General features: G+C 25.9%; 3 protein-coding genes across 7 annotated transcripts; 2 read left to right on the top strand and 1 right to left on the bottom strand.

Moving 5' to 3' along the window:
- Positions 1-2,807: 2,807 nt before the first annotated feature.
- LOC107065348 (uncharacterized) lies at positions 2,808-7,935 on the top strand. Its single transcript, XM_015318953.2, has 2 exons — positions 2,808-4,880; positions 4,964-7,935. Exons 1-2 carry the CDS (start codon positions 2,958-2,960, stop codon positions 7,415-7,417), a joined length of 4,377 nt encoding a protein of 1,458 aa, XP_015174439.2. The 5' UTR covers positions 2,808-2,957; the 3' UTR covers positions 7,418-7,935.
- Positions 7,936-25,163: 17,228 nt separating this feature from the next.
- Positions 25,164-66,054, bottom strand: LOC107065192 (uncharacterized). Of its 5 annotated transcripts, none has more exons than XM_089172524.1 (5): positions 65,861-66,054; positions 62,391-62,498; positions 31,279-31,450; positions 29,110-29,607; positions 25,164-26,184 (listed from the first exon to the last, which is right to left on the bottom strand). In XM_089172524.1, the coding sequence occupies exons 3-5, from the start codon at positions 31,322-31,324 to the stop codon at positions 26,054-26,056; spliced, it is 675 nt and encodes a 224-aa protein (XP_089028650.1). In that variant the 5' UTR covers positions 31,325-31,450; positions 62,391-62,498; positions 65,861-66,054; the 3' UTR covers positions 25,164-26,053. The 5 variants fall into 5 exon arrangements, with proteins under 5 accessions (XP_089028650.1, XP_089028652.1, XP_089028651.1 ...); XM_089172526.1 differs by having other exon boundaries at positions 62,391-62,454; XM_089172525.1 differs by having other exon boundaries at positions 65,910-65,928.
- Positions 32,964-40,175, top strand: LOC149032509 (uncharacterized). The gene is given in 8 exon segments (XM_089172529.1): positions 32,964-33,215; positions 33,714-33,928; positions 34,009-36,158; positions 36,161-37,741; positions 37,913-37,989; positions 38,124-38,871; positions 38,949-39,066; positions 39,169-40,175. Coding segments are annotated over 8 exon segments (5,181 nt in total). The 5' UTR covers positions 32,964-33,132; the 3' UTR covers positions 39,378-40,175.
- Positions 66,055-72,089: the final 6,035 nt, after the last annotated feature.

Here is a 72,089-nt window from a genome sequence, read left to right as displayed (position 1 = left end):
GATTTCTTTATCTTGAATCTATTTGAAAGGAGAAGGAAATCGTGTAAAACAATGAGCATAAAAACTTTCCCTTTACAAACTCTCATAACTAAAAGTTAGGTTATAGTAATTCCTATAGTATATCACGCACGGTTTGTTTCTCCTTTCGCTAGCGAACCTAAACGATTTTAGTATAGTATAATGATAACTGACATTTCAACTGATACATTCATTTATAGAACTAATTTGTGAAAGGATTCGAACGAAAGATCATTCATAGGAATTCGAACATACTAATCTTCCTTTAATGATCATTCTCTTTGATTAGACTATTGTTACACACATACATTCACATTCACAGATGTTCCAAAGATGATCATAATTGGAGAACACGATCAATAATTATTATTCAATTCGATTTGAATGTTGATTTTCATTTATTTTTGATTGAAATTATTTTGATTTGAATTTATGTCAAAAATTTGACCAATCAATCTTACGAAACTTTCTTAATATCAAAATTTTATTTTAAAGTATATTACTTTAGAATTAATTTCATTTCTGATTAACTTCGTAGAATGATTATCAATCTTTTTCTCATTTTAATTATTGATTTTTTTGCCAAATTTTTTTTAATTTATTTTAATCATTTTATTAAATCATTTATGTCACGAGTTTGTAATTATTCCCCTGGGAAAACTAGTCAATTTTTTTATATCATTTAAATTACAATATTTTTTAATTTTCGTTTAAAATTTATTAATTAATTTAATTTTTTAATTTTTAATTTGCCAACGTAAAACATCGATCAATAGAATGAAATATACAATAAAAAAAAAAAAAAAAAAAAAATCAAATCACGTTGGTATTTGAAATAAAATTTGTTATAAATATAAAAATATCACAAATACTAATACTAAATGAAAATGAAAATTAAATTATAATAGTAAATGATTGAAAAAGGGTGTAACAAACGTGCTATAATATTAAATCAAATTAATAAATAAATATATAAATAAATATCAATAATAAAAGATGAAATTTCTTTTTTTCTACTTTCTGGATTTCGTTATTACTTGAAGAAACATATATACATACACACATACATACATACATAACCGAGAAACTAATTTGCGGAAACGACCCTAAAAATGATGATGATAGATGTCCGAACAACATCGTAGTAAACTTTCTATATTTCCTTTCTCCCTGTATCATAATTCTGATATAGAAAAAAATCAAATCAACTCTTCTCCTAGTTTCATAAAGGATCTATAGATATATATATACATGTATGTTTATACTATTTATTAAAAAAAAAAAAAAAAGAACATCTTCGATCTATATAAATTTTCTCCAGTCTTTATCATCCTGTTCCGCTTTCCACGAGATATACTTTCCATTAGAAATTAACCCTGACTTTTCAAACTTTCGATTACACGTCTATTTAACAGTTAATCCTTAACACGAATAAATATATATGAGATATATATATATATATATTCTATACACAGATATAAATAAACGTGTGTATCATTTTATGTTACAGAATACTCGAATAAATGATCTCATGGTCTGCCACGATGTCGTTGACACAGATATCAAAATGTAAGTGTTGTTTATCTTATATATATATTTTTTTTTTTAAATGAAATGTTTAAAAATAACTTACTATTGATTTATAATAATATTAAGATTATTTTAGGATCGATTATATTTTTATATTAAATTTTGTTAATCGAATATTGCATAATTTATATTTAATTATATTAGTCCAGCCATTTTTTCTGGATGTCCCTTTTAGTCGGCTTTTACGACAAGCAGGGATTACTGAGGGGGTATTCTTTCCCGCCACCCTCACGGGGAAATATAACTACTGTATTAATTTATTATTTAAATTAGTAAAAAAAAAGTCAAGAAAAATAATATCATTTTATTATATTTTATAATTATAATTGTTTTGTTGTTATTTGAAATTTAATTTAAAAGAAAAAATAAAATATCGATTTAATTAATTACGTTTAAATAATATGATAGTTAACCTAACCTTAAGAAAAAAAACAATTCTTTTGTTTATAATTTAGATGTCCTGGCAACGTGGTTGTTGACCACGGTTGGAGCGATTACCGTGTCCATAGACCGTTCTGACATTAAAACTGTAAGTACATTGCTATTTATTAAATTATCGTGAAAGTATATTTACCTCCCATAAACACAAAATGTAAAAAAAAAAGAAAAGAAAACAAAAAGTATAGACAATAACTGTATAAATAAATGTCAATGAAATTTAACAATATTACAATATTGTCAAGAGTTTTCTACAAATTATTTAGATAAATTAATTTTGTAAAATTCGTATTAACATTTTAACAAATATTTAACAAACCAAATAAAAGTATCTCATATCTATTTGTTGAAAAAATAAATTAATTGAACACACGTGTAATAAAATATTGAATAAAAAGTAAAATTCTAAAATGAAATGACATTTGTTTCAGTTTGTTTTTTTTTTTTTTTTTTTTTTTTTTAATAAATACAACAACTCGTTAGGATAAAAAAATGTTAACACGAATTTCAATTATTCGTTTAATACTTCAACTTCATATATTTTTCAACCTGACTGTATTTTGATATTTTCTTAATACGTATACCACTCGTATAAACCCATTTTATGTGTATACTTCGATTCCAATCCAATTCCATTTCTCCAAGAAACCATGACTCTCTAAACACTATACTTTTTTTATCGATCATATTTAATAATCATCATATTACGTCATAATTCACGATTCAATAACTACTGTCATTCATAACGTAAAAGTAAAAGTTGATATACTTACTTTATTACATACACATACACGCACACACATATATTGTCTTCAAACAGTGAAACTTTAAATCGATGTTATTATTTAAAGAAAAAAATAAAAATAACAGATATATTTTATGTTATCAAACAGTCACCAACACGATCGTCAATGATTGCAAATGGATGGAGACCATTGGCTAATGGATACGAAGATTCAATTGGTACGAACGTTCAATCTGCTGTTGTTAATCATCTGGATAGAAATTTACAACAACAACCACATCCAGTATTAAGTAAACTTCAAGAACATATGTTGGCATCGGAAAAACATAAACCACATCGTAATAATAAAAACAAACCTAGTGGTTCTTCATCATCTTCTCAGCAGGATTATAGTCCACCCAGTATACTTGGAAGTTTTACAGTTTTTGGTAACGCCGCTGCTAAAGCTCGTGGTGAACCTCAAAAAGTTTCCCAACAACAACAACAACAACAAGGTCACGTTAAAAGTAACGTTAACAAATACGTGGGTTCGGAAACACGAGAATATACTTTTTTAATACCCCCACCTAAAGATGTTTATCGTTTTGAACATTCGGAACCACCTAGGAAGGTTGTACGTGACAACAGTTATTCCATTGTCAATGATTTTTTGAGACAACCCGCTTACGTACCACCACAGGTACATCAAGTTATACCTGATGCTGTTAGAGCTGCAACTTATTTTATCAAAGGATACACGTCAACTGCTAATCCAACTCAAGTAACGTCAGGTGGTAAAATTAGACCACATTCTTCTTCTTCTTCTTCTTCATCGTCGTCATCTTCTTTCTTCAATGGTTATTCAGGTGTACCACAAATACTTCAACCACCCAGACACCCAGCTAAACCGTTTGAATCTTTGAAGATTTCTGGTAATGCTAAACCATACTTACAACCACCTAGTTCAGAAATAACCAGTGATTTTGTTAAAGATGATAGACTAAACGAACATAAACGTCGTCCAGGTTATGACAGATTTCAACCATCACAAATTAATGGTCAATCTGGTAACTTTTATACCCAAATTAATCATCCAACTAATCATTACAAAACATCGTACGAGAGAGATCCGTCATTTTTAGTTCATGAGAGTCACGAGCTCAGTTATGTCACACCATCATCGATTTATAACAATGAATATAATAATTTTAGACCATCCGTACCTTACGACACATTATTACCACCTGAAGTTTATTCAACGTCAAGTATCGGTACATCATCAACTACGATTGCACCTCCCGTTCATCAAGAAACGTCATCAAAATATTTATATTCCAACGATGTTGTTAGGGATGATGATTATTATAAAAATATTCAAAGTACCAGTACCACTACTACTACTATCAAACAACCCGATAACACTGTACCAACGTCAGGTATTACGAATACTTATTACGTGTCCGAACAACAGGATTTAACACCTCCACCACAATCCTGGCCAATAACTAAAAACAAATACACTTCGGATATTAACGAAGTATTACCCAGGGTAAATCCACCAAACAAATTTAGTCCTGACGTTATACAACCCAGTCAACTTCCTCAAGTTCCAAAGATGGTCTACGTGAGACCTCAAGTACAGCAATATCAGAGTTCGATAGTGCCGAGTCAGCAGGAATACGAAACACCTGAGAGTATATCATTGAAACACTTCAACGAACAACAATTTATCATTCAACAACAGCTTGTCCAACGTGACAGACAACGTTTGGCTGAACAAGAACGTCAACAACAATTAGAAATTGAGAGACAACAGCAAGAGGAATTAAAAAAACATCAAGAGGAATTAGACAAATTAATTAAACAACAAAAGGAAGAGGAAGAACAACAAATTCAACAACAACAACAACAACAACAACAAGGGGCTGATGAATTTTCAGCTGACAAAAATATTACTGAACAAATTGAATTCTCCAAAATTGGTAATGGACAAACACCTTACACCGTACAGTTTACCCAATTCGATATTCCACGAGTTACATCTCAATCACCGATTCATTACAACGAACAAAATACTTTTGAAGAGAATAACAAATCACATGGGTCTCAGGTAATATTGAAAAATTCATTTGATATTTTTAATTTTGATAATTTTTTTGTTTCTTATACAATGTTTATGTTTATTTCTTTCAGATTCAACAACCGGAAGCAGCAATAGTACCGTTGAAAACAAGCTTTGAAAATCAACAATATCAAACGCAATTTGATTATAATCAACAACAACAGCAACAATATAATAATAATTATCAACAAGAATTAAATAATCCACAACAGGAATATGTTAATCAGGAATATGTTAATTATCGAGAAACTGAATTACCATCACAGAAACAACATAAACCACCATCACGTGATTCAAGTAGAAGAAAGAAACCTGTAACAACTATAAGTAGCAGTAGTGTGGGTTATGAAAGTGCAATAACGACTGAGGTACCAACACAACAACCGGAAACATTGGTTCCTTATACTTTCCCTGTCGAAGAATTGCCATCAACACATACAACTGCATCACCAGAACCCATAACATTCCCAAGTTCATTTCCAAGTACAACTTCGAGATCGAGAACTCGTAGACCAGGTGGATCATCTGGAGGAGGAGGAGGAAGTGGACAACGTAGAAGACGCCCATCAACGACAACTCCAGAACCCGTTACTGTACTTGAAGGTGAATACTATGAAAAGTACGATGAACAACAGCAACAACAACAACAACAACAACTGGATTCCTCAAAACGAAGGCGTGTAAAACCAACTCAACAAACGACCAATGAGGAAACGCATTTGGAAAGACGACCAAACATAAGAAAACGTCCTGGTAATCGGATCAGAGTTAATCATGGTGAACCCTATGAAGCTGAAATCGTAACTGAGGTTATTCAAACACCCGTTAACATCTTTAAAGATAATACTGAACAACAACAACATTCTGACAAATATGTCGATGATAACAGATACACTTCTAATTTACCCAACAATCAATATCACGATTATACGTCACCTGTTTCTCAATATAACGATGATCATCGTGATTATACTACTGAGATTATACAATCAGAATATCAAACCGAATTAACGAAAAATAATAATGACAAATCACACGGCAGTAATAATAATAATCATTATAATAATAATCATTATCATCATCGACAAAATAATAATAATCCTAATGTTGTCACAAATATACCACTGGAGGATTTGTTCGTTAAAACCGATGGTTATTATTTCGATAATGGTGCAACTACATCATCACCAACTATTGCAAGTAGTAGTACCACGACTACTACAACAACTACTACACCAACACCAACACCAACACCATCACCACCACCACCATCATCGCCACCACCTACCACAACATCGATCGTTAAAACTGTTACACAATCTTCTCACGTTTCATCCACTACGTCAAGACTTAAAATCCGACCTATGAGATTTGGTAATACAACAAGACCAAGATTTAGTATTAAAGATTATAAAACACGAATGGATTATAAAAACAGATTGGCACAAACTTCAACTACTGAACCAACAACTCCAACAGTTCAATCTAAACAAAGACATTCTAGTTTTAAATCTCAATCAAATAATAATCAACAACAACAACAACATAATGATTATTCAAATAAAGAAAATACAGGTAGATACAAATACATGTCAAGAACTAATCATAGAACTACTACAATTAATCCAATTAATGAATCGGAAAATAATTTCGATGATACGAGTCCTACATCGTCAACAACTGAACGACCAATCAGTAGATTTATACCTAAAAGAAGACCAATCAATAATAATCTATATCGTAGTAGAATTTCTGCTACTTCTACTACTACCAGTAATCCAAATCGATCCCAACAACAAGTTGAAAGTGAAAACAATTCGAAAACTAGTACAGTTAGATCAGAAAACGTTTTTTCATCGTCAATAAGACGAAGACCAGTTAACAAAAACAGACACTCCACTTATAAGGAATCCAACAACTCTAATTATCGTGATTCGAATAATAATAATAATAATAACAATAATAAGGAAGAATTGTCAACGGAAATGACAGCTGAAGAGACCAGTTTTTATTCCCCTATGACAACTTCAGCTTCGTCGATTGGACACACGACCAATGATATTGTCCATGAAAAGAATCATCAAACGGAATCATCGAATTCCGATGATGCTGTTAACGTTCATACTGAAGAAGAAAATCAATCAATGTTGACAACGATTAAAGAACAAAGTGAAACCACTTCGGTAATTCCGATGAAAATCATCGATGATGATACTGACAAAAAAATTGTTCAAGAAAATAATAATCAGAAGAATAAAGATGAAATTACAACAAATTTTGATGTAACTAAAAACAACAACAACAACAACAACAACAACGATGATAATGAGGAAGAATTATTTGCTAAAGCATCCCAAAGTGTTGCTGATTTGACCAGTTCAGCATCGGCACTTTACGATAAGCCTGGTATGTTCAAGGCCGTGTCACCTGAGAGTAGAGTTGTCTCACCACATTTTAAAATCACCACGGATGAACCTACTTTACCGATCGAGGCCTTCTTTCAAGAACTTTCTAAAAAAAATTGAGACAAAAAAAGTCATATTTTGAGGTTATGTTTCTGTAAGAAATTAAACACACATAATATGGTCGACATTTAATAGAAAGTGTTAATTAAAGAGAAAGATAGATGAATAGATAAATGGATGGACTGATGAAAAGGAAAATTCAATTTGTTTTCTATCTTTTAGCAAATGTTGAATGATTTTTCTTTTTATGATTTGAATAATAAAGAAAAAAAGTAAAAGAAACCATCTTGAAAAAAAAATTAAAAGTAAATAAAACTTGGATAATTTTTTTATATTAAAAAAAAAAAACAACAACAAGAAAAAAATATTTAAAAGCAAAGTAATGGGATATAAATTAATTAGTTAAATATTATTCTAAAATGTAAGGAAAAAAAAAATGGCGTATAAAAATCTTGAAAATAAAATTATACAAGACGAACAAACGAAATTGATCGTACTATTAGATAGAATTTATATTACACGAATCATATCATTTAATTTATTGAAAGCACTTGAACCATTATCACCAAGAAACTCATATCAACGTTTATATGTGTAATAGGTTATGTTATAATATACATATATATATATATAAACGTGTAATTAATTAATGGATGCTACGAAAAAGAGATATATTATTGTAAATATTATTAAAGTAAACGTATAATAAATCGTTCCTTAGAAGTAAAAAAAAATAAAAACAAAATAATAATAATAATAATAACAATAACAATAACAAAAAAAAACGTTCGTGATAACGTTAGTTTATAAATAAATAATATATATTTAATAAAATATTAAAATTTAATTAATTTATATTATAAAAATATTAAATATATTTAATATAATAAATATAAATATATATTATAAATTTATAATATATATTTAATATATATATATATTTAATAGTTATGAAAAAAAAATAGAAAGATAAAATATTCCGTGTGCAATATGTTTATATATTTCAAAAATAGTTATTCAATAGAAAAAAGGGATGATAAGTTTATGTAAATAATATTCAAGATATGGAATATACTATATATATAGTTTGGAATATTTTCCTATGCCCGGGAGATACATACGTCATAATCGAAAAAAACACATTTATCGTAGCGAAAATAAAATTAAAAAAAAATAAAAGAAAATGTTTGAGAGTGTAAAAAAGAGTTGAAAGAACAAATTTCCAATATTTTTTTTTGTTAACAATATAACATTGTAGGTAACGCACGGAATATCATTTTCTTTCTACCCCTTTTGTATTATAAAACGATATTTTCTGCACAAAATTCAATCTATATATATACAATTATACACACATGTATATTTATATATATATATATATATATGTGTGTGTGTATGTTTTTAATCAACAATAATGTAATTTAAGCGAAGTCGAGTGTTATGTAAATACATTATAGTATAACGTGTGTATGTAGTTTTAATCGATAATATACGCGGGAAAAATAAAAAATACATTTAAAAAGTGAAATAGATGAAAACAAAAAAAAAATACATTAATATTTTATTTCTATTATTATATATCAAGTAACACCTACCTTTCAACAACAAATTCGTATCACTTCTCTCATTGACGTCCCTTCTTATTACCTTAATTACCTGAAATCAAAATACTACAATCTCAACAAAAATAAAATCAAAAAAGAATCAATTAGATTAGCATACACAGAGGATAAATTCAGGTTGATTCTATCAGTGTCAAAAAAATTATATCAATGTTTTTCAATGTTTATTAGTATCCTGGCCCTTGTTTATAAAACAATTCAGAATTTAATTAATACCTTTTATCAATTACGAAAGAAAATAATACTTCATTTTATTTTTATTTTTATTTTTCTTATTTTTTTTTTCCATTTAACCCTTTGAGTGCTATAAACGCATATATGCGTTTGGTAAAAGTTACTAACCTTATCGTTTGAAGCATATACGTGTTTGTTATAATATTAATGTAAAATATAATGTAATAATTATATTATATTAAATTAAATTATATTTTTAGAAAGAATAAACTTTATATTATTAAATATAATTTATTAATATTTTTTTATAGATAATAATAATAATAATAATAATAATAATAATAATATATATATTATATATTTATTATATAATATTTTATATATTATATAATAAATATAATATATATATTATATATAATATATATATATATATTATATATTTATTATATATTTATTATTTTTATAGGACTTATCGAAAAGACCCTACGGACTTATCAGAAAGACCCTACGGACTTATCGGAAAGACCCTACGGACTTATCGGAAAGACCCTACGGACTTATCGGAAAGACCCTACGGACTTATCGGAAAGTTTTTCTTCTACTAGACCTCACTACTTTTCGGAAAAAACCTCACTACTTATCGGAAAGACCCTACGGACTTATCGGAAAGACCCTACGGACTTTTCGGAAAGACCCTACGGACTTATCGGAAAGTTTTTCTTCTACTAGACCTCACTACTGTTCGGAAAAAACCTTACTACTTTTCGGAAAAAACCTCACTACTTTTCGGATATATAAATTTATTTTATATATTATATTTTATATATATATATATAAAATTTTATTGAATATATTTTATAATATAAATTTGGTTAATAATAGATTACTCTATTTCTACAAAAAAAAAAACATTTTAGGTTAAAAGTATTCACCACTCAAAGGGTTAATTATTTTTACAGGTAGAATCAACCCACTACCAATACGATTGTATCCACTTTTTAGGATACACACACCTCTTCGCATAGTTCAGTAATTTTTTATTGTTCTTTTTTTGATTGGTAAATATAGTGTATGATAATTATTAAATTATTTATTTAAGATTCAATGAAAATTTCCTTTAATTATCCTTTCGTAATATTTTACTCGATTCAAACACAAGTATAATATTCATTTACATACGTGTAATATTATATATTATACGTTATAGATTTTTAGATTTTGGTTACATTTAATGGATTTAAATTTCTTATTTCATTTTTTTATTTATTACTTCTATTATTATTTTGTTTTCTGGTTGGGTTAGAGGTGGAGGCTTGAGGGGTGGGGGGAGGGGTCTTTATATATATATAATCGTATGTATTTTTTTATTTGGTGGGGGGGGATTTTTCTTCAACATTATTCTCATCCATTTAATTTTTTACTCATATATATATATATATATATACTCACATGTTAACTAATTTAGAATTATGCACAGGCCATACATTCCACATATATATACATAGATGTATATACGTACAAGTACCTAATCTCTCGGTTTTTTTTTTTTTTTATTTATAATGCGTTACTTACGTCGGATGAAGTTTTGTGTATATTGTAAAACTTCATATAATTGACAGTTAGTTGAAGTGTTCCAAAGTCAGTCACTCAAGGTACAAGTTTTATATTCTACATTAAAGTATATATATATGTAATATATATAATATCTATATATATAATATAATATATAATATACATACATAATATATATATAATATCTATCATTATAATTATAATTATTTTCATCATACCAATTCTAATAATAATAATAAATAATATATATATATTATATATTACATTATATACTATATTATAATATATTAATAATAATATAAATAATATATTTTATTATTATTTTAATAATAAATAATACATAATATATTTAATATTATTATTTTTAATATTTTATATTATTATTATTATTATTATTATTATTATTATTATTATTATTATTATTTATGTGTTATAGACAAAAAATTAGGCACACGCATTCCTAAAAGTATATACATACATTGGCCGCTATTTATTTGTTTATTGAATTTTTTATTTATTATAAATAAATGTACGTACTTAGTTGTGGATGTGAGCAAGAAATGGTTAAACTTTTTGTTAATTTGTCTTTTCATCATTTTCTTTTTTTTTGTTTTTCAATTTTTTATTTTATATTTGTAATTTTCCTCTTTTACCGTAGCGAAGCTTATTATATATTATAATAAAAATAATAATAATAATAATAATAATAATAATAATAATAATAATAATAATTAATAATAATAATAACAGTTTGAATTAGAGTGACGTTACGAAGCGAAGCAATGTTTACGTGTTTTATGAAAAAAAAAAACAAAAAACCAAAAAAAAGAAAATATTAACATTGATTAATCACTCTGCGAAAGATTACATACATATACATATATACATATATGTATATATGTATTATATTAATTATATTTATTAATTATATACGCCAACGAAAATTTCAGATTAAATTCACTTTATATTATACCTATACACACACTCACACACATTTATAAATCATTTCGTTATTTATTTATTTATTTATTGATTTATCTATTTATCTTTTTTTTATTATTATTTCTTTTTTTCATTTTCTTTTATTTTCTAATCATACGCTTATTTAATCATCTTTTTTTACTTTTAACATTTTTCTCATTTCAATTCTTTCTTTTTTTTTTTTTCACGTTTAATTCTCAATATAACATGCACCCTGACGCACCTCCTAGTTTTTTTTTATTATTATTATTATTATTATTATTAATTTTTTTAATTATATTTACACATTACAATAAAAATATAAAAAAGGTAGCCTCCGAGCCAATAAAAAAAGTGTAGTTTAAAACGTACTAGAAAAGGAAGTGTAGCAGTGCCGTGTATTTATTCATATATATATATATATATATATATATATATATATATATATATATATATATACACACATTTATACATATATAAAGATAAATTATATTACTAATAATATGTAGGATGTTTTAAAATACGTGTATGTATGTGATTTTTTTTATAAAGGGTGATTTCTTGTAAAAAAGATCAAAAAAATGAAAAATCTCGTTCGTTTAAAAAAGCAAAAAATCTCGTTCGTTTAAAAAAAAAAATATTACACCATATGTGTTCGAATGAATTTTTTTTTTCCTCGCATATTTTAAAATACATCCTGTATGTTATATTAGTAATATAATTCGTATTCATGCATATATATATATATATATATATATATATATGTAAATTTTTTTTTAACGAGTTACATGCCCTTTTATTTTTTTATTTTTTTTTTCGGACAATGTTACACGTATCGTAGGCTCAAGCTGATAAAGTTTATATTATTTATTTCATTATGGTATAATAATTTTTTTTTGGTAATTTTCTTTTTTTGTTATTTCTTACTTCTGTTTTTCTTTTATTTTTTTTTTTTTTTTTTGTTATTTTCTTTCTCTTTTTTCTTCGTCAATTTCTTTTTTCTCGTGGTAATATCTAAAAGACCAACTCTAATCCATCGATACGATTTCTATTGAATGAAGTTAAAAAAATAATAAAATAAAATAAAGTAAAATAAACCAAAGGAATTTACAGTACTACGATTATTTATTTTATTCTCGTTTTTTTGTTTTTGTAATATTTTCTAATATTTATATATATAGTTATATTCTAATAATATAAAATTCACGAATGATCGATCGAAGGATTAAAAAGTTGATCAACCGATTAATTTTAAAAACGCAATTTTGGTAGACTTTCAAGCGGGTCCCTTTTGACTACTCTCTACGACCCTTTTTTAGAATTTCCATACGTGGCTTAGACGTTGGTCCACTTTGTTTTAAATAGGTTTATTATCAACCCTTTTTTTTATTTTTTTTTATCTCGTCTCTAACGATTTCTTTTATGTTCTTTTTTTTTTTTTTTTTTTATTTCTCCTACTTTAATTTCTTTTTATTATTTATTTAGTTTTATTTTTATTTTTATTTGGTTGAGAGGCCGCAAAGATCGCATAATCGTCAATAAACATATTTCATTCTTTCCCTCTTTCTCTCTCTCCCTCTCTCTCTTTTTCTCTATATATATATATATATAAATAAATGAAACATTAAGTATATACAAACAGATGAGACAATTAATAAACTTATGTTTATGGTGATACAATTAATAAGCTTATGGTTAAATTGATTTTTTTTTAAACGTGACGATAAATAAACATTTTGTTTCTTATTAACAGGTTATTTCTTTTTTTTCTTTTTTTGCCAACTGTACTCCAACCAACGTTATATTACTTATATATATATATATGATGGATATCTATGAATATATGATATATGAATATATGAATAAAATATACTCTAATCTAATTATGAATAATCTAAATACTCTATGAAAATATGAATAATGAATATAGAGAAAAAAAAACAAAACAAAACCACAAAATAATAAAGCTCTGTCTCCCCGTGTTAAATGTGTTTTAATGTTCAGCTTGTTCAACAAATTCTATACCAAAAATAAATAAATAAACTAAGAATAAACCGCTAAATACGTACAAAAGTAATATTTTTTTCAAAACGTTTATCTTCTAAAGAGAACATGTTTTATTATTGCCGATCCGTTAAACTTAACTGCACAATTTGCCATTATTCTTCGTAAAAATTAATTAAGAACAAAATAAATATAATATAATTCTAATTAATCAGCCATTTTATTCATTTATACATATATATATAAACGTTGTCGCGAAAAAGTATGATACGAAATTTTCTGTTCACCATAATGGAACGCTGACGAGCAATATTTACAGAAATAACTTCGATCGTGACCCTATATACATATATGCATACATATATGCATATATATATATATATATATATATATATATATACACACATATGTATATACATATGAAAACGTATATATAAATGCATGCTTGTACAGATAGATATATAATATACTATATATATATACTAAGAAAGTACGTATACATACAGATACATTTCACATTGGAATAATGAATATATACATATGTGTAACTATTGTTACATGGAACATTGGTATAGGATAGATATATATATATATATATATATATATATATATATATTTAATATATCAAATTATCTATACATATACACATGTGATCTGCATACATGAGAAAAACACACTCTCTTACCTTACACACATATAGGACTATACTGTATACATATACTTTACATACGTGTAACCCACCCACAGGTTCAGGTTCGATACATACGTGGTAATTAATATTAATTATCTTCTAGTGTAAGGTTACAGGTCGTTTCCGAGTTATATAGTATATATACATATATATGAATGTATATATGTAAGTGAATGTAGTATAATATATATATATGTATATATGAGTGTGTGTATGTGTCTGTGATAGTAACAGAATTTGCGTCAATTTACAAACGGAGAGGACGATATTTTCTATGGAATTTATTCGAAATGATATCGATTTTGATATTCTCTGACAATGAGTATGAAAAAGATGTATGAAAAGAGAAAAAGAGAGAAAATAGAATGAGAGGGTAGGAGGTGGAAAAGAATTAGGGGAAGAAAAATCAAGAGATGAAGATAACAGTGTGTAAAAAGGAAACTGAGATAAAATGGGTAGTAGTCAAGAGAGAAAGAAATATAAAATACTGTTTTAAAAGAAAGAGAAAGAATGAGAGAGTGATAACATTTTTTTTTTTTTTTTTTTTCAAGAAAAAGAAAGGAGAAGAAATATAGAGTTGTAAAGAGAAATTGAAAAGGATATATTAAAATATATGAGGAAAAGGAAAAAGTGAAAGAGAGCGAGTGGGAGAGAGAGAGAGAGAGAGAGAGAGAGAGAGAGAAATATAAAATATTGATAAGAAAAGATAGAAAAGATTTGTTAAAGAGAAAGGGATAAAAATAAAATATTTAAAAAAAAAAAAAAAAAGCGTAGTAAGGGTATAGAAATAGATTGGGAGAGTAAAAGAGAAAGAGAGAAAGAAAGAAAGAAAGAAAGAAAGAAAAAAAAACACAGAGAAAGAAATTGAAATAAAATATTAAAAAGAAAAAATATATAGTGCATTAAAAGAGTGACTAAAAATGTGTTAGAAAAAAAGAGGAAAAGAAATAGAGAGGTGAATAAAATATTGCCAAAAATGAAAAAAATAAAAAAATAAAAAAAGAAGGGAGGTGAAAGATTTATTAAAGTTGAAAGAGAAAGAAAGAAAGAGAGAGACAGAGAGAAGAATAAAATAATAAAAAGAAACAAAAATAGAATTGGGTAGCAACTTAGAAAGAGACAAAAATAAGCAAAGTGTTAACCAGAAAAAAAAAATAAAAAATTATTATAAATAAAACATTTACTGCAAATCAAATTAAATCAAATGTAAATTGAATGAAACTATGTGTTTAAAAGAAAACCACAAAAAAAAAAGAAAAAGAAAAAATGGTATAAAATAAAATGTAACTATATAAATGAAAAAAAAAAAAAAAAAAAAAAAAAAAAGTAGGAAATAAAGAAAAGATTATTTTAAACACAAAACCATAGAAAAATAATGACGAATGATATTTTTCAAAAAATTCTAAAGAAGTTTTCACTTCAAAAAAAAAAACAAAAAAAATCAAAGAGTAAAAGAAAAAGAAAGAGACGAGAAAAATGACTTTCATCGTCAACGAAATTACCTTATTCGTTTTTCCAAACCTCTCACGAATCTTCCCTTCCTCTTCCATTCCACCACCAAACCCCAATTTCTCTTCTTCTTTTTTCTTCTCTTATCTTCTTCTTCGTTAACTCTATAATACTTACTTTTAAAAGTACTTAACTATCTTTTCTCTGTCCCCTTTTGCTTTGCACTAATGACCAAAAAGTATGTGAACCACACCGAGAGTTCAGTTGAAACATAAAAAAAGGAACGAAAAAATCCGAGTTTAACGACGACTACGACTACGAGGAAGAGTTTAGTCTGTGTTTTATTTCATCCCTAAAATCCAAACGAACCAAATCCCCACACCCCCGCTCTACCTCATCATCCCCTTTACCACGTCTAAAAAACATCTAATCAGCACGGCCTAATCCTATTTTCGCGTTGGATTTTTCACGTTTCAGGGATTTTCTTATTTACTTTTTTCTTCTATTCCTTTCTAATCTCTCATCCATCTCTTTCTCTCTCCCTCTCACTTTAACTTTTTTTTCTTCTTCTTCTTCTTGTGCTTGTTCTTCTTTTTTTTTTTTTTTTTAATTCAATTTCTAATTTTAACCGTTCGATAATTCAAAGTTCGTCAGGGAAAAAACCCTGTTCGATAACCGTATTTTCAAGAGTCTTCATTAGAGATCTATCCTTCTCTCTCTCTCTCTCTCTCTCTCTCTCTCTCTCTCTCTTTCTAACTCTCTCTTACTCTCTCTGATTCTCTTGTTTTCTCTTTCCCTTTGACTTTCTATCTTTTTCTCTCTCACTCTCAATTTCAACGTCTCTTCGAATAATGAGACTCATACCAAGGTAACCGTAATTGCGAAGAAAACAACTCCCACCAACCACCCACCCACCCCTCGAATGTGTACTTTTAATATTTTCATATAGAATTTGAACAAGTCAGAAACAATAGTTAATAACGATGTGTAGTAAATAAGTAGGTGCACTTCATTTTTTTGAACAAGTTCAAGAAACGTGGATCAGTGAACTGGATACGTAAGGCTCGAGTTTATAACATACACATATGATTTTAAATTTAAAACAACAATATATATATATATATGTATATTAAGTCATAAAATATGAAATGTCTGATTTCGAGATAAAATTAATCCGAGTAATCAGACATTTCATAGTTAATAACTAAATATAATATAATACATTAATATTATTAATTTAATATTATAGATGACGATATAAATTAATTCAATTAATTATTTTTCAACTAATTATTTTCTATCAATGATATTTTGTATTTTTTCATTTTTCTTTTTTTTTTATCATTTTCTGCTTTTAAATAAATAAATAAAAAGCTATCAAATATAATAAATATAATATTGAAATTTATATATTTTGTTTAATGTGTTGTAAAATTCTTCTAGAATTTTTTTATCTTCTTTTCTTTTTCTTTTTTTTGTTAAACATAATTAATTTCTATTTTAACAATTCTCTAATTTAAAATTCTCTTTACCATCTTTTCGAGGGATTAAAAGTTCATAAGCATCTAGTTTAATAATTTAAAAGATTAAAAAAAAAAAGATAGAAAATAAGAGCAAATAAAATTATCAAAGAAAATAATAATTGATAATTCACTTTATCTAATTTACATATATCAAAAGTACGTCAATTAAATATATATTTATATTCTATAATAAAAATTTGAAAATAAAAACAAAAAAAAAGAGAACAAAGAATTTCTATTATAAATCTAAACCAAAAACAAATTAAATGTCAATCAAATAATTTTTGACATTAAAACAATGTATTAATTATCCATATTCCCTAATAAAAATTGTATAATAAAAATAAAAAAAAAAAGAGAAAAAAGAATTTCTATTATAAACTTAAACCAAAAACAAATTAAATATCAATCAAATAATTTTTGACATTAAAACAATGTATTAATTATCCATATTCCCTAATAAAAATTTGAAAATAAAAACAAAAAAAAAAGAGAACAAAGAATTTCTATTATAAATCTAAATCAAAAACAAATTAAATATCAATGAAATAATTTGTGAAAAAATTAAAACAATTGAAAATAATTTCAAAGATTCATCAATAACTTAATATTCTTAATAAATTATATATAACATAAACAATACATACATACGTGTGTGTATAAATAAATAATGTTAATCGAGATAGTTACAAATTTCTTAAACTTATTTATGAATAATGATAATCCCACTAATATGTTAGTGGACGCACAAAACGTATGTAAGAATTCACATACCACAGTTATTTTCTCAGCTTTCAATTTAGTTTTGCCCTAAAGGGAGATATTAAACGTCTTTGAGAGCTTACTGTTGCAAACTTTGCCCAAGGGATGATAAAATAGAATGAGAGAGATAGAGAATCAAGAAAGAACAACTCTCTCTCTCTCTCTCTCTCTCTCTCTCTCTCTCTCTCTCATTTTCTCTCATTCTCTGTCTGACCACTTAAAAACACAATTCCACTACCCCTTTTGTTTACCATTTCAACAAGTATTATATACAATATTTCAACTTAAATTTAAATTCAATTGTGTAATTTTATCAACAAGAACAACAACAAAAATCATTTGAACGATTTGATCGATATTATTAACTATCACACAAAATAAATAATATTTAAATAAATCTTTTCTTTATTCTTGTTTTTTTTTTTTTTTTTTTTTTTTTTTTTGATTGTTCTAAATGTTGCAATTTTTACTAAACGTAAACGCTTGTAAAAAAAAAATGCTTATGGCATCAGCTTATAAAACATACATACGTGACATAAATGCTACTATGCAAAAAATGTAAATCTACGTTTAACTCCTGTCTACAACACCTGTTATAATTTACATTATCATGGTCTATGGGATTTTAAATAGTTCATGGTTATACAAAATTTGTGACCTATATATATATATATATATATATATATTTTTTTTTATCTTTTTTCATATGATAAAAATTAAAAATAATATCTTTTCTTACTCGAGGTTTTTGAAGAAGCACAACTTTTAAAAATAGTAGAAAAATTTATAACAAGATTACATTGATAAAAAAAAAACCTTATATAAAAATATACAAATATATACAAATATATATAAATAAATAAATATATAAATAAATAAATAAATAAATAAGAATAAATGAAATGATGTTTTTAAATTAAAAATTTTTTGTGAGTCAACTTTGTATATTTTTAACATACAGGTTTACCTTCAATATAAATATTTATAATATTTATAATATACACATTAATATATATATATATATACTGTATAAAAAAAATTAAAAAACAAATCTAAATAAAGAAATAAATTAAAAAACAAAAATATTATAAAGAAAGTAAACTGAATTGCTATAATTTTCTTTATTTTCTTTTTGTTTTGATTTTGTTATCTGAACAATTTTTTTTTTTTTTTATACCGTGAGAGATAACGTTTACTTTGAGATTAAATAAAAAAAAGAAAAAAAAGAAAAAATAAGGAAAAAAAAAATGCCCATTGGCAATAGGTTAAAGCCGAGAATATCTATGGAACATTCACGGAACAAAAGCCGAAGCTTTTATCGGTGGATATTCGTTTTTGCACAGCACGATAGAGTACACTCGTATTCCTATTCATAGATATATATAAATATAACATACAACACATAGGATTATATATATGTATATATACATACATAAACGATTATATATATATATGTATGTAGAAAACATATAAAACTAACAAACTCAAATGGCCTGAAAGCAACTCTTCCAATCGTTTTCTCTTCGAACCAACTATGGTATACTAATTTGTCATCTCAGAAATTGTCACCAATTTTTTGTCTGCCAGTTATAAATTTAAACAACAACTAGAAGAACAAGAAATTTAAAAAAAAAAAAATAGAAAATATAACTAATGGAATATAAAATTAATTGAAAAAGTTTATCGCGAATGAAAACTATTTTGTTTTTACTTTGATTACAAATCAAACATAATAATAATAATAATAATAATAATAATAATAATAATAATAATAATAATAAAATGTGCATCGTGAATTGCAAAGTTTGATTTGTTTTTAATTGGTTAATAAATTATTATAAATGATACTGTAAAGAATTAAAAGTTGAATGTAAAAGTTGGAACAATAAAACAAATGAATTAATTAAATTCAATCAAATATTGTAAACTTTGATGTTCATATCGAAAATAAATTATATAAATAATTGATACGATATTATAAAAATAAAATTAAAAAAAAGCATTAAGAAACAGAATTCGTCGAGGATTAAAATAATAAATTAAAAAAAAAATATGAGTATAAATTTTAAATAATACAATATTAACAAAAAGAACAATTTCTCACTTTTGATAACAAACTAAAATGACGAGTAAAAAAAACAGTGTCAAAAAAAAGATGTAAAATATATAATGAATTTTATCTTTTAATGTCATTTGTAACAAACTAAAATGACAAGTAAAGAAACAGTGAAAAAAAAAAGATGTAAAATATATAATGAATTTTATCTTTTAATGTCATTTGTAATCTCGATGAAAAAAAAAAACAGAATAAAAAAGAAAAGAAAAGAAAAGAAAAGAAAAGGGATTTGGTTAAATAAATCTTTTGACACGAGTTAAGATAAGAAAAAATACACGAGTCATTATCAAATATAAAAATTAACGAGAAGTATTCAAACCAATTGGAGTATATAAAAAAGCAAAAAACAAAAAAAAAACAAACAAACAAAAATAAGAAAAAATAATTGTATATAATTTATCTACGTAACTGCATACATCCACCCACTCACACATAAAAATAAAACACAATTATCTTAAATGAATAAAACTTGACAGAAAAAAAAAAATAAAATAAAATAAAATAAAATGATTACAATAAATTAGTAAAAAAAAAAAAAAAAAAAATAATAAAATAAACGTGTCAATTGATAAGAAAAATTTGACAAAATTATTTCCAAATTTTTTGACAGATGAACGAAAAGATCTAAAAAGGAAAGAAATAAAAAAAGAAAAAAAAGAAAAAAGAAAAGGAAAAATCATTGAAGGAAAAATTGGTGCTCGATTAAATTCAGAGTTGTGTGAAAAATGGTAGAAAAATAAGAGAAATGGAGATGGATGAATAGATGGAAGAACCAGATAGAAAAAAGAAATATCGATCATGTCGAGTTTGTCTCGTGTAGTTGTTCGTTTTGTTCTGATGAAATCTCCTACACATATATATATATATATATACAGAAATAGAATGAACGAAAATACATGTGTGTACAACTTGTTGTTTATTACTTGTTGTTTATATATATAAATTAATAACTAATTAAAATATAATGAAAAATATATATACATAATAAAAAAGGTTAATTATCAAAGGAATGCTTTGATAATAAAATTAAAAATTAAAAATTAAAAAAAAAAAAAAAATAAATATATATAAATTAGAGTTAATAGCTTTGACCTCAAAACCTGACCAAGGTATTTTTGATAATTCTCTCTGATATTTATAAAAAAATAAAAAATAAAAAATAAAAGTACATATAATAAAATGACATACATACTGATACTAATTTGTAAAAGGTCTCTCTACCACTTTCCTCTGAAATATATCCGAGTGAGTCTCTTAACGACTAATTTGTTTACATATCTTGTAAAACGAAACTGAACAGATGCAACAGCAGAAGCAACAGAAACAGCAGAAACAGCAATCGAATGCAGGTGCAACAACCCCGGTTACCGATAACGCCAGATGTGTGTATGTAAACACCAAGGATTTCCTTTCAAAGGTTGCCGGGATAATGTCCAAAAGATAAACAAGACAAATTATCTTACCCACCCAATTATTATACTATACCTATATATATAACTGTGAGCAGCTTTATTACACACATCGTCTTCAATATTTAAATTTAACCCAAAGTATTACGATTGTAAATCGTAAAAATCGTAGTACAACAAAATACATAAAAAATAAATAATTGTAATTTAAGAAAGAAAAAAACAGAGAAAAGATTAACATTAGTATTATTAAATGAATCATTGATAATGCTAATCCATTCTTGATTATCAAAAAAAATTATTATAAAAAGATTAGATATTATAATAATGTATGATATAATAATGAAGATTATTAAACAGAATATAATTAATGAAGATTATCGAACAAAAATATAAAAGATGGATTTTTTTAAGTATTACGGTTCTAATTAATAATAACTAAATTAATGAAAAAAAAAATAAAAATAAAAATAAAAAAGAATTACTATCTTTAATTAGATAAAGATAACAAAGAAAAGATTAGCATTAAAATTATTTAAATCTTTCATATGATTATAGAACAAGGAACAAATAAAAGAGAATCCCAGGTAATAAATTGAAAAAAAAAAACAAAAGATGAAGAACAAGAGAAAGAAAAAGAAAAAGAAAAAAAAGAGAAAGAAAGAAAGAAAGAAAGAAAGAGGGAGCAAAAAAGAGAGAGAGAAAAAAAGAAAGAAAGAGAGAAAGAGAGAGAGAGAGAGAGAGAGAGGTTTAACTACATACATACATGAACATACATACATAAATGCATACATAGGTACATAAATGTAAGTGTAGATGCATACATATATGTATACATGCATGCATACCTGCATGCATACTTGCATAGGTGCATACATACGTACATAAATGTATATATAGGTAGATAAATGTATGTGTAGATGCATACATGGGTATATGCATGCATGCATAATGGTTTGAAAAGCGTATCTTCGCCTACGGAGAGAAATTAGGAGCGAGAGGCTCTCTTGGTGCAGAGATAGATATAGGACTCTCCTCCTCCTCTTGCTGCCAATAACGCGAGCCATTAGTAGCATGAAGGAGAAACGAGAGAAGCCGCGGTTGTTGACCCATTTCGTATTCTACGCTTTTACTACTACTACTACTACTACTACTACTACTACTAATACTAATACTAATACTACTACTCTTACTATCATTAATACACTAATACTAATATACTAATATCAACTACCCTCCCAACAACAACATCCGGCTCGATGATGATTGTCACGACTCTACGACAACAAACGAACTAATTACTTTCTTTATTGTTATCTCGACAAATCCCTGACATTTCTTTCTCTCTCTTGCCATTATTATTTCCACCGCTTTTTTACAACCCTCTTTTTATAACGCAATACGATCAGAAAACGTAAGATGTTGTTAATCTCGTTTCATTCTATTTACTTCGTTGAATTTTTCTTAATTATTATTTATTACCGATTATTAATTAGTTTAGGTTTAAATTTATTAAGTAAAACCTAATTATTAAATAATAAATTAAAATTATTTTTGATTATTACCGATTACTAATTAATTTAGGTTTAAATTTATTAAGTGAAACCTAATTAAATAATAAATTAAAATTATTTTTTATTATTACCGATTACTAATGTTTAAACAAATTAATAATAACTTTTTGAACGATACAAAATTAGAAATGTAATTCCAAAACATTTTACTCTATCAACAAATTTTTCTATCAGACAAAATATAAATATAGTAAATATTACATAAACATTTAAAATCGTTTAGTCGAAAACAAGTGGAAATAATTTTGACATATTTTCGAAAGGATAACTTTTAATCATGATATTTGAAAATGTGACTTTTTTTGAAAAGTTTGACTAACCGTAATATATTTCTGCAATTGAATTTTGAAGGTTGCTTAATAACGTGTTATCGATCGTAATATCCAAGTATAACTCTAGTTACCTATGTAAAGGAAAAGCACTACTTTAAGCAAACCCAATGATTAAAGCGTTTCGATTAAACAACACAACCATCCTCGGATTCATTGAATCATAAACGATAGAATTGTCTGTGGCTTTTCCAGCAAGCACGAATCAAACTGCATTTCAACCAATTACAATATCCGCACTGTTAGCGTGATGATGATAAACCGTTCGTTCGTTCGTTCGTTCGTTCGTTCGTTGAGTTCACGCTTTAGTCATCCAATTAATAATACGAATAACCAATCCTGATGCGTGAAAATCAAATCTTTTCAATTTTACAAACAAAAATTTTTTTTTTTTTTTCAACAACTCCAAACTAAACACAAAAAATTGGTGTTTTTTTCTTTTTTTTTTTTTTTTTTTTCATAAAACGAACAAATTGAGTTGTTCGGAATGTAATTTCATTTTTCTATGATAAAAATGAAGATAATATTTGCTTTGAGATTAAATCTAGGTCTTTTAAGTTGGCATAAACAGTTAAATTTGATAAATTTAAACCAATCACCGATCTCACGTGTTGTTACTTGTCAATTTGCATTAACTAATGTCATTATTGTGTCAGGTAAAAAACGAAATTACTTTTCGAACAATCTAATATTTATCTTTAATATAATACTCTTCGTGAAAATTTCATTTTCTTTTCTTTTTTTCTATTCTTATCGAATTATATTTTTATTAATCAATCACCGATATGAAACGATAATCGGACATGTATTTTTATTCATAATTGTAAATATCGAATAATAATAAATGTTGAAATAAATTATCAATTCCATTCGTAGTATATTGATAAAACAATAATAATACGACGAATTTATTTATAATTCCAATATATTTATATTTATTTATAAAAGAAAAATATATATAGAAAGAGAGAGTAATAGAGAGAGAGAGAAAGAGAGAGAATAAAAAAACATTCGTTGTATTAATCAACATTAGTTGATATTTTCTTCCACGACGATCTAATAAAATCGATGAAATTGATGAAATAAAATATTATTAAAAAATATTTTGAAATATCAAAGTATATAAACAAAATGGCCTCTCAGTTATTAAAGATCGAGAAAGTTTAGAATTTTTTTTGTTTTTCTATACAAGCTCGATCAAATATATTTGGCCCCTCCCCCTAAATCAGCAATCTTATACATATATATATATATATATATATATATATATATATATATAATCACTGGTTTTTATATTTGTTATTTTATTTTATTTTATTAATTTTTTTATTTTGTTTAAATAACGCTAGAAAAAGCTTGCTATACGTGTTACCCTAAACGAGAATAAACATTTTATGTATCTAAGCATGTATATAATATATACACATATATATATATAAGTAATACGATTTACGTATGCATATAATAAATATGATACTCGTTACACAAACTATTATATTAATAATAATCATAATAATAATAATAATAATAATAATAATAATAATAATAATTTAATACGAGGTAAGCCATAATCTTATGAATATAATATAATATAACTCTAATTAATCAGCCATTTTATTCATTTATATATATATTTAATTATTTATTTGATAATAAAAATCGATCGCTAAAACACAATGCTATGAACCTTTCCCTTTAACGAAAGGAATTAGGATCACAACTTTATCGTTAGTCCTTCCTATCCTTCGCGATCCTAACATATATATATATATATATATATTTTTTATTCTTTTATATGATTTACAATCATGATCAATTTTTAATGAAGTTAATTAAATTCTCATCATTGAGATATTTCGTTTGAAACGGGCGGAGATGATTTGTCGTCGATGCTTTTAGGAACGCGAAGCGAGGATTCTGGTATTTTTTATATATTTTTTTTTTTTTTTCATTTAATCGGCAGCCGGTTTATTTATTTATTTATTTATTTATTTATTTATATATATACTTATATATATTTAATTTTTTTTTATTATTCTTTCCTTCAATTTTACAAAAGAAAAAAACAAATAAAATACAAATAAGTAGAAACGATTGAAAATGAATTTTTTAACAAAAAAAAATATAAGAAAAATGATGTATGATCAATGAGGGATAATATATCCTATAATATGACGATTTATGACGATCTATGACGATCTATGACGATTAGACGCGTAAAAGCGTGTCGTTGTCATTAATGTCGAGCAATGGTCGTCCTTGATGCTGAACAAATCTATCAGCAGATTGTTGTCGACGTTGTTCTCGTTCTAGTTCTTGTTGTTGTAGTTGTTGTTCATCAGATAATTCTTCGAATTGTTGTAATTGTTGTAACAATTGTAATTGTTGTTGTTGTTGTAGTTGTTGTCGTTGCGAAGGACGCTGACCGTTATTAGATTCGTAAAGAATCGTATAGGATGGTAGGCGTCGTAGTAGTTGTTATCGCCTAGATGAACGAAAATCGGCACTAGGCTATGCAAGGGTGATCACCCCCTCTGGTTCTGGTGACCAACAATTATCGGATAACCAGCAACCAATCACCATTGAGATCACCCCAATCAAAAGTGCGAGGATGATGTAACCCTTGGCGTTTCCTAAAGACCCTGTTTTTAATAACAACCCCGATCATATCATTTTCCTTGTTTTTTTTTTTATTTATTTATTTATAAACTATATTCGTACCTAATTATTATATTGTTAATTTTGTGTGTGTGTGTGTGTGTGAGTGTGAGTGTATTCATTTGTTTTATTGTCAGGTTTATCATCGTCATCATATTATCATTTTCTTTTTATAATTTATATTTGTGTATTTAACTATTGTATCTGTAGTTTAGTGTGTGTGTATGTATGTGGGTTTATTAATTTATTTTTTTTTTTTTTTTACCATATTTAGCATCCCTATCATATTATTTTTTATATATTTTATTTTATTTACAATTTATATTTGTATCTACTTAACTATAACATTTGTAATTTAGTGTGCGGGTTTATTAATTTATTTTTTTTATTATATTTATCATCCTAATCATATTATTTTTTATATGTATTTTTTTTTTTTAATTTATAACTTATATTTATACCTAACTACAATATTTGTAATTTAGTGTGTGGGTTTATTAATTTACTTTTTTTTTGTCATATTTAGCATCCCCATTATATTATTTTTTATTTATTTTATTTATTTTATTTAATTTTTAATTTATAATTTATATCTGTACCTAACTATAGTATTTGTAATGTAGTGTGTGCATATATGTGTATTAATTAATTTTATTAATTTATTTAAAATCCCCTATCATATCATATTTGTTCTATATATTTTTATTAATAATCTATATTCGTACCTAACTATCCTATTATTAATTTAATATACATATGTGTGCATATATGTGTGCATTCATTTATTTTATTATATAATGTATTTTAAATAAAGTCTCACGTGTACCAATTTTTATTTTTAAATAATAATAATAATAATAATAATATCACTGAATAAAAGTTTCTTATAAAAATTCGTAAATAAAAATGTTAACGCAACCATATTACATAAAACGTTGATAGTTCATAAAAAAAAAAAAAAAACATGAAACTACGAAATATAACACAAAGGGCGCTTTTTATAATGAACTTGTTTTTTTTTTCCTGAAAAGAGTAAATAGTACTTGAGTGAAAGAAGAAAAGAAGATAAGTCTGAGTACTACCCTTCCTTTCAAGATAGTAAACGTACCACATACATACACACACACACACACGTATGTATATATATATATATATATTATGTATTTTCCTGTTCTTTTATAACCATCCAACACATTTTCATAAGCACCATGCAGAAAAGCTTTTTTTTCATTTATAACGAGAAAAAAAAATAAATGAATAATAAAAAAAAAATGTTGTTCAACTTTTGGAATATTATAAATCATCGATTATATTACAAAATTTTTCTTTTATATTAAAAGTATATATATATATATAAAAAAAAAAAAAAAAACATGAAAATTAATTATTATACGATAAATTATGATAATGGGGGGTTGGAAAATTCGATTAGACAAAAGAAAAATATTGATTGTTCTAACTATTGTATAAATAAAGTTCCATTTGATCGTTAACCATGTATTTTACACGGTTACGTTATTATGTAACTTGAGTAAACATTATGTTGACTATGAACGAGTATAATAAAGATAAAACGAAGTACTTTAACGGATCACATCACGTCTCGTTAAATCGTATTACTGTGTGCGACGTGTTTTGGACAATGTCGGATAGAATAAACGATTTAATCTGTTCACGAAGAAGACATTTAGACACGCGTTACCGTTTAATTTAACTCTCTTATATAATTCTATTTAACATTTTAAGATTTACACTAATAAGTTTATACTATGCACATGTATAAAAATTACATATACTTATATGTATTATAATTAAACTTGATTTTAAAAAGAAACGAACAAAAAAATTACATAAAATAAAATTTATATTCATATGATCAATATTTTTTTATTTAAAATTGTTATGTAATATAATTATAACGATATTAACAAATAATAATATTATAAAATTCAATACTATAAAATTTGTAATAAAAAAAAATAAATAAAATTAATTTATGAAAGGTTTAATATAATTATACCGATATTATAAAATAATAATACTATAAAGTTATTAATTAAATACTACATACTTACTATATACTACTACTACCACTACTATACTACTACTTAATTAAAATACTATAAAATTTGTATTACCAAAAAAAAAAATAAAATAAAATAAAATAAATTTATAAAAGTTATTCAATTTTTTGCATTTAAATTAAAATTAAGTAACAAGTAATTAAACATTTAATCAATACATTTACGAAATCAAATAAAAAATAACGATGAATATGTATTTATACTATTATGAATAAAGTCAAAAGTTTTTATATTGACAAAAAAAAAGAAAAAATATGGATATAGAAACTCTTATCACAAATTATCATTTCTATTTTGAAAGTTAAATGAAAGGCTTCCACCACACAGCTGGTATCCGTTTGCTAAAACTATCCCGTAATGTTTACACTTTCATGAATCTTTCAGAACAGTTATCGTAGTACTAGTAGTAGTAGTCCGTCCCTTTTACTCGTAAATTCCCTTCGAACTAGCCAACCAAACTGAATGGAAACTGGCAAACGAGCTTTGATATTAGAGACATTTCCTATTATTCCGAACGATAGAAAAATAGTACCTTTTTTCTACATCGTTTTCCAATAGTTTTAGTTTCATTTCATTCGCATTTTTTTCCTATTCAACAAATATTATTATAAATTAATTTGATAATATAATAAATTTAGTATATATATGCATTACACAATTTCTACTTAATCTACAAAAAAAAAAAAAATAAATAAATATTTGAACAAATATATAATAAATAATCGCGATTAATAAGGGCTACAATAGGGTGCTGTGCTCACCTAGAAAAAAAAAAAAAGAAAAATCTCAAATAACATAATTAAAAATAATAAAAAAAAGATTTACCCAAAGGACCCTGAGATTTCCATAGATTCATGAGGGTTGGATCTCGGCGCCAAACACGCCACCCTTGACGACCCCTACGTGATGGTCCAGTAGAAGAGCTCAATCCGCTTCCACCACCAGCTGCACCACCACCTGCACCACCGCCGATGCTTCCACCAGTAACACCACTTCCAATACCGGTACCAATACCGCTGCTTCCAACTACAGTAGCTGATCCTCCTCCTGAGGAACTTGAGCTTCCCGATGAAGGTAAATTAACACCACCAACACCACTACTACCCCCCCTAACTGCACCACCACCTGCTCCTCCACCTGTGCCACTGACTCCTACGACGGCACCACCGGCAACTGACCCGATTCCAACCCCAAGACCAGCAACACCAACACCACCACCACCACCAACAACTACGTTGGGACCTGAGGTACTTGACAAACCGGCCTGCGGCTGTCCGTGTGCCCCCAACCCACCACCACCCTGTGGCAACGGTAATCCCGTCGCTGTTCATCCCCCCGTTAGAAACGATGATTACGATCATCATCATGATGATCATGATGACAAGGACGAAGACGATGATGATCACGATGATGATGATGATTATGATGATTATCACATCATCAGGAGCCCCAGTAGCAGTACCAATAGTATATCATCATCATCAGTAGCAGCAGTAAGGAATAAAATCAAAAATTGTTTAGTTATTATTTCGTTTTAACACGTTTCGTGCCACATGGGGTATATACGACCCACACTTCAAAGATTCCAAAATGTTACTTTAGAAAGGTATACCTATTACATTTTTTTCAATATTACAAAGCTATAGTTAGCAGAAAAAAAAATACACATTTTTAATATACATTAAACAACAAAGTAATAATTTTAATTTTGATGGAATTATTTGAAAATTTTTAAACAAATACTTTGGTTTTTCAATAAGAATTCCAATTGGCCTATGTACAAAAAGTGCAGTATGGGTGGTAATATACACCCCCATATGGAATGAAACGTGTTAAGTGGAATTCATCAGATTTTGTGTTAATACAATGAGTTAATTCATTGAAATTATCATTTGATCTAAAATTAATTATTACTATTATTATTATTATTATTCCTATAAAAAAAAAGAAATATAACGTTCAACGAGATTACTAAATTAATCAAAGAATAAACATATATTATATATATTATATAAAAACGTATATACACATTTGAACATTTCAACATTTCTCGTTATAAACCATACACTCACTAACAAACTCTAAAAAACTAACTAACGTTTAACGTAATATACACATACATATGTAAATATATTCTCTCTAACTAATATGTTTACCATATAACTGTAATCAAGTAGGCAAATATTTGATATTTATCCGATTTCCTGAACACGTTTCGTTAACGTTTACGATTTTATTTTCATATTATTCTTGATACTCAACACTATGAACTTATTCTAAAATAAACAAAAAAATAAAAAGAACAAAATATTGATTGGTTCAATTCAATTTTTTCTTACACATGTAAAAGGAGTCATGTAAATTATTATTCCCCATATAAATCACTGTAATATAAGCTTCATGTATTCACACAATTTACACATGGTATAAGAATAAATTAAGTCATATGAGTGGAATGTAATGCATGGAACATAAAATAATAGACAAAGGGGTTTAAGAAAAAAAGCTAAGAAAAAAATGAAAGAGAGAGAGAGAGAGAGAGAGAGGGGTAAGGGGAAAGGTTGAAAGCTTATATGTATAGAATATTATATAAGAAGCATTATTAAATTTAATATGCATGTTTCACGTGCAAAAGGTGTATTATATTAAAAGGATTTAAGTAATAGCCACTACTAAACTATTTCCCTTTTGTTTCCACTTCTTTTACATTTTTTTTTGTTTTTTCTTTCTTTCTTTCTTTCTATCTATCTACCTTTTTCTGATCTACTTACTTGTATACGTGTAAAAGTAAAAAACATTTGATTAACTTATCAGTTCATTTCATTTTCTATCATTTTAACAAATGTAATATATGCACATATCAAGTTTATAAACATTATTCAATACGTTTGTTTGTTATATTATAATGTTATAATTATTATATAATATTTCAATGTAAATATGACAAAGTAAATGAATAAATATATAATATGTATAATATATGTAAAAACTCACCGCATATGGAAATTATTAAAATACCAGCAAGGATGAACCACCCCATAACGTCATCAACAGGTCACACCGATAAAAATCATCTTACACCACGACATCGCTCTTATTTTTCTTCAATCTTCAAAAATCTTTGATTTTTGTATTTAGAATTTATCCAAGACAATACAATGCCACCCTATAACATAAATTTTACATTTTTCCCATCAGATTTCTGTATAATACATGAAAAATCATTAATCATTATTTTTAATTTAACGAGATAAACTGATACAGTTATCTTTTAACTATTCAATTAGTATCTATGTATAATACTTATCCTAAAATATTCTCAATTTATCTACTGTCATATAAGTCATGTAATATACATATAATATACATAAATTAATAATATATACGTATAACTCAGGTAATACATGTAATATATGTATATGTACAATTATATATACGTATATATCTATGTATACATGTATATACAACATAGTAGAATAATTACAAATACATTCGTATCACGTTAAACTATAATGAAAGATGATAAGCTACAATATAGATAGAATCTTTAATAGAAATAATAAATCGATCATGATTCAGTTTGCCTCGAGAGAGAGCTTAGAATTGTTAGATCCACTAAAACCCTTGTTTTAATATGTAGTCCATGAGTAAATTCACTTCTGATGTGAGATAGGGTAGTAGACCAATAGTGATAGTATATATATATATATATATACGTACACATACACAAACACTCGACGTTTCCGCCAACTTGTAAATGGTTTAAATATGAAGCACGTCAGTTCGAATTGTAGTCAACGGCAAGATTATATTCATGGTCGCTGTGGGGGCTTTGTGACGACGACTACAGGTATAACACAACCATTGTCTATTGTAAAATTTCTAAACCTTGCCTCTGAGCCGTTGAAAAGCATCGCTAACGCGTTACCGTTCTCTTTTTTTCGCGCCCCGTTCCTGCCGTACTTTATAAAGAGAAAGTCAAGTGTATGTAAAAGAAACTGAAAAAGAAAATAAAAAAGTAAAGGGGAAGGAAGGAAGGAAAAAAAAATGAAATTAATTAAATGAATACCTGGTCTATGCAGTTGTTGACAGAAGATGGTGACATATTTCGACGTTGATCCAAAAAACACTTTATATGCAAACACTTCGTCATCTTACGATACTTTTCATTTAATATAATACGAGACACTACGAATAAACTCATTATAATAAACGAAATGAACTTGTATTTTAATATAATCACACGGATACCGGTAAACGTGACATGTAAACAAAACTCGACACGTGCGATACGCCTGCTCAATCACTACTGCCGTGTGAGCTGAGTACGTCACAAGATGGCGATTGCGCATGCGCAGTAGAATCTATCAATTTTAGCGGGCCCACTAGTATATCGAACGGCGACATTGAATCGATGATTTATATCGATTAATTTAATGGTTATTTTAAATACGATATATTAGTATTATGAGGATACGATAAAAATAAATCTTTTATGAATAAAATTAAAGTTAATAATAAAAAATTTATAATAGAATTTATTTATCACTAACAAAATCGATATATGCATAAATTTAATATTGAAAATAAACGATTTAAATTTCGATTTATTTCCCACTCTTACTGCCCACTAAAGGATATGTTTTATAGCGCTACGATCGTGTTGCGGAAAAATGTGGAAACTGTCTATTGTATCGGAGTTAATAACGGGTCCCAAAAGTATCTCCTTAAAAAACAACAAAAAAATGAAGTAAACAGGACGTGCTTAGTGTTAAATAAATCGAATTTGTAATAACGTATTTATAGTGAGCCTTAAGTTTTTTCTGCTATGTCAAATTTATTAATAAAATGACAGAAGATCAAATTATGGACATTGATATTATCTCAGATGCAGTCAAGTCGATAAATAATTGTCTACAATGTAGAATTTGGTAAGAACATATTTATTTAATTAATATTAAATATAAAAATAAATAATTTATTTATTTCAAAGAAAATGATATTCAAAAATTAATAGCTGCTGACTTAGTCAAAAACTTAATTTTTTTTTATTATTATTATTTATGATCATTTGTATAATTCATTTGTGAATGAATCATAGATAAAAAATGAATCATTGATAAAAAATAAATCATGAGGAATATTATAAAATATCTTTTATATTATTCTCTTATTATATAAGTTTGAATTATAGTTAAATATATTTCCACAATACATTTTGTATGTGCTGTAAAAAGTTTATGCGAATATATATATAGGGTCGTTATATATATATATATATATATGTTTATGATAAAGCATGGACCATTAAAGCATGCATAGATTAAATTAGACTTATCTTCTATATTTAAAAAGAAATCATTTGTAGTCTTCTATATAATTATAAAATTAAATTAATTGTCATTGTAAACAAACTATTTTTCTTTTAGTTTAGATACAATTTCTTCACCAGTTAAAACCCGCTGTGGTCACTCTTTTTGTCGAACATGTATAGCAACAGTGTTAAATAAGAAAAATAGTAGATGTCCTCTGTGTAACACTAACTTGCAACGAAGAAGTATTTCAAAGGATAAGCACATAGAAAAAAGTATTAAACATTTTGAAAAACTGTTAGAAGCTATTCGTAAAGATGTAAATATAGATAGTAAGTAAAATATATATATTTTCTATATATCATGATACTTAAAGAAAAGAAAATCTATTATAAGAATCAACATGTTACAGTACTTAATTATCAAAAGAATCCACGAAACACAAGAGAAGGGCATGGTTCACCATACGCTAAACAACATAACTCCTCATACATAACGAAAGGGCAAGAGAACAGAAATGAAAATATTTCTTTGTTCTTAACAAGTAAAATTTCAATGACAACAGAACAACCAGGTTGTTCCTCATCATATCAAAATATTACAGATAGAAGAGGTACAACAAGTGGAGAAAATATGAGGAATAAGATAAAAGAGAGTGATGACAATGAGAAGGAAATAAAAGAGAAGGATGGTTCATTGACAGATGAAATGTCAGGTGTTTATCCTCTGCTATCTTCACCACAGCTACCAGAAGTATCTAACAGTGATGACATTGCATTAGTAAAAGAAAAAAGAATTACAAATTGGTTAAAGAGTATATCTGATACAGACCAATTTGATAGTCCTAATAGTAGTCCTAAACTTTTGAAAAATTTATCTTTAGATGACACAGCTACTGTAGGATCTGGCACATCCTTAATGTCATCTGTAAGCAACATCAAAGTAGAAAAAGAATCTTACATATCAGATAATAGTAGTAATTCTACTGTAATAGAAGTATCTGATTTGTTAAAACCAATTAAAACATCTTTGAATGATACAAACAAGCCAGCAAAAGCAATAACAACAAAACGACCATTTATTGAACAAGCAATCAAATGTGATTCTATGGAACATAAATTAAAATATAAAGCGACTCACGCGAGAGTACGAGAACGTTGGATGAATGTTGTTGATAAAGTTCAAAAGAAAAATGTCAAGGATTCTGTTAAATCTAAGAAAGATACAATTAATTCGATGAATATACCCAAAAAATTGGATCTAAGTGTCGGTACAAAAGAAACTTGGGATAGGGTCGTTAGAATGGGTAAAGAAATGCAATCTAAAAAGAAAAAATTAAAATCATTGGACATAAGTAAAGAATGTACAAATACTACGAGAAATCGAAAATTATCTACAACAAATTTATACATTGAAGCTTACAATCGAAGAAAGGAAGAGGAATCTAAGAAGATTGAAATTAATCAAGAAAAAGAAAAGGAAGAAGAAGAAGAAGAAGAAGAAAATACCATAATCGAATGTAATTCACCTTGCAATAAGTCAAACGAGACGAGTGAACAACAGTCATTACAAAATACATCGTTCATTTCATTGGAAAAAGAAGGACGAGTTCCAATAATGAGTTTGCGTCGTGAACAAATGGATGACATTATCGGCGTTGCTACTAACCCTAATGAAAGAACAAATGATCAAGAAAGTAATTTCTCAGATCATGAAGATCAAGGAACTGTTCCGAAGAAAAGATCGTCATTGAGAAAACGTAACGACTCGAAAAATGTGTCTATTAATGATCAATCCTCACCTAAAATCACACCAGTCAAAGTAAATCTTGAGGAATATGATAATATTTTATGCGATGGTTCACCTTCGTTATCCCAAAGAAACGAACGTACTACTTCAATAAAAGCTAACGAAAATTCAATGATAAACAAATCATCAAAACAAAATCAAACAAGTAATAGGAAATCTAAAGAAGCTACGACGATACCCAAAGTTGCACAAGTACCAAATCCCAAATGCAATATAATGGAACAAATTAATCAAGACAGATTGTCCCAAGATTTATTTGAGAATGTTAACGAAATCGTTGATAAGAAAATCAATAAATCAAAAGGAAGAAATGTAAGTAAGGTTGTACCTTTCAGTAAATTAGGCACGGTATTTAAAAAGAGAAGAAAGGTTAAATTTTATAAACTTGGACCTATTAAAAAAGAATGCTCAATCAATCCTTTAACTATGGCAGTATTAAATTTTAACAAGATCAACATGATAACGTTTGAAGAATCTGATGATTTATTAGAAACTTATATAATGGAAGAAGAGTGCAATTTATTAAATCATACAAAATCTACTACGAATTTGATTGTTGAAAAAGATGTTAGAAATAATAAGATACAATTGTTAAAAGATACAAATATGAAATGTTCGTTGAAAAATCCAACGCAAGAATCATTAGATATTCTATTAATTTCAATGAAAGAACCAACAAATGAAAATATCGTTAATGACAATGATCAACGTGGTGTTAGATTTGAAAACGGTGAATCTTCATCAAAAAAAGATTAGAAAATCGTGGTAAAAATGGAATGTGTTCAAAACCTATGATAACGAGCATCGTTAAAATGATGTCATCGGAAGATGATTCTCAATTAAAGAATTTAGATTTGGAATCAATGATAGATCCGATACCAGTTAAGTTAAAGATTTCAAACGAATCGATGGGTTTAGAATTGAAAAGAAAATCTAAAAGGAATAATGACAATATTTCTTTGGGTCAAATAATTGATGGTAAGAAAAGAAAATTCATTGACAATAATATGAAAAATGATACGAGGAATAGACAAATAAAAGAATCGAGCGATGAAAATGATTCTGATGATGACGACAAATTGATTAATAACACGACACAAATTGATAAATTTAACTTAGGTGATAAGATAAACAATAATGAAAATGTTGATGCAGTTATAACACTCAGTTCCGAGTCAGATAATAACACGAATAATAAAAGAGTAATGATAAATTCATTAAACGAATCAACAAAACAAAAATATAAAAGAATAATGATAGCCCAATCAAGTTCAGATACCGATACGAGTTATACGAGGAAGAGGAAGACAGATATTAATGAAAAAAAGGACAACAAAAAAGTTAAAATTGATGAGAAAAATGGTGTATCAAATGAGGATTTCGAGGACGATAATCTAGTTAATAAGATTGTTAATAATTGGTGTGATGGTTTGGGTACTTCGAAATCCATGAAGAGATGTAATTCAAAAGAGATGATGAATTTCAAAGCAATGGTAATGATACCGCAAAGTATTGATTTCGATACATGGAATAATTATGATACGCCTGTTAATATTATTTCTGAAAAAGAAAAAACACCTGAAAGATCTAACAATGATATCATTGATAAAGTAAAGATGATTAAAATGAATGAGAATGATATGATAACATCAAATAAGAGGATAAATGGTATTGATAATTTAAATGGAGATGAAATCATAACAGGTAGTTTGGGTAAGAATTTTTTTACGGAAGAAAATATTATCGAAAATGTCAATAAATTGGAAAATAAGGATAACAGAAATATTCTTCCTATAACGAATTCGTCTTACATCGAATCTAACGATTTTTTCGACGATTTTGACGGCTGTAAAATAGAAGACAATTTCGAGAAAACATTGACAGAAAATGTCAATGGTTCTAACAAAGAAAATGAAATGCAAACAGATACGTATGTGATAAATAATCAAAATAATATTATCACGAAGAAAAATATAATGAGCAAGGAAAGAAATGATAATAAAAGAACAACAACGTTACCACCGGCTACTACTACTACTGCAACTACGACGACGACGACGACGACGACGACGACGTCAATATCTGAGATAGAAAAATACGAGAATTTTAGTAAAAGCAAAGGTCAACTTATCGAACAAAAAGATAACTCGTGCGAGTACGATTCTCTCATGAATGTAACACAAGATCAACTTTTGTTGAAAGCTCTCGAAGAAGATCTCTTTGGTGCCGGCAATTCACGTAGTTTAGGAAAGTCTACAAATACTAAAACGTTGTCACAGGAAAGAAGATTAGAAAGCTTGTCGGAAACGCCAACTAAATCCAAGAGAAATCTCGAGGTAACAACGAATCTTTATAACAAGATAGATTTTCTTGCATACTTGTTTGCTTCTTGTTTCTTATCTTGATAAGTTGCTTTGTTTGTTTGCTATTTCCAATAAGGTGTTTTTTATTTTATTTTTTACCCTTCCCTATCTATATTCAACGAAAATTCTTTTTTTTTTGTTTAGAATGCGCAGAATGCTCAAGAAATTTCCAGCGACGAGGATGAGATAATCGAAAATACTCCCCAATCTGATAAGAAATTGTAAGTTGTTTCGTCTTTTCTTTTCTTTTCTTTTCTTTCTTTCTTCTTATTTGAGATTTTTTTTTTTTTTTTGTATATTATTATTACGATATTTAAATTATCTATTTTAATTTGTTACATATAAACTTTTTCAGTATGGAAATTGATCGCAGCTCTGTGAACTCTAAAGCAAGAAAGTCTTTGACCATGTCGCAAACAGTAACACCAGTGTTGAATAAAAAGTTTCAACAAGTAGAGATGGCGAAAATAACAACTACTACTACACTATCTTTCTTGGTATCTTCTAAACTTAAAACTCCCATAGATCAAAATAAAATCCAACCGCTTTATCAAAGTACACCTAAGATAAAGCAAACAGCTTTTAATCGCAATAGTAGACCAACAACAACAACAACAAACTATTCTCAAAATAATCCAAAATTATTGGAAACTAGTGCAAATTTGAAAGAACAATTCAGAACGACGATGATGGATAACAAAGTAAATAATAAAAGATTATGTTTCGTTTGGAGTAGTTTGATGAATGATCAAATTGAATGTATCAAAAAATTAGCTAATTTGATAAATGCCGATTGGACGCAAAATTTTAATTCTACGGTAACACACGTTATCGTTTCTGCAAACGAAAGGACCAATGCTGCTACTAAAACATTGAAATTTCTGCAAGGAATTGCTCATAGAAAATTTGTCGTTGGTTTTAAATGGATTGTCGAGTGCTTAAAGAAAGGTACCTTGATAGATGAAGAACCTTACGAAGTTGTTGACTGTTATACTCTTGAGGCTGGTCCTCGAAAATCACGTTTAAGAGAAAGCGACTTGTTCGATGGTTTTGCTTTTACTTGTATCGAACCTTTCCAGAACATAACTGTTACTCAATTTCAGGTATATATATATATAAAGAAAAAAACTTTTTTTTTAAATTCGAAATAACTAATTATAATCAAATCTTTTTTTGTTAGGATATATTAAGAGCCATAGGTGCTACGATAGTTCAAAGTTTGGATGCACTTGCTGTTATACAAAATAAACATAAAGTTATATTATTACAAAATGAAGTACATAAAGACGAAGATGTTGGTAAGAGAATTCAAATGTTTTTAACTTTAAATATATTTTACTTTTTTTTTTTTTTTCAATTAAATTGATTTAAAATAAACTCATGTGATATTAATGTTACAGCAAATTGGTTTAATAAAACCTCAGCTGTACCAATTTCTTGCGATTGGGTTATAGAATGTATTAGTCAATACAAATTAGTATCTTGTTATGTTCATCTTCACGATATTGTAACGGAACATGTATTGAAATTAGGATATCCACAAAATATGTTAGATCCTAATGAATTCGACACTACGTGTGATACATCGGTTGACTGTAAATCAAGGTAAAAGTTGAAACTTAATGAATATTCATTATTCATTATTCAATCATATACATATACTTATATACACAGTATCTTCCACTGTATTGTATCATATATACTATTGTCTTCCTTTTAATATGAAAAAAAAAAAAACAACAAAGAAACAAATCAAAATTATTCTAAGTAAATTATTTAACGTGATATGTTGTCAGTTAATGTAACACATTTCTTGTTAATATTGTTCTCGCATTGTTCACAGTTAATTATTTGTGCACTTAACGTTTTTCCAAGCCATTGTAAATAAATTAAAGTTGAATATATTTATATATACATATGCATATAAAAAAAAAAAAAAAATAATTTCATAAGAATGTTAATGAGAATGAAAAAGAAAACAAGATTTATGTAAATTTGTGTACATTTTCACCTCTAATGTGCCAAATTAATTATATATATATATATATTTCAATATGATAATCGTTGACATATTTTTAACAATAATTTCAATACTCAGAAAAAAAAATGAATTTATATAAAAGAAGAAAAAAAAAAAGAATTAATTTTGTATAAAGAAACAAAAATCATCACCCATCGTTTGGTTCTTATAGATGTAAGCTATAAAAATTACAATGTACAAATATTGAAGATAAGAATTGAAAAATAAGTTATTCCTTGTAATATTTATATACGACGTTACTTCTTTTTTCCCCCGAACAAATGTTTTGTGTCCTTTGTAAAAAATATTAATGTAAAACTCGTCTTGTTGATATAATTATATATGTTACGACTTTTGCGATGAGAGAGAGAGAAAGAGAGAAAAAGAGAATAAAAATGGAAATATTAGGTTTGCCAATAAGTAAAAGAAAAATATTATTTTCATATAAACTATTTCGAATTTGTAATACAAGAAAGAATCAATATTACTTACATTAGATATAAAATAATTACAATTTACAAATTATTTATTAGCAAGCCTATAATATTTATATATATATATATATATAAAACTTATAATACAAAAAGCTTTTCAATAAAATGTACTCGTAGAAATAGCCAACATAACAGACAATATGAGAATATACAGACATAAGTGCATATATAGATATGTATATATATATATATATATATATATATATATATATATATAACCGTCAGAAAATTTGACAAGGAAAACGACAAGCATCGTGCAATATTAGGATCCTGCGTAGGAATCAGTAGTGTACTATTGTGTGAGAGACATGGAGAGGGCACTCGTATATTCACCGAGACACACGAGCCGTATTGATTTGCCCGGGACCACCTGTAGCCAACTCTCTCTCATCTACCTTCGCGTATCACAGTAATGGTTATGAATCTCATCCAATTGCCTAGTACTAACGGGAATAATCCTACTGGTATCCTTACACATGCAGTTAATGTAATATCTACAATACATTTTTATAAATAGATATATATATATATATATATATATATATTCTCTTTCTATCAAATTTGTGTCATATTTTTCTATGATAAATAATTTTCATCATCGTCGTAATAGTCGTCATCATGTTCATTATCATTATTATTATTATTATTATTATTATTATTATTTATAAGCTTAATAATCAGTTGTTTGATATATTTGTATTAACATTTATATATATATATATATATTTATATATGTATGAGTCATAGTTTATCGTTTATATATAGTATGGTAAATATATTTTTTTTGTATACAATCTATATATATATATACATGAAGTTTCTTATTTTCATATATTATATGTAACATTTCTACGATTAATAATATGGTATCATTTTATTAATATGTTAATACTAAAATGAATAAAAATTTATAGCAATAACAATTTTACAAAATATATTTGAAACATATCTCTTTGTACTTATATATATATATGTATATATCTATGTTTAGGTATAATCATCTCATAATACATAAACGCATACATATACACCTTATTCGATTACTACAGGTGAAATTGCAATATACGTAAATGCATCAATGTAATCTTATTAAAATACACATGACAGGATTTCACGATGATCATATACCATGCTAATAATGACGTGCTTCAAACGACAATGTAATTGCATATGTAATGATATTATTAATTATCACCTTATAAGTATTATATGTATATATATATATATGTTATTATTTTGACAATATTCCTAACTATTTATTATATTTAAAAAAACATTTTAAAAAAAATTTTATTTTTTATCTTTTAAAATCGTCAGAACGAAATGATCGTGGAAAAAAGTTTTTTTATTGAATATTTTTTTTTCCTTCTTTTTTGTTTTTTCCCTCTGGGAAAGCTTCCAATGGTCTGCACCTGTCGTTTTGGCGCGACATTTCGAATAGAATCGTATTATCCTTTAGCGATACGTGTACTTCTACGAAACGAATCAAGGGAAAGATAGAGAGAGAGACAGACAGAGAGAGAATGTATTTTCCCACTCATCGTTTGTTCATCGTTTCAAAAGTTTCCGAGAGATAGAAAGAATTAAAGAGCCTGTATCGAGGTCAAAACTTTGATCGACGTTAACGACGTTTACGTCACTTTCAACATTTCGATCTCAAATCAATTCTTCTCTATTTTTATTCTTTCTCTCTCTCTCTCTCTCTTCTTTAATTTTCTAACGAGAAGAGTAGTATATTTATACACTATTATATATATATATATTGGATTATTACATTCATTTTTGAAGAGAAAACTAATTTAGAATGGGTGTGATTTGAAAAAATGAAACGCGGTGATATAGTGGGAAAACGAAACCGGGAAGTAGTGTGTAGAGATAAACATATCATTATTTATAAATCATCATTATTTATAAAAATATTTCATTAGCAAACATTTTTTAAAATGTTTTATTATTTACTTTCTCTGTAATTATTATAAAAATGCGCGCCTGTATGAATGCAACCCTCCAGACATACTTTTCTGTCTGTCTCACTTTTCTGTTTCATTATCGAGACGGAATTTTTTCTGCCCGAAAGATAGGCAACCCGTAATACATACGTGTATAAACAGTTTTGAGCGGAAAAAAATTCCGTCCCAGTAGATGGCGCTCGCAAGCAACATTTTCAAAATGTGTCTGGAGGGTTGCATACGAACAGGCGCGCATTTTTATATATTAAATTAATAATTGAATAAATTAATTACAAATTAAAAGTACAAATAGTATTATGTTAATATTATATAATAAATTATCCCCGAAACTTGTTTTTATTTAAAGGTTTCACTTCTAACTTGTGTGATATGCACATATGTTTTTTTTTTTATTTATTAAATTGTAATAATAATTTCCGTACCATTTTCGACTTTTTGGAGAATACAAAAACGTTGTTTAGTTTTCGCGGAGTTTGTAAAAAAAGATAGAGAGAGATAAACAGAGATAATATAGATATAGAATTGCATTCATTAGTAAGAATTACATTGAAGCTAACCGATCGATAAGGAATACTTTGCAAAACATAATATTCAAATTCGATGGAATAGAATAGCCGTTGATCGAATAACGAAAAGCTTTTATCTTCTTATCCGATCAATAGAATTATACATATACTATATATATATATATGTAAAAAGATAAATGAGATAAATAAGTATATATGTATGTATATATATAATGTTGATTGTTGAAAGAAATTAAGAGAAATGAAAGGAATAATATGAAAGAGCCGCCATTTTAATTTAAATCCAGATTTGGTAGAAGTTATGATAAGAATAAACTTGATTGGTTCTTGTATTAATTCTATGAAAAGTAGAAATGAAAGAAGAAGAAGAAGAGGAAGAAGAAGAAGAAAAAGAAGAAAAAGAAGAAGAGATTGATTTCTTCTCAAAAGATTTTCATTTTGCATTTTCAAAGTAAAACTACTACTAGAATAATATCTTAAAATCTTGAAAACTAGAATACGTTCTATGAGAAAAAAGTCAGCTTTGGTGCCTCTGATGGCACTTTGTGGTTTCTCAACGTGGCATTTATTCGGATTCGATCTAATTGAAAAAGTTATATAAATGAATTCCCAATAAAGAAAAAAGAAAAGAAGAAAAAAAAAAGAATATTGTAAAAATTACAAACTCTCTGAGTTTATTTTTCGAACGAACCAAAATCGTTCGTTTTTATTCTCGTCTTTTTTTTTTTTTAAATATTAAGTTTTTACTTTTTAGTTATTTTTATATTATTATTTCATATTTTATGGTATTTATATTATATATAATACTTTTGAGTATTATAAATTAATATTATATTTATAATATAATATTAATGTAAATAATAATTAATACTAAAAAGTATTATATATATATAATATAAATGCTATAAAATACTAAATATAATATTACATTAGACTTGTAAATATTATTTACAAATTTGAATTGTTTTTATATACATTGATCAATTTTCTTTTATTTAAATAAATGTGCCAAATGAGAAACCAATAAAAGTCAAATTAGCGAGCTATTTTGGCAACGTTTTTATAATTATAAATATCGTTAGTTTGTTTCTTTACTTTTTATTATCATTTTTGAATACTAAAACGATAATGAGAGAAAAGAGAAAGAGAAAGAGAACGTGAAGAGATCAGCAATTATTGAATAATTATTAATTGAATTTATCGATCGTCCTACTATCTATTATAAAAGATGATAAACAATAATGGTATGGTAATAAATATGAATAATGTATATACGGTTAGAGGAAGTTAAACAATGAAAATGTCCAAGCCTATATTTTAAATGGTATGACCATCGATATAATCAATTTCAACCAAATTTTCAAAACTAATGAAAAATGTAATTGATGGTACAGTTGAATTCTAAACTATGTGAGAGATGGGGGGTGGGGGGGTGGTTGTGGGTTCAATTTTGTAACTAATTAATAATAATAAACGAACATTTTGAATTTTCGAAAATGGGCAAATTTTTACAATAAACAAAAACAAAAATTGAACCTTCTCGATTCAAAATTGTTGGGATATGGTGTGTAATATTTTATATTTTCAAAAAAATAAGAACATAAAAGATAAAGATAGATAGATAGATAGATAGATAGAGATATGTAAATAAAAAAAGAGAGAGAGAGAGAGAGAGAAAGAGAAAGATATATGGAATGGAAATTTATTTAACACGATCATCGGATATGCGTGTGTATGTGTGTATGTGTGTGTGTGTGTTTGTTTGTTTGTTACATAAACAAAACGATGACGATTATTTTACGTCATAAATTTCTTTGATAAAACTCGACTCTCGTATAAAAGAAATCTACACGTGTGTATATATATACATACAGTGTTCCTAAGAAATATATGTATATTATATATATGTAATAATGTAAAAAGAAAGCAAAAGAGAAAGAAAGAAAGAAAGAAAGAAAGAAAGAAAAAAAAAAAGAAAAAAGCTGTACAGCAGAAAATTTGTTCGTTTTGTAAGAAAAATATTCACCGGACGTTTTCACATTTTGTATAAAAGCTATAAATATACTCTTGACTTTTGTAGTACTACTACTATTACTAGTAGTAGTAGTAAATAGTAATAGGTACATAGTGTATAAGTAAATACTATATAAGTAAGTAGTAGTAGTAGTAGAAGTAGTAGTAGTAGTATTTTCTTTTGACGTAAACTTTTCTAACATTTTGATTGGTAGTCTAAAGTTTTCTTAACGTAAATATATGTATATACATATATACATGTATAAAATACAAAAGTATTTCGATTATGGTAAAAGAAAGAAAGAAACCATACACACACACACATGTTAAAAGAAGAGGTAATAAATTTTAGAAATTTGACAAGAGAAGAAAAAAGTCAAGAAAAATAATCGATTTAACGTCGTTTACAGAAAAAAAAAATAACTATGATGAGAGATAAATTCAAAAGAATTGAATAAAAGTGTACTTGTGTACTTTCTAGTAGAATTTATCTGACGAGCGAACGAGCGAGCCATCATCGGTCCAATGTTGAATGTAGTCAAATTCAACGATAAAAAGATAAAAATATATATCTATATATCTATATCTATATATATATATAGATAGATAAAAAGATAGAAAGATCAAATTTATTTCATGATTCGATAGAGCCCCGTCGTTTCCCGTTAATTGGCAGTAACGGATACGACAAAAGCATGAACGTTCAACGAAAGGAAACAAAGGACAGGATGAAGGACAGGAAACGGTTGAGAGTTGGGACGGGGGAGTTGGGCTAAAGGGTTGGGTTGGGTTGGGGGTTCAGGGTGAGAGGGTTGAGTTTTAGAATAGAGAGAAAGAGTGGGGAGGGCCAGTATCCAACTGGTTTGCACCAGAGAAGAGAAGAGAAGAGAAGAGAAAAGCCCTCTACTTGTTCGTTCTAGTCGTTGCCAATTAACAATAGCAAGTACTATGTCAGAGAAAGAGAGAGAGAGAGAGAGAGAAAGAGAGAGTAGTAAAAAAAAAAGGAAAAGGATGGTATAGTTCTCTCTCTCTCTCTCTCTCTCTTTCTCTTTCTCTTTCTCTTCTATCTTTTTTTTTTTTTACTCTAATTTACTCCGAGAGATTTAACTGCGACATCACTTTACTTTCTCTCGAGTGAAAACTCCTACTACTACTACTATTACTACTACACACGTAAGTGATTATTTTAGCATTTTCTTTTATTCCTTTTATGTCTCCTTTCTTCTCTACCTTTGATGGAATATGTGTAAATTTGTGTTTGAATATTTGGATATATATATATATATATATATTTATGTATTGATAGATTGATAAGCTTAATTAGAACAATGTGATTGATACGTTTTAGTAATTTGAACAAGACTTTATTTTTGTACGTAGTTAATCCAATACTTAGGTTTTATTTGTGATAATATTATTTAAAAATTTGGTAGTATATGAAAGAGAGAGAGAGAGAGAGAGTTGTATTAAATGTCAAAGTTTCTATCTTTCTGTTAATTAATTTAAATCTCTGATCTCTCTGAATAATTAATAGATATACGTTGTTTTAAATAACTCGCATTTGTTTGGCCAATTAGCAATAAACCAAACGATCGATATTTTATCTTTAAATAGATTTTAGAATTTGACCTAATGTAACGTACAAATTATAAACAGAGTTACAATTGAATCAGGATAAAAATTTCAAATCAATTTCAAAGCCCAAAAAAATATTCATATTTAAAATATGACTAATTACTCTAGTAGCACAAAATATTGAAAATTATTGAATACACATGTGTATTTATAATATTAAAAAGAAATGTAATGTCTTTTTATACACATGTATTCAATATTTTGTGCTACTAGGGTAGATAAGAAAAACAAAACAATACAAAACAACAACAAAACAAAACAACAACAAAAAAGAACATTAACCGATTGGTCAATTTTCAAAGAACACACAACAGGTGTTTCATAAAAATAAATCTAACGAACGATAATACATATGATCTTTGAAAATCCTTTAACACTCGGATATAGTATCTTCCTGAATAGAAGAAGAACCTTTTTACTCCCTCTTGTTCATTTTATACTTTTATCTTTCTCATCTGTTAAATTGTTCCTACGCGCAGATGCATTAGAAAAGAAAGAATCTACAAACTTTCTTCCTTTTCATGTGTAAAAGATAAAAAGATAAAGATAGAGATAGAGAAATAGAGAAAGGGTACAGATTTCGAAGCTTCTAGAAAAGTTTTCATCAAAAGAGGGAGGATAAGTAAGTTCGAGAAAATTGCTCCATTGTTCGGTTCTGCGTTACGATGTGATAGCCTGAGGTGCCGGGTCAAATGGTTAAACCACTGTGATCAATTTTCACGAGTGAGAATTTCTCTGGCTTCCCATACATATATATATATATATCATATATATATATATATATTTCTCTCTCTCTCTCTCTATCTCTCTTTCTCTCTCTTTCATAAACTATTCTAGCTTTCTCACACAAACAACTAAACCTTTCCTTTTCACCCCCCTGCAAACTTTTCTCTCTCTCTCTCTCTCTCTCTCTCTCTCTCTCTCGTTTCCTCTCACACATACGAATACATACACCCACACACACATACCTCATTCATTTTCTTTCTCTCTTTTATACACCTTTTTTTCTCTTTTGCTCTTTCCCTTTTTTTTTTATATATATATAAGCTCTTTTTCTCTTTATTCCTTTCTCTCTTATTTCCTCTTCCAGTCTAAACGACCATTTTTAAATCACGCAGATACTTCAATGGGGGGTCTGCAAAACTTAACCTCCTCCTCCAAAACTCTTTTCTCCTTGTACTTATGCTATTGTCATGACCTCGGCTAAAAAGAAAAAAAAAGGTATATAACAAATTCAAAACTACGATCTCGTAAATTTACATCATTCGTTGAAATTCGTACAAATTTAATATCGTAATTGAGAAACGATTTCTATAGTAGGTTTCTCTATCGCTTTCTCTCTCTCTCTCTCTTTCTCTTTCTCTTTCTCTTTCTATCATTTCCAAATAGTAGCATCAATGCTTTTCGATTATGTTCTCTCGTAATTCTCTTCTCGGCATTTTACATTAAACCAAAGTAATCTGTTTGCATAATCTCAATGAACATTTATGCTTACCATCCATTCTCATTCTATCTTTCTCCCTCTCCCCCCCCTCTCTCTCTCTCTCTCTAACTCTGTTTTCATTAGTTACTAAATTTGATTATAATTTACAATTAATTGTAACGATTTCAAAAATTATACAACCAAATTAATTCTCAATTAAAAACGTAATTTTTCTATGTACTATCGTAAATAATTAATTTTTTAATAACTAGAAGTCTATAATAATATTGCAATACTTTTTCAACACGTTGAATGCCACGCGAATTTTTAGGAAAATTCTCGTCAGGCCATAGGCCTTACTTTGTATTGAAAAAATAGTTGAAAGTGTCAATCACTGATGACTGACACGGCCTAAACGTAAAATCTAGTGTCAGCCATCGATGACTGACACGGCGCACAACGTGTTAATACTCACATATATTATACATTTACATATATATTTAAATCATATTTGTCCATTTTCAGTTTTTAAAGATACCATTTGAATTTAATAATAAGCCTATGATGATTGGTCAATAGAAATGTCAAATCTACAAAAAGAATGAAACTTTTCTCGTATGGCAGTGCACTGTTGAAATATTTTATTGGAAGGAACGTTTACTTTTTTCTTAGTTTCAATAAGTCTTATTTACGAAGAAAGGTTAAATTAATAATTTTTTTTCCGGTTTTATTATAAAAGAATCTGAGAGAGAGAGAGAGAGAGAGAGAGAGAGAGAGTTAAGAATAAAGAATATAAAAGAAAGTTTCAAATTTCTTAACTTAAAAACTAGAGAACGAATTAAATATATATATATATATATATATATATATATATATATATATATATATATATATATATATATATATAATAATATAATGTAAAGTTCAACAATTTTAAATAGGTCAGAGTTTAGTTACTTTTAAAAAGCACCAATTATATTTAAAACACGTTTGTTCTCCATTGGCCAAGACGAGTTCACTAAATTTATGTAGGCTAATGATACTTTCCAAAAATAGATATTCCACCAATAAAATATTTCCAAAAATATACATAAATTAATTGCAATATTAGAGTTCAATTTTTATCATTATTTATAAAAATATTAAATTTGTAAACATTTTTTAAAGTGTTTTATTATTTACTTTCTCTGCATTTATTATAAAAATGCGCGCCTGTATGAATGCAACCCTCCAGACACACATTTCTGTTTCATTATCGAGACGGAATTTTTTCTGCCCGAAAGATAGGCAACCCGTAATACATACATGTATAAACAGTTTTGAGTGGAAAAAAATTCCGTCCCAGTAGATGGCGCTCGCAAGCAACATTTTTAAAGTGTGTCTGGAGGGTTGCATAAGAACAGGCGCACATTTTTATAATTAAATTAATAATTAAAATAAATCATTACAAATGAAAAGTATACAAATGATATTATAATAATATTATATAATAAATTATCCTCGAAATTTGTTTATTCGAAGGTTTCACTTCTAACATGTGTGATATGTACACATGTTTTTTTTTTTCATTGGCATCTTAAATCCAACGTTTCTTTTGATTTATTCATCTGACAATGAGACATTAATAATAAATACAAAATTTCGTATATTGATGGAAAAGATTTTTGACTTTTTTTTTTTTTTTTTAATGAAATTCCATTAACGCGATTTGATTTTACGTGTGCATTCGTGGTTAGAAAAATTGTGCGTTTCGCATGGCTGCTTATCTTTCTCTTTCCATCTTGAATATCCTGTTCATCTATTTCTCTCTCTCTCTCTCTCTCTCTCTCTCTTTTTCTATATACTTTGAGCACGAAGCGTGAAATTCTATCTCCGAAAACGCCTACGGAGATTTGCCGGTTGATTCTATTCGTGATCGAAGGCTGCTCGTAAATATTCTTCGCGAATCGTTAAAACGTGTAGTAGTAGTTTTATTTTTTCTTTTTTGTCATATAAAAAAGAAGAAAAAAAAAGGACATAAAAAAAAGGATCAAATTCGATGAAATTCCATAGACTCGATCCTATAAGTACATATATGTAAGCATATAAAAGAATACCAATACATATATATTCAATAAATCACGTTCAATAATTTTACAGCCTTCCAAAATGTCACTGCAGATGTTGCCACGATTTTTCCAAATTGCCAATAAGAGACCAACGTTCGTGGTCACGTGACTTGACAATCAAATCAGAAAACAAGATAAAGAAAATGCGCGATGATTGGAATAGAATTTAAATTCAACTTTTATCTCCTTTGGGAATGTCTGCAAGATTTTAAGTATCATTTGAAAAAAAAAAAATACATCAAATTTTTATATATCCTATTTGAAATTCTATGTGAAATTAAGTCATGTAAATTATGCTTTCAATATATATGTAATATTATAACTATATATGTAACTAACACTATATGTGTCAATAATTATGAAAGTGATTTAAGTCATGTATCTCTTGTTTCGAGATATTTCAAGATTTATATGTGAACACTGTATAAATTCTATGTAATATTGAAAAAACAAACATTATCTAACAAATCATTTTTGACAATATCGTGTAAATTACATTGAATTTATTTAGTTGAAAATAATGTGATGCGTAACAACTAATAAACTCATTTCTTTTTTTTAATTTTGACTTACAATTAGACTACTTTCATAATTATAGGCACATATATGTAATACTATTATTAATGTAATATTATATATTATATAATATATTATATTTATATTATATATATTAGTTTTTAATTATATAATATATAATTATATTACATATTACATTATATTAATATATTATATAATTACATTTTATATATTTTATATAATTTTATATAATAATTATTATGTTTTATATTTTATATTTTATATAATTATATAATTTTATTATTTAATAAATTTATACTATTACTTATTTAATACTATTATTAAATAATTAAAATTAATAATAATAATAATAAAATAATGTATCTTAACAGATGAGAGAATAAATCGTCAAATCGTTAATCAAAAATCGGATAACTGAAGTCAGGATAATGACGTAATGGATATCGTCTCGTGGTCGATGTTAAACGTCGGATAACTCTGTCTCTCTCTCTCTCTCTCGTCTCCTCCATCTATCTCAACATCCATCAATCTATCTTTATCTCTTTTCCCCTTCACTATGTAAATTTAATATCCTAAAGCATAAGGAGAGAGAAATATAACATGTATGTTTGAATTCACCAATCGTTCAAAAACTTTTCCATTTTTAAAAGTACATATATACATATCATAAATGTATATATATATATATATATATATATATATATTTAAAAATATATATACATATGTAATAGTGTATGTATATACGATATATACAATATTATACGTTTATATAAAGTACATATACATATATATATGTATATGTACTTTATATATGTATATGTACTTTGTATATGTAAAAGAGGGATAAAATTCGCCAATGAATTTTCTTCGATCACGAAAAGGTTCTTTATCACTCGACCTTCGAATACGTTATGTGAATATTACAAGAAAAAAAGGTAGACAAAAGTAAAGGTAATAACAGTCATGCATTTATATTATCTGACATTCTTTCTCTTCCATTCTCTCTTTTCTTTTCTCTCTCTCTCTCTCTCTCTTTCTCTCTCTCTTTCTCTGTCTGTTTGTCATTCTTTCTCTTTTTCTTCACGTCCAGCAGCAGTCCTTGATTAAAACTTAGAAATTAATTACAAAAGTCCGAATACATTATTCAAACGTTTAAAGTAACTTCAACAGTATATATAATTATATTTGACGTTGAGAAGGGATGATTTATTATTACTCAGTATTTGTTTCTTAATAAACAATTATTGAAATAAAAAAAACATATATTATATATATATTATATAATATATAAATACAAGTTAGATGAAGATTGTGTGAATAAAAATAAATAAAATAATATATATAATATATATATATATATATATATATATATATATATATATATATATATATATATATATATATATATATATAATAAAATATAATAATAAAACTAATTAAATAAAATTATAATTAATTAATAAATAAATTATATAATAAAATATACTACATATATATATATATATAAGATAGATGAAGATAGTGTGACAAAAAATAAAATTAGAAAGGGTTAAATAAAAGAAACAAAAAAAAAAAGCAAGAAAGGAACAAAAGAAAAGGATTGATCGATAGTATAGATAGAATTAATATTAAAACTTGTAAAATCGGTCGGTAGGAATAATTTTTTAACACGTGGGGTCGTTAACGAACCGAATCTGTGTAATTTCTCTGTCTCTATTTCTCTCTCTCTCTCTCTTTCTCTCTCTCTCTCTCTCACTCTCACTCTCTTTGCCTATTCTTTGTCTCTCTCACCCGAATCTCTCTTTTTCTCTAAGGGGGTCGCAATTAACGCCTCACGAGAGGCGTCCAACGTATTAAATCTTTAAAGAGAGCAAAGTGGCAAAGTCTCCTCTTTCCTCTTTCCTCTTTCCTCTTTCCTCTTTCCTCTCCTCTCTCGTGTTCTTCGCATCCATTTCTCGTGTAAGAATCATACCAAATATATTCATCATCTTCTTTCACATTTCTAACGTTTGCCCTACGTTACTTATCCAGATTAATTTTTATTTTACTTTTTATTTTCCTTCAGATAATATTTTATACGTATTATTATAGTTTAATAAATGTATGTTCTTTTTTTTTTTTTTTGCTTAAGATTTTTCTTATTATCATTATTATTATTATTATTATTATTATTATTATTATTGTTATTTAATTAAAATTATTTTATTCTAAATGAAAGAAAATATAAAAAAAAAGATGTAGTTCGATAATTTCAATTTGAATTGATTTCAAAGATTCAACACATTTCAATAAAATAATTCAACTTCAATCGCGTATTAATAATAAATTATAATTAATAATGATAAATTAAGGAATTACAATTTTCATTTTATTTTACATTACTACGAGATATATATCTATAAATATATATATTATATTTATACAGTAGTTTAATCCTTCAATTACAAGCTGAAAAATAAAGTCCATTCAAATTTCTATTACTTTAATTATTTCTATCCTTCATTTTACTATTTCGTCGTAGCAAGATAATTACGTGTTTCGCAAATAAACAAGAAATTCGATCTACCCTTTTCGAAAAAGCTCTTTTCTAAAGAACTCTATCCAGTCACCTTTCTTTTGCCCTTAATGCGACGTCTTCTAACTTTTTTTTTTTCTTTTTTTTCTACTCAAAGTTTTTAAAGAAAAAAAAAAAAGAATAAAACAAGTTGACACGTGTATCACGAAGACGATTTTAGAAGATAACTATTTTGGTTTTTTTTTTTTATTACAAATGAATACGCATTAATGTTATTTGTTTTTTGTTTTTAATCTATTTTCAAATGTTATTATTTTCTTTTCTTAAGAATGTAATTTTAAATATTAATTGTGGAAAGAAATTAATGAACAGTAATTAAGGGTTAAAATCACTCATAACTAAATTAATCTTCTTGGAAGATATCCAAATGATCTTCTTGCGTTTTACTAATGAAGACGACGACTAATCAAATTAACCGGACATTTTAACGATAATTATTCAAGATTATATTGTGATGGAAATATTCTTATAATTAAACAAATCCTATTATTCATTTTAAATATTATTAAATATTAAATTGATCGCAAAAAGTATATTTAAAAATTATCATCAAATTTAATCAATAAGAAACATCAATTAAAACTTTCTAACTTTGTAACACCTTTTCCAGTACCATTGTAATCAAGACAACCAAGCAACGACGAAAAAAGCATCATAATCATTGAACGAAAGAAAAGAAGAAGAAAAAAAAAAAAAAAAGTAGGAAACACACCCTCACCTAGATTATATTCTTGCTTTAAACTACGGAATGAAGTTGAACCGTGATTTTCCAAGAGAGAGAGAGAAAGAGAGAGAGAAAAAAAATCTCACCTAACATCAGTATTAGTAGTAAATGTGAGTGAGTATAAAGAAGGTACACACATACACCTATATATATATATATATATATATATATATATATATAATGTAACCACTAGGTACTATTACAACTAACGTTGGACTTTTGTGTTAACAGTGCAGTTAAATTAGCGTGGCACGTATCATGGATACGAAGGCGAGACACACTAGGGACCACCTGAAAAGGGATTTGGAAAAGCATGAAAAGAGTTTGGGGTTGGTGAAATGTGACCAAAAAGAAGAAAAAAAAAAGAAAAGAAAAACGAAGAAGAAGAAGAAGAAAGAAAAAAAAAAACAAGAACAAATTTATAAAAAAAGATGAAGTAAGAAAAGAAAAGAAAAGAAAAGAAAAGAAAAAAAGAGGAACAAAAATACCGGAGAAATGTGTATTAGACCGAAAGAAAAAAAAACAGAGAGAGAGAGAGAGAGAGAGAGAGAGAGAGAGAGAGAAAGAGAGGGAGAGAAAAAGGGGTGAGAAAAAAAAAATCGTTCGTCTTCCCTTAACGGAGAGTCAACTCCGTTTCGTAATGCGCGTTCTTAACGAGAAAACGCCTCCAGAGAAGAAGTACCCCGGCGCCCTATTCATCGAGCTGTTCCACTCGGCTTTCTCTTATACATACACACATACACATACATATATATATAGATATATAGAAATATATATATAGATATAGATATAGATATAGATATAGACATGTACAAGGGTTGATCCAAATATAGTATTACAAGTTGTTTTCTCGTCAAATTAATAAAGATACACATTTTGTTTTTATTTTGTTTTTATTTTGTTTTAATTCTTTTCATTTTAATTGCCACGATAATGCTAATATTTTTTATTATAAATTTTGTTCTTATTTTTTTATTTGTTTTGTTTTAATTCTTTTGATTTTAAATGCCACGATAAAGGTAATATTTTTTATTACAAATTTTGTTTTTATTTTTTTGTTAATTGTTTTCATTTTAAATGTCACGATAATGCTAATATTTTTTATTATAAATTTTGTTTTTATTTTTTTGTTAATTGTTTTCATTTTAAATGCCACGATAAAGCTAATATATTTTATTATAAATTTTGTTTTAATTTTTGTTCATTTTAAATGCCACGATAAAGTTAATATATATTTGTATTCATCAATGAACGTGATTTATTTTATTTATTTGACTTATTTTGATTGAAGAAACTTTTAGAAAGAGGAGGATTTTTTGTTGATATGAATTATTTGAAATATTGATATTTAAATTAGTTTTATGAGAATGTTTCAACAGTTAATTGTTCATAGTCTCTCTTTTTTTTTAGTATAAACGTTTTATATCTATATATATGTAGAAGATAATAGGAATAAGTGTTGCAAGTTATATTCTGAAAAATTAATAAAGATAAAGATTTCATTTTTCCTCAGTAATTAAATAGTACGATAAAGTTAATACTTTAGTATGCAATATAGTTTCTTCTTAAATGACTTTTAAAGGAAGAAGGAAAAAAGTGTGTGTATACGCATTAAAATTTTTTTAAATAGATAAAGTAACATTTATTTATTGATATTTTCATAAAACTGAACAAGTTACTTGAATTAATTTTCTCCTTTTTTTTTTTTTTTTTTTTTATTATATACTCCTCTCGTTTTATATATTATATCGTAATTTATTATATATAGTATATTTAATATTTTATTTAATTTATATAGTACATATTATATTTATTATTTTATTTAATTTATATATTATATAGTATATCGTAATTTATTATATAGTATATTTAATATCGTATATATATTATTTATATATTATATAGTATTTTTAATATTTTTTATTTAATTTATATATTATATAGTGTATATCGTAATTTATTATATAGTATATTTAATATCTTATATATTTAATTTATATATTATATAGTATATTTAATATTTTTTATTTAATTTATATATTATATAGTGTATATCGTAATTTATTATATATAGCATATTTAATATTTTATTCAATTTATATATTATATAGTGTATATCGTAATTTATTATATATAGTATATCGTAATTTAATTAGTCCGCCCAAAAAAATATAACAATAATAATAAAAAAAAATAATGTTTTTTATTCAGTTTCACAAAAATCAATTAGAACTTGTTTTATTAAACATTTATTATAACATTCATATTTTTCATTCACAAATACAAACTCCTCTAACTAATAATAATAATAAATGCAAAAATATACATTTTTATGTGTTATAAAAGTAAATTGATAAAAAAAAAAATAATATAAATATACTTGACTAAGAAAATGTTCAATGATAAATAAATCAATGATTATTAATTAACAATTACACACACACACACACACGCACATACAAATAAATATATATTTAAATAATATCAACATGTAGAGATATTACACAAATCAATATGAAGTTGATGTTTTCATTAGTCTCTTGAATACTTTACTTGTACCACCCTATCTACATGTATACATTTACACATACACATATATTCATCAAGCAATATTAAAGCTTAGCAACGTACGTACGCCCACGGGTCATGTCGCAATCGAGACGAGATTCTTGAAAGCGAAGGAGAATCTCTCACGTTTCTAAAGCGTTAAGTCGATTTCCGAAGAATTAACGATACTTCGATACTAACACATACATATACAAGTAAATGTGTAAAATACCTTATATGATAGTAATCGTCAAACGATTTCGAACGTTTCCCTTAAAAGAAACTTTTATATTGAGTAAAGATTTTTTCTTTACTCAATTTATTTCTTCTCAAAAAAATAAAAAAAATTATTACTATTATTAGGGTGATATTTAATATTTGTATGTTGTATATATTAAATTGTAAAAAGAAATTAATTAATAAACAAAAATATATTATTAAAATTAAATTATTACTATTGTATGATGATATTTAATAATATATTTATTATATTATATTTATCAAATTAAATTATATATTAAATTAAAAAAATAAATTTAATTAAATTATATATTAAATTATAAAGCAAAATTAATTAAATTATATAATAAACAATTAAAAAAATAATATTAATTAAATTATATATTAAATAATAATAAAATAAAATTAATTAACTGGTAAATTCAAATGATATAAATTAATATAATTTTAAATATATAAACTTACCTACAAATAATATTACAAATAAAACTATTTTATCAAATGAATATAAATAAAATAAATAAAATTAAAAATACAATTTTTCTTAATACTTATAAACCCTACTTTATTAAATATATTTATTTTATTTTTTATTTTTTATAAGATTAAATGTTCAATGACCTCCACTCTTTATACTTCTACTTGTTAAAATTACCACACAAAATATTATATATATATATATAAAAATTTGTTAAAGAAAATGATGCTACTACACGACTGGATGATACTTGGTACATCTTTAACGAATACGTATCGATCGTTACGAAGAATATATGTGTATATATAAGTAAGATGTATGTGTATATATAAGTATACATAAGTATATATATATACTAACTTACGTAAGAAGTAAATTCTCACGAGAAAATGCTTCGTAATGACGCTTTCTAAAAGATACCAATGTCTTCATCCTTTTTAAATTTAACTTTGATAAATTTCATCTTTTTAATATAACCACGATTACACATATACATATATATATATATATATACATATGTATGTAAAGTATGCGTAATAGAATCATTTTTCAAAATGTACTCTTAGATTATGATAATCATGATTATGATGATAATGATAATGATAATGATAATGATATGATGATGATGATGATGATGATGATCGAGACATGTTCTTTAATGGTATTTTGAATCGTTCAATTTTCCATCTACATTATTCCATTATCCATTTATAATATTATTTTCTATCTTTATTGTTTTTTTGTTCTTTCCACCCTTATTCTTATTCCCATAAATACGATAATAGATGGGGAACATTTGGCAAGCAACGAAATCGCAACAATACTGAGGAAAGAATAAAAAAAAAAAAAAGAAAGGGGAAAGAGAAATTTAAAAAAAGATAAAAAAAAAAAAAAGAAAAGGGACGTACTAAAGTGCCAGCAGACACTTTTCTTCAAGACCCCTTGGCCTTATAGTTATGTTCACCCCTTGGCATTATGCGATATTACGAGGGTAGAAAAAAAAAATGAGAAAGAGAAAGAGAAAGAACAAAATTAAGAGAAAAAGTATGTAATAGAGAGAAAGAGAGAGAGAGGGAAAAGATATTTAGTATATCATACTGAAAGTCTCTTGCGAAGAGATTACGAGAGATAATATATATATTTTTTTTTCTTTTTTTTTTATAGATAAATGCTAACTTACTTAATAAAAGTGACACGATTAAGAGAAAAAAAAGGTAGAATGAAATTTAATGAAAATTGGAAAATTTACTGGCTACTCTTTTTATCTTCTTTCTTCTTTCATTTTTTTTTTATTTTTTTTTTTTTATTTTAGAACGTATTATATGTTAGATTAAATATGAACCGTGACCTTGAAATATATTTTCTTTTTGTTTTCATCTCAAAAGTATTACATAAAAACAAAGTATATCATTTTTTAAAGATGACATATTTAATTGGTACAATTGTTTATTTGAAATTTATCAAATATGATGAGACTATAATTTGTTTGCTAATTTTATTCTTTTTCATTTTATTATTATTATTATTATTATTATTATTATTATTATTATTCTTTTTTTTTTAATAGAATATAATTAATCACATATTATAAATATTACAGAAGTATTAATATTGGAGAATGATAATTATAAAATAAAATTTCTATGAATTGTACGAAATATGAAATCACAATAATATTATTAGTCGTATAATATAATATAAAATAATGAAATTAAATATATAATAATATATATAAAAATATTAAATGTATAATATTAATCGTAATAATATTATAGAACCGAGAAAAGAAATTTTAATAAAACAACAATTTTAATTTTCTCTTTTTTTCGAAATAGATTATAATTAATTACATATTTTAAATATTACAAAAGTATTATTATTGGAGAATGATAATTATTAAATGAAAATTCTATGAATTGTACGAAATATTTAATTGTAATAATATAATACACAAACGGGAAAATAAATTTTAATTAAACAACACCATAAAGAAATCCAATTTTATTCGGTAAAAAGGAAAAACAAGAAAAAAGATTTATTATTTTCAAAAAAAAACAAATCATCGTCAAACGTAATAATGAAAATTTTTGCTCTTTGTGTGATACACGAAAAAAAAAAAAAAGAGAAAAAAAATTGAAATTAATAAAATAATCAATTCTCTACATATTCTTCTTTTATAATACTTTTGTATTTTATTTTCTATTTGTTTTTTGTTTTTTCTTTTTTTTTTTGAATATACAAAAAGAGAGAGAAATAAAAAAAAAAAAAGAAAATGCGACCATCATGATATCCCGTCGTCATTTAAAAATCTAAAAGTCAAATTACAAAGGACTTTCTACAGAATCGAATTATTAAAATTAAACGCAAAGTAAAAAAAAAAAAAAATGGGTTATTAAAAAGGGTGAAATTTTTCCTGAACATCTTTTGGATGCAAGTAAGAAAAATAGAAAAAAAAAAAGAAAACAGATAAGGATGATCGAGATGATGCAAAGATTACTTTTTTTTTCTCCTTTTACCCTTCCCATCCTACTCCTTTTTCCCCCATTCCGTAAACCCATCCCTTGTCATTCACTCTCTTAAAAAATTGAACGGGTTAAATCGATGCCACTCGCATAACCGAATTTTGAATCCTCTCAGCGATCCGTAAATTAATTAAAGCGTCGTTCGAGATAGACCTCGACAACCACCCCTCAACTTCCACCCTTATCCCAATACTCCAAGCCCTTATATATTTATAAAATAATTCTAGTAACGATACTTGGACTCAACGCATTATTTTTCTCTTTCCTTCTTTCTTTAATCCTTAGGGTAAATTGCAATTAATGTGAGATGCATGAGATTGTTAAAAAGAAAAATACATTTTTAATCATAGATTAAAACAAATGATTTAACTTTTTGTATTTAATTTTTTTTCTTTATGTAAAAGAAAAATATTTTATATTCCATCTATGTTTAGGCCAAATTGTTAACTACGATTAACTATATATATATATATATATATATATATATTTTTTTTTTTTTGTAATATATTATAATAAATAAAATATAATATAAAAAATATATAATAAATATACTAAAAAATATAGAATTTATATATACTAGAAAAAATATATAAATGTAATATAATATACTCTACAATAAAATATAATATAAAAAATATATAATAAATATACTAAAATATATAATTTATATACTAAAAAAATATATAAGTGTTATATATTTTTAATTATATATATAATATATTTTTTATATTATACAACATATATATATTTTATTTTAATATATACTATTTTACTATAGTAATTTCTAATATTTAGTAACTACCTTGAAAGGTAGTTTGGATGGGGTTGTTACAATATATAATATTATATATTTAATAATTATATATATTGTATTGTATTTCTATTTATATACAATAAATTAAAATATGACTACATATAGATATACTAAAAAAAATATAAATGTAATATAATATACCAAAATAAAATATATATTATATTTTTTTTATTTTAGTATAATTTTAATTATATAATATATTTTATATATTATATGCAATATATATTTTTTATATATATTTTAATATGTACTATCTTACTATAGTAATATCTAATATTTAGTAACTACCTTGCAAGGTAGTTTGGATGGGAATTGTTACAGTATATAATATTATATATTTAATTATTATATATATATATATATATATATATATATATATATATATATATATATATATATTGCATTGTATTTCTATTCATATACAATGAATTAAAATATAATCACACATAGATATAATAAAAATCTACATAGTTTAACATTCCCTTCTTGAAACGTACTTAAGAATACTATCAACCTATACCTTCTTTTTTATTTATCCCTTAAGAGTAGACGTCAACAAAAGAGAATAAAGGAATCTCAAGAGAACGTAATAAGCCATCTTTACAAAAGAATTCTTTCACTTTCAACACATAATAACAATAATAATAATAATCATCATCATCATCATCATCTATATTATCATAATGCGTCAATTAATTCAAATATAAATCTACTCCTTGTATAAAATACCATCGATCTTATAATTTAAACCAAAAAAAAAAAACACACATAAAAAAATAATAAAAACAATTATTAACAATTATTAAAAAATATAATTTTAAGTTTAATAAAATCTTTTCATAATAAAAAATAAGAACTCGTCAAAATTTGTCCAGTTTCCTTTCGATCAATCGTGAGAAACGTCGAGATAAAGTTAAAGATTTCTAACACATACACATACACACACACACATACATTTATGTTGTACGTATTCGTACACAAACATACACATAGTTGTACGTATAAAAGCACACGTGTAACTCATTGTCCTTTCAACAATCTCTGTCCATTATTCCTCTTTTCTATCCTTTCAGTTTTTTTTCTCCCTTTTTTTTTTTTCTTTCGTTTCACCACACCCTGAAACACTTGGCTCTAACACCCTAAAGGTTTTCGCGAATTTCTATAAACACCATCATAATGATGAAGAACGTATGAATGAAATAATACGTAAGATTGAACGAAATAAATGTTTGTTATTTTTGTTTGTTTTTAAAAAAATTGAATATGTTAATTAATTGTAGATGTTATTGAAAGTTTTAAATGATATCTAATAATAATAAATTTCAATGTTAATTTCTATTTTATTTTATTCTCTATCTCTTTACAATATCTTACCATTATTCTTCAGTTATTTGAGCTTAGCAACAGTAAAAGAAGTTCGTTGTAAAAGTAATGAAGGGTAGAGAACAAAATTGAAAGACAGAAAGAGAGAGAAAAAGGGGAAAGAAAGTAAGAAAGAAAATGAATATGGAAAGCTGTTAGAAAACGTGGCTAAGGTATCATTGAAATTACAAAGGTGTTTCTTTTTTTAAAAAAATCTCCTTGTGAGATGGAAAAATATTTTACAGTTATTCTTATCTTATATTCTTTAAAAGTTAAGAATACAAAAAGAAAAAAATAGAATATTTGAAATAAAATATGAAATAAAATTTAAGTAAAGAAAGTGCAAAAGGAACAAAAAAATGATTAAAAAAAAATAATAATAATAATAATTCAATGTTTAAAAGCTTGTGTAAATATTTGAAATCGATATTGGCAGGAAAAAAAAATTAAAAATATATATATATGTGATAATCTTTGGTTTAATATTAGAGAACTTAGAAATACGTTCTTCGAGTACATTGAACTCTCACTGTCTCAAGAGAGCGAAAGAGAGAGAGAGAGAGAGAGAGAGAGAGAGAGAGAAGAGTATCTTACGGTTTGGTTGCATAATTCAAAGCCTTTCATTACACTTACCTACGTGGTTTGCTGAAATCTATCTCGATAGTCCTTTGATAAATCACATTGAAGAGAAATCCACCTTGAAATTCAGGATCGACCCCAATTGTAGTCAATTGGTCAGTCCTTTTTTTATTTTATTTTATTTTATTTTATTTTATTTTATTTTATTTTATTTTTTTTCAAATAAAAGAGAACATTCGAGAGAGAAAGAGATAGAGAGAACCAAAAATAAGATCAAAGTGGACAACAACGGTGTATCGAATTTTTTGAAAAAAAAAATAAAAAAATAAAAAAATAGTTTCCCTTCTAAAAGTTCACTCTTGTAAAGGTGTATTTTATTATTTTTTCTTGTAATTTTTTATTTTTTTATTTAAAAAATAATATATATTTTTTGGACACTTATTAACACACACGAAGATTTTAATCTCACTTTGATAATGAGATGTTAAATTATTCGTTTATGGGTGTGTGTAGGTTTTTTTTCAGTAGTTTTATTGTTCAACGATCAAAATGATCGAATTCTTCTCGATGTTATGATTATGATGATGATGATGATGATGATGATGATAGTGATGATGATGATGATCACCACAATTTATCTTGATCCATGATTCATTATGATTGATTTTTCAATTGCAATCTTCATTGATGATGAACATTGGATTTTATCTTTTGTGTCATACACTTGGTTCATTTCCTTTCTTCCTTCCTTTTCTTGTTTTATTCTTTTATTTCTCTTTCTTGCTTCATTTTTTTTTTTTTTTTTTTTTTTTTTTAAATAAAATCAATTTTACAACGACGTGAAAGAAGATGAAGAAAATATATCGATTTTTTACGAAGTAATTTTTGTTTATTTTTTATTATTTAATTTTAAATTAAATTAAATAATTCACACACACGCACACACACTTTTCGTTTGGTTATTATTATTATTATTTTTTATTTTTTATTTTATTTTACTTATAGCATTTTTCTATCTTCCTTTCTATTATTTTATTTTTTTTTTGAATTCTTTTTTTTTTTATTTTATTGTTTTATTGTTTTATTGTTTCACCTTTCTGTTTTTTTTTTTTTTTTTTTTACAGATACAAATTTGACGACACACTGTGTGTATTCGTACAAATAGACGAAATTTTATTCGTCATCATCTTCGAATATTTTTCGATTAACTTTCAACATTTCGTTGTTATCTTTTATTATTCATCTCAATGATTACAAAATAATAATAATAATAATAATAGAATATTTTTATCTATTAAATGGAATCTTGCGAGAAGAGACAATTTCTTTTTTTTGGTTTGACGAATATAGGAAATTGGAATATCATAAATCTTCGAGGATCTTTTTCTAGATTTTTAGTTTTACTAGACTTATCTTTTATTTTTTTTTGTTTAAAAATGTCAGATAACTTTGAGATTTCCACTTTGTCCTTTATTTCTTATCGATAGTTCTTTTCAAAAATTCTTCTTTTTTCTCTTCTCTCTCTCTCTCTCTCACTCTCTCTCTTTATCTCTTTTTATCTCTTTCTATCCCTTTTTAGTCCTTCTTTCTCTCGTGAAAAATAAATTCCAAAGATCTAGAAAAATACTAGACAAAATAAGAATAAATAAATAAATAAATAAATAAATAAAATTTTTCGTTCTTTCTTGAATCTTCGTAAATTTTTCTTCTTATTTCGTCAAAATATTTCTTTTAACTTTCTTTTTGCACGTATTACATTTGTTTTAAACTTTCACATATTTATCTTTTAATTCTTGTTGTTTCTTTTTTTTGTTCAGTCGTATAAATTTTTACAACACACATGCATTCGCATACACACATTCGTACGTACGCACGCGTGATTATTAAATTCGATGGAAATTTTGTTTAAATTTTTCTTCGAAATCAATTCGAAGTTTATTCAAAAAAATGTTTGTCAAAATTTGCAACTTTCACGTTTATCTTTTTCTATTTTTTCTTATTTTAATTTTTTTTTTTTTTTTTTTTATGTATGAGTGTATAAAATTAATGAGAACAAATATAAAAAATAAAGAAACAAACTATGACAAAATTCTGATGAGAACGCGAACATCAACGACTGTGTTTTATAAGCTTTATCAAAAAAAAAAAAAAAAAAAAAATACTAAATCCTGTTTCTTTTCAATTCGCGATTTATCTCAATTTTTCTCGAAATAAATTCAACGAAACGGAGAAAGAAAAAAAGAAACTAAAGGTAGGAAAGAAAGGAAATACATAAAGGTGAAGAAAAGAAAAAGAAAAAGAAATAGAAAAACTGAATAAATCTTTCGATCTTGTAGATCCTAGACAAAAATTCTTTCACCTTTCAGCCTTATATTTAATCTCTATTACTCCGAATATCCGTTTTTTCTTCTCACTATTTTACGCTAATTAAATTCAAAGATACCAAATTACAAAAAAAAAATAAGTCAAATGAAGAGATTAAGATAAATCGAAAAATAAACAAATTTAAATAAATCATTCGAATAAAAGAAACTAAACAAAAAATTGACAAATTATTAAAATAGAATCTTTTCAATCTTTTCATCATAAAAACGAAATATTCCTAAAATAAGTATTTAATAAACAAAAAAAAAAAAAAAAAGAAATTAAATAACACAACACTCGTAATTCTGTACCTTTTTAATAATACACCAAATTCAAAATGATTTTAAAGTAATATGAAATATCACTGTCCTATTCTTTCACGTATGAATTAATTCGAATGACATTAAATGTAATATAAAAAAAACAAAAATAATTATTAACAAATGTATTCAAATTGTCTCGCGTGATTTTCAAATCTTGTAGTAATAAAAAATAATGATTAACGCACGTATGTACACACGCACAGTTACATATATCACTGTCCTATTCGTTCACGTATGATTTCATTCCAATGACATTAAATTTAATGTAAAAAAATAATTATTGACAAATGTATCAAAATTGTCTCGCATGATTTTTAAATCTTGTAGTAATAAAAAACAATGATTAACGCACGTATGTACACACGCACAGTTACATATATCACTGTCCTACTCGTTCACGTATGAATTAAATCGAACGACATTTAACATAATTAAAAAAAAAAGAAAAAATAAATAAGTTTTCTTAACGATGTCTAAAAATTTTCTCTCGTCATTTCAAAAAATCTTATACTGTACCTAACAAAAATTAACACGCATATACACATACACGCGCGCGTACATGTAAGTCATACATACGCAAATATATTTATACAAGATTGCTATGGTAGTATGTAGTGGTGTGCGTGAAAAGGGTGAGAAAGGTGAAAAAGCTGAGGATGTGGGAAAGAATGAGGGGATGAGAATGTGTGGGAGTTGTTGGGTGGGTTTAGGGAAAAGAAGAAGGGAGTGGGAGAGGGAGAGAATAGGGTGGAAAAGAGAGACAGGTGGTAGGGCAGGTCGCCGACACCGAGAAATTCTATATATATATGTCACTCTCTCTCTCTCTCTCTCTCTTACTCTCTCATTTTCTGTTGCACTCTGTCGAAAACAAGTGGAGAAGACCAACCACACCACGAATGCTGTGTACCGGCGGCGCGTTCGCGACTGGGATCCTGGATTTCAGATGAGGAGGGTTGCCTTTCAAGAATCAACACGCAGGCGCCAACATCCGTTCCCACTCTATCTATCCCTTTTCATCTTATATCTACCTGCTTGCTTGCTTGCTTGCTTGCTTTGCCCTTCTCTTCCACTACTATACTCTCTTCTTCCTGCCTACTCTTCCTACCTGCTCGTTCGTTTCCCTATTACCTACCCCCTACATTGTAAAACAAAAAAGCTTCAATGTTTCTTTTCCTCTCTCTCTCGCTCTCTCTCTCTCTCTCTCTGACTCTCTTGTTCGTTGACTCGTTCTTTTTATTTCACGAGACTTATCCTTTTTATATTTTTATTTTTATTTTTATTTTTATTTTTATTTTATTTTATTTTTGTTGGTGGTGGTAGCAGAGGAATGGGTTGGTCAGGAATTTTAGAATTGTTTCGTTAGATTGTAACAATTTCATTGCGTTCTTTTATTTTTTATTTTTTTATTTTTTTTAAATATTTCAGGTACTACTCATATTTGTTATTATTTATTATTATAATGTTTAATTTGTTTCAACGATTATAAGATATTCGAAGTATATTTAATATTATTTCATTGTAACGTTACGTGTACTTTATTATTTTCTCTGCTATTTTTTTTTATTTTTTTTTTTTTCTGTAAATATGTCGTTTGTTTATTCGACGAAAATACGAGTTTTATTTTGTCTGTTTTTACTTACAATTAATTGTAATGATATTTGAGAGTATTAAATAACATTTCAATTGAAATTGCAGTGTGGTTTTTATTTTATACAGAAATATCTCGATTTTTCTATCTGACCAAACACCGTTTTTTTTATTTTTTATCTCTATTGTATTTTTCTCTATTTTAAGGATTATTATTATTATTTTTTCTCTTTATTCTTTTGTTTTTTGTTTTTTAATACAGATTTTAGAACAGTTCGATGGTTGTTTTTGGGGATTGTACTTTTCTGGTTTTTTTTTTTTTTTTTTTTTTTTTTTTTTTTTGTATATTTTCCGATAATGTTTCGTTGTCAGAAACATCGTATGGCATTAAAAATAGGTATATTTATATAAAAAAAAAAAAAAATATAATAGAAAAATTGTCAATGATTATTCGGTTGAATTTTAATTACGTTTTAATATTCTATCCTTTCTTTTCTTTTTTGTTTTTTTTTTGTTTTTTTTTTTTTCTAACCATAATTTAAATATTTTCCTTTAAGATCTTTGCTCGAAGCTTTTCAGAGTTTTTATTCTTCTTTTTTTTATTTTTATTTTAAACGGATCTACCTGTATACTATAATATTTGTCGAAATTACCATTAAAAGATTTTTTACAATTTTCTGGTAATTTATAACAGTTGAATTTCTTGTTACACATTTTTTATTTTTATTTTTATTTTTTATCACAACAATTTTGATCCTTTTAACGTTATATGTAATATAAATGCAAATACTATGAAAAATAAATTACACCACGTAGTAAACGAAAATACAAAAATAAAAAACAGACGTACACACTGTAGAAGTGAAATCTTCAAAGAAAACCAAGCTTCGAGATGTGAATATATCGAAATAATTGAATTGTAATACAGTGCCATCTATTGAAAGAACCTTACAGAATCTAGATAATCTCTAAATAAAAATCTTTAAATTAGTAATAAAAAATAAAAAAAAATCGCGATAAAAATTGTGCTATTGTGCTAAGTTGAAAAGAATCACGTGAAATAAAATAAATTTCATTAAGATAAGTTGAGTAGTATTCGGAATTATTTAGTGGACAAACATATTGTGACACTGCATTTTTATATATAGAATTTTATTAATTAATTAATTAATTATTATATAGAATTAAATTATATATTAAATTTTATTAATTAATTAATTATTTTTGTTTCATCGGTTTTACGTTCTTCCGTTTCACGATTTTCAAGTCACCCTGATTCTAAAGAAGTTTTCACATCAAAAAAATCTTTAATAAATTCTTTTTCTTTTTTATATATATATATATATATACTTTACTTCATTACTATAATATTTCATTCATATTTTATCAATTTACAATAAATCATTATAGTTATATTAATTTAACATATTCAATATTATCAATTGCATAATTATAATGATTATAATGCACTTTAGAATAATTTAGTTTGCTCAATTATGAAATTACTTATTTATGTACATTATGATAATGTATTCCTACTTTTAATATATTCCTAATATATAACATTTACTAAAACATACTCTGCTTTTCTGATGTTATCAATGTTCTCTCTCTTTTTCTCTCTCTCTTCCTCTCTCTCTTTCTCTCTTTTTCTTTGTCACGAAAACTTTTCTCAAAGAAGAAGATTTAACTATTACCATCATGTTCATTCGAGTCGACTGAAATTAGAGTTAAATACTGTGAGATGAAAGTCAAAAGCAAGAAATCTGCTATTACATTTTTTTAAATCTTTTCTAATAATTTTTCATTAATATAATAATATTCATTAATATTCGTTCATCCATGATTTAAAAGATTTTCAAAATTAGATATAATTAAAAGAAAAAAAAAAAAACAAACAAACAAAAAAGTATCTTACAAATAATTTTAATTTTATTTTTACTTGATTATTCTTATTGTATCAATTTCGTATATTCTTTTTGTATAAAATTTCTACGTTAAAATATTGAACAATATTATATACAGTAACTATAAAAAAAAACAATATACTAATTCAGAGATAGGAACAAGTGGGATGAAAATATTTGAAAGGATCGAGTTATAATATTGATCCCTTTTTTTTTATGTTCTTTTCGCATAGATGGATGTATAGAAGAAGAGTAAAGAAAAATGATCGATAACACATAGGAGAATATGATACTTCCTGCCAAGTAATATTCGAACTGAAAGGGTGGAAGGAAAGGGGGACAAAAAAACTAAAGCCATAGACGCCATTAAGAAGTATCATAAGCCTTTTATAGTTCGTGCCAAATCGTTGTATTTTCTCTTTTAGAGAGTTTTACATTAGAGAACAAAATTTATATTGAAAAATTTCTCTTATTTGTTTTTTTTCTTTTTTTTTTTTTTTTTTTTTTAACCACAAAAAGTGTTCACGTATTATGAAAATACACACACACACACACACACATGTGCATGTGAAATTTGATTCTTTATTTATGTAATTTATTAATTTTATTTCTATCTAATTGTTTTGTTCAATTTAATTTAAAACGGACAAACACACAAAATAATATTTAATAAAAACAAATAAAACTATACAAACGTGACATGAACTTTCGAGTTTCTAATACCAGTTAATAATAATAATAATAATAATAATAATAATAATAATAATAATAATAATAATAATACAAACGTGACATTGTATTCTGTCAAAGTAAGAACTTGAAAGTAAAGAAATTGAAACGTCAATGAAATAAATATAGTGACAATGACAAAACTACTACCTGGGTTACCTTTAAAAGCATAGGAGACAACATTTGGCATTATTCCAACGAGGAATAATAGTAGTGGTAGACAGCTTAGGTGTTTTATACAATTCTACCTACTTTAAAATGAAAAAATACTTTAACGCGAATAAGCAGTAAATAATAAAAGTATCAAAATGATAATATAACAATAATATGATATAAAATATTAAAAGTCTATCCTTATTGGTGAATACAACCACCCACTCATAGTTGTAACACACCCATCCACCCACATATATACACATAAATAGTATTCTGAGTTTCCACATTTACTATCTCTGTCCCTTTTTATCCAATTTCTTCATGAATTGTAGATGAGATCCCTTTTCTTTCCCTTCCTCTCTTACCGTACGATCGTTCGCTGACTATAACTACTTAAAAACTCGAATAACGTCGACAATTCGAGTTACTTGAACAACTAAAAGAGATAGAAATATATAAAAAGATCAAGAGAGTGAGTGAGAGAGAAAGAAATTGTAAAGGAAAACTTTTCAAATATTTCACAGACACGTTAAACCTTATAATTTCAATATAAAAAATCACCAAAGTTACGATCACGATTATTATTATTATTATTATTATTATTATTATTATTATTATTATTATATCTTCTATTTGATTTATACGTATACACATATGCATTTTTATATATTTTACAATAAATTTTTTTGTTTTTTTTTAAATTTAATTTAAAAGTATCGATAACGTTTTTGGTTACACGAGTAAAGTTATTAATTGGAACAAAGGATAACTAAATTAATCATTATTATTATCATATCGTAAATTTCACATGTATGTATATATACATATATATATATAATATGTAAAAGGAAACTATTGTTCCTTAATATCTCACAACCACGAGCTTAACAAGCGGTCACCATAGAATAATAGGTGAAATAGTAGTCTTTGCACGAATATTCTATACAACACGTGTGTTACGTATTCTAACACATATACACGTACAACTTGCACAATCATATACATATTATATGATATATATATATACATACAAGTACATACTATAGTGAATACGAAGCATGCTAGAGATGAGTAATTTGTACCACGTGTAACACAAGCTTTCTCTTACACGTGCAACTTACATTCATTGAACAAAACGTTTTCACCTTAAAGTATTGAAAAAAGAACCTTCTACTTTTTTAAATAATCTTGTTAAAATGTCTTTAAAGATTTATGATGAAAATTGTGTCGAGAATATGTTTTATATTTAGTTTGTATAGTTTATATCATTATTAGTTTTATATTTTTATAATATTAAAAATTTTTTTATTCTTATCAATTTTTAATTAAATACTTTTTATTAATATACATTTCATTTGGCAAATTGTATATTTTTAAATTATAATTTAATTAAAATATATTATATAATAATATATCTTAATATATATATATATAAATTACGTGTCACGTTATTTGTCCGCAATGGACTCCTAAACTACTGAATCGATTTTAATCAAATTTTACAAACTGTATGCAGTTTCATCCAACTTGAAAGATAGGATAGTTTATATCTTAATTTATAATCACAATATTATTTTATTGCGAATTATTACTTAAAGACGTGTATATCGGACTGATTGTAAGCCACAGCAACGCGTGGCGGGACACCCCTCGTAAATATATATATATATATATTTTTGTTCTAAATTTATTAAATAATATAAAATATCATTTAAACAACGTTTAAATTTACATTGATGATATGATATATGTAATACCACAAGATCAATAAAAAAGAAATTTTAAAAACAATTTTATGTGAGTATTAAGGTCACTATTGCAAGAACTTTTTCTCTCTCACTCACTCACTCATTCATTCATTCACTCAAGGTTTTCAAACTGTAAGCTATTGTAAACACAGTCGATGTACTGAACATAGCAAAAATATCACGTATACTTTACTTGTTTACCGATGTTCATAACCTCGAAGTCAGGTAACAGTAATACACCAGCATATAGAATGAGAGAATCATAATAATGTTGTTCACTCATATGGTATGTGTGTGTATGTGTTTAGGTATATGTATATGAGGTATAATCCAACGAGGTACACATTGCCTTAGGTCAGTAAATTGTAACCCCCACCAACAACCATGATCACCACCCTAACCCTTTATCTTTATCCCTCGTCAACCCTATAGACAGAATATTGCAAACCTATGGAAAATTTATGGTGCTGTGTTATAGCACGTTGAACTCATTCTCAAACTTCCAAACTTTAACGTGTAATTGAATTAGTCAAAGATTACAAAGATTTATTAATCTACTCTTTTCTTTTTTTTTTTTTACAAATTTTGCTATTTCAGATTTAATGTTTATTCGTTTACACGTGATTTAAATTATTATTATTATTAAAAATATTATATTTGTGTTTCTTACAGAGAAACTAGATCCAATAAAAGTATATATATATATATATGTATTATTTTTGATAATAATTATTAAACTAGTCTTGGTCTTTCCTTCTCTCTCTCTCTCTCTTTCATTCTTTAAAACCACTCAAGGAACAATTCACTTGCATACTTCCTTTTCGTTTTGGATGCAAGCGTATATTTTAAGTCTCCAGCCTGTTGCATTCTCGATGCCAGAAGCACCTTATTATACCTTACTCGATTCAAGATTTTCTGGCACAAAGTCTCTTTAGATTA

Source organism: Polistes dominula, unplaced genomic scaffold, assembly GCF_049000335.1.
Source record: "Polistes dominula isolate Pdom_NZ unplaced genomic scaffold, Pdom_raw_medaka contig_23, whole genome shotgun sequence".
Classification (NCBI taxonomy): Eukaryota; Metazoa; Arthropoda; class Insecta; order Hymenoptera; family Vespidae; genus Polistes; species Polistes dominula.
This window is presented reverse-complemented; position numbering and strand designations above follow the sequence as displayed.

Bases quoted from the DNA above. Each gene is read 5' to 3' on its own strand.
- LOC107065348 (XM_015318953.2), top strand. From the start codon at position 2,958: ATGATTGCAAATGGATGGAGACCATTGGCTAATGGATACGAAGATTCA. The intron at 4,881-4,963 runs GTAATATTGAAA...TATTTCTTTCAG, and splicing joins ACAAATCACATGGGTCTCAG to ATTCAACAACCGGAAGCAGC.
- LOC107065192 (XM_089172524.1), bottom strand. From the start codon at position 31,324: ATGGGGTGGTTCATCCTTGCTGGTATTTTAATAATTTCCATATGCG. The intron at 29,608-31,278 runs GTGAGTTTTTAC...GGGGATGAACAG, and splicing joins TTTAATAATTTCCATATGCG to CGACGGGATTACCGTTGCCA. The intron at 26,185-29,109 runs GTAAATCTTTTT...TATTAAAAACAG, and splicing joins GAAATCTCAGGGTCCTTTGG to GGTCTTTAGGAAACGCCAAG.